This window comes from Lissotriton helveticus, chromosome 6 (genome assembly GCF_964261635.1).
Source record: "Lissotriton helveticus chromosome 6, aLisHel1.1, whole genome shotgun sequence".
In the NCBI taxonomy this organism is placed as follows: domain Eukaryota; kingdom Metazoa; phylum Chordata; class Amphibia; order Caudata; family Salamandridae; genus Lissotriton; species Lissotriton helveticus.
Window position 1 is genome coordinate 1,513,227,192 of NC_136067.1, and position 72,089 is coordinate 1,513,299,280.

Below are 72,089 nucleotides of genomic sequence, written 5' to 3' on the forward strand. Positions count from 1 at the left end.
TTTTACCACTGTAGTAGAGTACCCTTGGGGACACAAAGTCATGTGGCCATTAGCATCCGGTTATATGGGATTCACCATGTCTGTCACAATTACACAACTTTGGGTACGCGATGGCTTATTTCAGGTGTGATAAACAGTCCTATTTAGCAAGCCGTGTTGTGAGGGGAATTTAACTTCTTACTAATCCACTATTCAGAGTGCACGTCATGGAAAAGGTGTTCAACAGAAGACCCTGCTCTAAGTGTCTTTAAGGTGTCTTCAGACCCAAGCCCTACAAGCCAACTAAATAAGTGCGTGCACATGAACCAGTCGCTCACACAACATGCACTCTCTCGTGGCACTTTCCTGAAGCCTTGACCCGGGAACTTAGTCACGGCCACCTCACCCGTTTCGCCTTCCCTGGAGTTCTCTGGACTACCCGCCTCGTTCTTCCTTTCAACTGCATCCGATGATTGGAGCAACCGCTCAGGCCCAGCCTCCTCGCTAGTCCTGACACATCCTGCAGTGTCTTGGTCGTTCTCCTGTACTCTCCGCTTCACCAGCCTGCCTCTTTGCTGTAGCAACGCCAGCTTCACAAACCTGCTCCTCTCCTCCCCTTCCGGGTCCTACTCCAGCCTATGTGGCTGTAGCCACAGTAATCGGAGTGTGTCCCATATGGCTGAAACACTGGAGCGCACATCCTGGAGTCCTTGCCGTCGGTCTCCATGCTACTTCCATTTAACAGAGTTGATATATTTATAGATTTGGTGCCTGACTTTAGGGGTGGGGTTGATATAGACCAAGTAGTTCTGCCATAAAAGTATCTGTAGATGTACAGAGGATCTCTGAGCAGAATTGTAGAGATGCCTTTGGAGTCATTTTCATGGTGATGGGAGGGACTCACACTGGCTCTAGAGAAGGGGAAGAGGTTGATGTATCCCACTATAAAGGAAGCCCATGCAAGTAAGTTTGAATTGACCCCAGTGAAGTACAGGTTGAAATCCAGGGTTAGTCATAAACTGTGTCACTACTGCTGGGAGGATTGTGTGGGGTACGTTGGAAATGTTTGTTAAAAGTATTGATGTTTTTAAGAAGGTGTTTCTAACAATTGTATACTTTTTATTTTTCAGAAGAAGCAACTTGTTTCAAACAACAGATGAAATACATATGGAACTTGAACTGTAGGGTCCTCAGAACATAATCTGGTTGACCTGTACTCTGATGAAGGTATCTGAACAGGGCGATCATCATACCATCGGCCTAGTCCAGTTTGAAATAGTTGAGGAAATTGTTGAGCCTCATAAATTTTCTCCAGATACATATTGGAGTTTTTTTAGCTTGTGTCATCTGATACATTTCAATGGCAACCCCAAAAACCTCTTTTGAATGCAGTGGATGTATACTGTAATGCTCATTAATTTTTCAGATACTTCTATCCACTTTTTCAAACTGTCCACTTGATGATATAATTTCTTCCTCCATGCAACGTCCATGTTTGATAACATCTATATCTTTATAGTACACATTGTCTTTAAGATATAATGTCAATTTCTTCACCATGCTTACATCCAGTAGTTCCTGGCAGATTTTTCTGTTTTTCGTGGGCACACCATTCACCAGAATACCATGTGGTTCTGCCAAATCTCTCTCTATATCCACTGTTTCAATGTTGCGTTTATCTCAAGGTAAATACACAACTCTATCTTGACGCCCTTTCTGAAGCTCAGAGGATGATGCCTTTAATGTTAGAGTTTGCTTCTCTCAAAAATTAATGTAAGTGATCCATGGATATTCTGTACAACTCAGGGTTGGAAACCAAGTTGGTGTTCTAAAATGTCATACCATACACTTAATTAAGCTCAACATGATGGTACTCCTTTGTCCCAATATCTACAAAGGTAAAGTTAATGGACAGCAGCACTGCAAGTACATGGGTGGGGTCCTACTGCATAAATGTAATCCTGGCAAATACTACTGCATTCCTATTTATAAACAGGAGCATGTCTACACCTTCCTTGTACCTCTTCACCAATCTCTTCTTCTACTTTTCTAAGAAGCATCTCTTATTTTGCAATGGGACTACTGTCTTTTACTTCATAACATTGGCCAGTTATTTCAACTGCATACACTAATGTATTCTATTTTAAGTAGCTTTCTTCATTAAAGAAACACTCAGTAGTATATGTACGCTTGCATTCTCCTTTGAAAATGCTGCATAAGTTACTATTAGTAATACACCTTTTTTCTGTTAAATTTGTTCTTTAACAACATTGTTTTATCCAGTGTTTTCTTTTTGTTTGTTTTTTTAACTTTTTTTTATTGACAGACTGATAGGGAAGACATTTCATTATACATATCATAAGAAAATCAATATTTACAGAATATATACAGCACGCTCCTTAACAGGAGCTAGTTCCGTTTTCCACTTAGAACACAGTATATGGTAATTCAATTCATACATACATAAAACAAGAAAAAAGTTATATATGCAAATACAAAAACAAAAAGCTAATGATTTTGTCCACCAAAGTAAATTACTATTCATAAGTAGGCGCAGGACCATCAATAAAGTTGCCCCATATTTTCTCAAATTTTTGTAGTGAGCGAGCTCCTCTAAGTTTAGCTAATCCTAGCTCCATAGAGTGAATTTCATTAATTAATGACCACCATTCCCAGATATTAGGAGGTTTGGAACATATCCAAGTTCTAGCCAATATAAGTTTTGCACAGGATATGAGAATCGGTATCAAAGTAGATTGGGGATGAGAGACAGGATGTATATCAAGTAGTACAAACGATACAGTAAGAACGGGTAAGAGAACTTTTTTGATTTCCAAAACTTTGAGTACGTCCCCCCAAAAATCCCTTAGAGTTGGGCAGGAAAACAACATGTGTCCTAAGTCTGCCGCATAAGCGGAGCCTTTGGGACATTTAGTACGATCCCCTTGGATGTTATTGAGGAACCACTTGGAAATCTTTTCCGGTGTGTAGTATAACATACATGTTGTGCGAAACTGTTGTAATCTTAGACTAGATGACCGTACAGCATAGTTAATATTAGCTAAAGAACATGTAATTTGTTTAGGGGTTATGTTTAGGCCAGTTTTATTACTCCATTTTTCAGCTAATTTTGTACAGTCATCAGTTTTCACAGCGCAAAAACATTTGTAAGCTTCACTTATCACTGATTTATTTTTGGTAGAATATAAATAGTTCCAAATGTCACAATCTAAAGTATTATGTAATTGTTTCTTTCTTATTAAAAAATCGTGTATTTGTATATATTTAAATCTCATTGTTTCCCTTATATTATAGAGAGTTTGGAGAGTGTAAAAATCTATAAACCCTTGTGCACCATATAAATCTCCCAGAGTGTTGATACCATAAGCAGACCATCTAAGGGCCATTCCGTCGTTGAAAATTCCCGGAAGACCTGGATTGCCCCATAAAGGCAATTTCGGATGGTAAAAGGAGGTTTTGCAGTAGGCCATAATGTCAACCCATATCCTAACGATATCTTAGGCGGTCTTAAATTTCACCCTCTTGTAATAGTTAGGGTCGTTAGCTCGCAATAAAAACAAATTTGATTCAGATTTTAACATAAAGATATGAAAAGAAAAGGTATCTTCATTAAGTAACAAAGATCGGAGGCGCCTAATAAATGAGGACCAAAAATATAACTTAAAATCAGGAAAGTTTAAACCGCCCTTATCTGTGTTGTTTTTAGGAGCTTCAGTGACCTTCTAGCTTTTTTGTACCCCCAAATAAAACTGCTGAATATTCCGTTTAGCTGTTTAAAAAAGGAATTGTTTATTACTAATGGAATGGAGCGGAAGAGGTAAAGAAATTTAGGTAGTATCTTCATTTTGATGAGATTAATTCTGCCGATTAAGTTCAAAGGTAATCTATGCCATTTTTTTATCAGGGCGGTAGTGGATTTAATTAATTTGTTATAGTTAAGATTATTTATTTCTCGTATTTTGGATGTAATTTTAACACCTAAGTATGTGGCGGTCTTACAGATCTTAGGGACGTTAACCGCCGGTGTATAATTGGCTATAATTTGTGTTTTGTTTATGTTTAACTTATAGCCTGATACTTTGCCGAATTTTCGAGCCTCAATGTTGATCCCATGTAGTGTTTTGATTATGTCAGAAGAGTAGATAGCAATATCGTCGGCATATGCCGTAATTTTCAATACCTGTTGATTAGATTTAAAAGGAACAATTTCGGGTTGTGTCTGAAGAGAATGTAAGAATGGTTCAAGTGAGAGGGCAAATAGTAAAGGTGATAGAGGACAGCCTTGGCGAGTACCCCGGGATATCACAAAATCTGTAGAGATCTGTCCCCCATAACTGATACAAGCTGAAGGATTGTCATATAGTGCCTGTATCCCCTTCAAAAAATGCCCATTAAACCCCATTTTAGTCATAACGCGCCAAAGATAGTCCCACCCCACTCGGTCAAAAGCCTTCTCAGCATCCAACAATATCATACCGAGTGGGGTGGACTCTATCTCAGCCACGTCAAACGCTGTTATTGCCGTATTGACATGAATAGTAGTGTCTCTACCAGCAATAAACCCGTGTTGTTGCGGATTGACTATTTTGGGCAAAAGAGGAGCCAGCCTAGAGGCTAGGATTTTGGCAAATATTTTTGCATCTGTATTGATCAAGGATATGGGTCTGTATGACCCCCTCTCTTCTTTTGGTTTACCCTTTTTAGGAAAGAATATTATTTTGGCTTTGTTCCATGATTTGGGAGCCTGTCCTGTCACCCCAATGGATTGTATAACCTGTAGTAGTATGGGGATCAGTTCCTCTAAACAGATTTTATAGATCTCTAGGGGAATGGTGTCTTCCCCTGCGGCTTTTCCTGCAGATAAGGCAGCAATGGCTTGACGCAGTTCTTGCTCTGTAATATTTTCAGACAAATGGTCTGTTTCTGAGATATCGAGTGTAATTAGAGGAAGATCATCTAAATACTTCTGTATTGTGATTTCATTCGGGAAAGATTCTGGAGTATATAAAGTCCTGTAATAATCCGCAAATTGTTCCAATATATCATGAGGCTGATCGTGTAATTTATTATCGGAGCCTCGGATTTTAGTAATCAAAGTACAGGCTCTGTCTTCTGCCGCTTTATACGCCAGGATTTTGCCAATTTTATCCCCACCCTCATATTGTTCTATCTTATATTTGTGTATATTATTGCTGTTTTTTTTTTAAACTTTGCTTTGGTTTCTGATTTTAGTTGACTTAACTTAAGACCTATTTCTACTACCGTTGGCGAGTTTAGCCGTAGTGCTGTGGACAACTGTACTTCCTGAGCAGCAATACTAGAGATCAGAGATCTATTAAGTTTGCGACGCTCAGAATTTTGTCTGAACACATATTCCTGCGTAAAAACCCCGGATACTTGCCTTGCAGGCGTCCCAGACCGTGTTGCATGTGGCAGAGTTCTGATTAATTTCTATGAAGTCAGTGAGATGAATTTTTAACTGTGAGATATAGACAAGGTCTGATATTAAATATCTAGGAAAAGAGAATAATCTAGGGCAAGTGTGTGTGTGTGTGGAGTATCGAATGTCAGCATTATGGGGTTATGATCAGATGTAATACGGGAGCATATCTCCATTGTACTAATGTTAAGAAGATTAGGATTAGCAAAAGCCATGTCTAACCGGGAGCAGAGTTTGTGGGGTGCTGAGTAATATGTGTAACCGGGAGAATTTAAGTGTAGATATCTCCACGCGTCTTTGATGTTATGAATACGGCATAAATCTAAAATTGAAGCTCTGGTTTTACGCATCCGTTGAAAACTCCCTGGCCTAGTGGTATCTAATTGATAGTCCATGATGCAGTTAAAGTCCCCCATTATAATAAGCTCACCATCCCAATCTAAAAGTTTTATATTCAAATCGTTGAAGACCTTAGGTTCGTCCAGATTTGAGCCATACACCACACAGACAACATATTTATAATTTTCAATACGTATTTGAGCCATAGCCCATCTACCGTCTTTATCATGATTAATTTGCAGAATTTCTACTTTGAATCGTTTATCTTTAAGGATTGCTACCCCTCTAATTGAAGCCCCAAAAGTAGAACAACTGACAATATCATAGCCTAGTTGACAGAGTAGTTTTTTATCCTTGCCGGCTATATGCGTTTCAGAAAGCAGCATAAGATGGGGGTTATATAATCTCAGCTCTTCTGAGACCAGACGTCGTTTATTTTTACTATTTAGCCCCGCAACGTTCCAGGCAAGGCATTTTATTTTATGCATTTAAAAGCTAAACAACCGACATAATAGTAATAAACCAAGTGGAAATTCTTTTTTGTTCTTAAACTACACAAAACTAAAAATGTGCTTTCTTTTTTATCTTTTGTAACGTGTCTTCCCCTCAGGTTGTCAACATTTTTTTCTGTTTTTTTCACCCCCCAACCCCACCACCATGCGGAGAGCCAAGGGCTCCCTCCCTCCACCCCCCTGTCACCTACCCACAGCGGGAAGGGACTACCCTTCAGTTTCTGCTTCCGTTGGACAGGCAGCTTCTGCATCAGACTACCTGTAGAGCCCCACCACCACCCCCTCCGATAAACTCCAATAGACTCTATATCTCTTAAGACTTAATTTCCATAACCTTAACTATTGTATCAGCATGTCAGAATGTTCATTTTTCCTAGCTAGTGTCTAAAGTCTAGCTTTTACTTAATCCTGATAGATATTGTTCTGCTTCTCTGTGATCGTTGAAAAAATGTGTGTGCCCGTCTTTAATGATTTTTAGACGTGCTGGCTCTTGAAGAAAAACTTGCCCCCCCACCGATTTAATTGGATCGATTAGCTTACGTAGTTCCCACCGTCTGTCCATAGTGGCTTTACTGAGATCAGACCGTACAAACAGTGATAAGTTCCCTATAGTTATAGGTGTGTTAGGCCGAGCTTTCTGCCATACGGCCTGTCTCAATAAAAAGTTGCCAAAGAAAATGAGAAAGGGACGTGGAAATTTGCTCTCCTTGTTCTTTTGAATTAGAGGTAAACGATGTGCCCGTTGGATTTGTGCATCCCAGTCCCAGTCTGCTAACTCCGGAAAAGCTCTTTGTAGTAAGCCAACAAGGAACACCCTCGGATTTGAGCCTTCCGAGCCTTCCATCACCCCAAAGAGTCTCAGGTTTGATCTTCTCTGCCGGTTTTCCAGAATCGACTTTTAATTGAAGCATCATTATCTGAGTGTCGTGTGTGTTTACTGCTACGTGTGTCCGTGACGCTACTTCTTCTACGCCAGCAACTCGATGCTGCAGCTCTTCAATATCTCGTGAGACCTCTCTAAAATTGGAGGTCAGTTCTCATAGAGAAGTCTGGAGTTTGTTGTTGTCCTCACGCAGTTGCAAATAATGTTCTTGTGCTTCTGTGCGTTGGTTAGTTGAGATTTGAAGTATAATATCCAATTGGGAGGGATTGGGTCATTGTTTGTCCTCCTCTTCAGGATCTTGAGGTGAAATAGTATTATCCGTCGTGGAGGGAGCTATGATTGCCGAGGTTGAAGCTATAGACGAAGCTAGAGTGTTGGTATTGGCAGACTTATGACTAGTACTATCTCCCCCTTCTCCATCTATGGCTATCAGCGTTGCCTCCGTGGTTATAGATGAACCACTGGTTGCTATAATTGCTGTATTTAGTTGTGACAAGGATGGAGACGTCGTATCTTGTTCAGATATTACATTTGTTATAGCCTTAGGTGGTTCGTTTAAAACGTGATTCTCTGGGGAGGTAAGGCAGCCTAGAAGACCCGAGATGGAGTCAAGTTCCGAAGGGCTTGTCCCCGATAGCCTTAGTGTCATACTCTTTACCAGCCCCTTTGCTTCTATCCATTTTCTTAGAGAACTTTTGTCAATGAGAATTTTCTTAGTTGTAGAGGTGCTATTGGTGATCTGTCGGTTTAGGGTAGCATTAGCTTTGTCCCCTCTTTTGGTCTTTGTTTTAGTTTTGAGTTTCCGTCTTCTGGTCGCCAGAGATTTCGTTGTGTTTTCAGACAGGTCAATGATCTCTTCTTCTGTCTCCATTTCATATTCATCATAAGACCCCTGGTCTCCAGTACCCTCATCCGCCACCACTAAAAGACTAATAGTCTCTTTATTTAAAAGTTTTGTGCTATTGGTGGCTACATCTACTACATCTACTGCATCGACAACATCGGGAGCGGATCTTGGGTCGCAAATGGGTGACGGTGTTTGTATAGAGTCCGGCGTCTTACCCTCAATAAAGACCGTGATGTCTGCTATTACATTTATCTCTTCGTTTGAAGTTTTTTTTTTTTTATATCTCTGAGCCACTAGCCATTGCTAGATCGTTTGGGTTCCCATTGGTGTTTGTACCTTCAAGTAAGCTTGCTGCAGCAGTTGGACTGGCCGGAATAGTTACACAATCAGTCTCGTCAATTTCAACACGCTCTCCACCTTTCTGGCACCCCGCAAGAACCCCCAGCTTGGCTTTTTGCTTGACAATGTTTTTAGTAATTTTTTTAACAGTCATCATTGGGGGACGCATTGGCGGCTTACCGGGAGCTGCTCCTTCTGTATCTTTGTCCGTGCACTTGTCAGCCGGCACCGCGGCAGATGGAGTTTCTTCGATGCCGTCCGTCACTGTCTCGTTCCCCGAAGCCTCAGAAGCCGAGAGGGTCGAAGTGGCCGAAGGCATAGTTTCTACTGCCGTAGCTCCTGTCGTGGATAAAGGGGGAAGAGGCGCCACGGCTGCCCCGGCTGCTACAGATACTGCCGTTACCGCCATTGCCGTACCCGTGGAAAGAAGGGAGGGGGCGGCAGCAGAAGCCTTGGTGTTTCGGGTTGTGCGGGCGGGTTTTTCGGAGACATAGTGAGTAGCCGCCAAGCACTGGCTGCCGGTGCAAGGCCTGTCCAAACGACCTCAGAGCTGAAGAGCAGGCTGCGGATCGTATGCCTGATCGAATGTTTAACAGTCCGTGAAAGGTTCAGAAGCCAGAACATCGGCAAACATTGAAAGAATTCAATTTGTAAGTTCCTTGGAGTTGTATCTTAAAAGTTTTATTCAGGTGCCGTCTGAGTGTTCGGTTTTAGTTCATTCTTTCTGGTTTCCCTTCGGAGAGGGTGAGGAGCTCCAGGATTAGCTGCTGCTGGTCCCCGTCCTCACTCCGCCATCTTGGACACTCCCAGGCACATATTCCATCGTTTTATCCAGTGTTTTCATTCTGTTTAGTATCAAAATAAATAGATTGCTCTTCAGAGCAAACCTTTTGTTCAACCACACTCTCAATATATTCTTTTGTTTGAGTGCTGTTCTCCTCGTCTTAGTGTCCCTCATTTTTCATACCAAATTCTGCATTACACTATTCCTAAACATTCTTATTCGTATATCTTTAAAATATTTCTACCTCCTTGTCAAATTAGGTGTTTTTTATAACACTCTGTACTTTTAATCTGACTTACTCCTTAACAAATTTGGAGAGGTGAAGGAAATAGACAGCAGTATTGTAAGTATATGGTTGAGTTGCTATAGTACTTAATGAAAAGTTCAAGTTTCAGTGTCTTTCTGTACTTGTAATTAGTCAAATAAGTTATGTTATATTTGTTAACAGTTTGGGTTTAATTGTATTTTAATATATTAATAAAATGTACTTGTAAAGTTATAAATATAAATTTTTATTAATTTAAGTTAAGGGTCACAAACACTCCAATAGGGGTACTCATACTTCTGCTCACACACCTACAGAGTCATTCACACAGGTACTGACACACCCATCCAATGTCACTCACCCACTCAAAAACCCACACACTCAGTGAGAGACCTATTTACACTAAGCATGGGCGGATTTTGCGGATTCGCAATCCGCGAATTTGCGGATTTGCGAATTTGCGGATTGCGAAAATCCGCAAAATCCGCAAACTCTCGCGGATTTTGCGGATTTTTTTTGGGGTGTGTGTTTGCACGGGTTTCTGCAAGTTCGCGAGGGTTTTGTACAATTTCGCAAATTGCAAACTTACTTGTCGGGTCGCCAGTTTTGCGAACTTGTTGTTTCTACGTGCCCAGCCTGTTTGCAAGGCTTTCTTCATCATTGCCACCCTCTGTCACCACTGGCACTCTCTTTGTTCACCCATGCCACCCTCTGGCTCACCCATGTCACCCTCTGTGTCATCACAGCACCCTCTGGTTCACCAGTGTACATTATTGGGGCAAAGCAAAGCACTGCCATCCTCTGTCAACACTGGCACTCTGGTTCACCCATGCCACCCTCTGGCTGGCACACCCATGCCACCCTCGGTGTCATCACAGCACCCTCTGATTGACAAGTGAGTGTACATTATTGTGGCAAAGCAAAGAACACCTGCTAAGTGCTTTAAGTTTTGCAAACAACAACACCTGCCCTGCCCCAACTGACATTAATGAAGGCTGGCACCTGCTTGTCTGCTCCCTTTCCTTTTTGTTGCAATGTAACATTTTTTAACAGGATGCAATGGCATACTTGTAACTATTCTGTGACTGTCAGAGCAGAGTCACACAATAGTTGCAAGTAGGCAACCGGATTCTGGAGGGCCCCTTCAGGAAGCACTACAGGGAAATGGTTACAAATGATGAGCTCGAACTTTTGCACCTGCTCGTTGGTTTTGCTTTTGCAAAACTCGTTTTTCGGTAATTTCGCCCTATTCGCGAGGCGCGGCGTTGTGCGAACTCGACCGTGGAAGACGCGAACTCGTGCGAGTTACCCCAAGGTTGAGTACGGGCGCAGCCATTTTGTTTACGTGACGTATTTCCGTTTCCGCCCGCTATGTGTAATCTCGCGGAATGAGCGCATTGCGAATGCAAGTTCGCACGAGTTTGTGAGAGAAATCGCGTGCAAACTTACTTACGCGCACGTGATCGGGCCGCCATCTTGTTTTTCATTCATTCCTATGTGTCTGGGCATGGTGTTTCTATCCTCTATATCTCTGCCATCTTTTGCTTGTTTTTATATTTTTTTTGATCTATTTCACTTTTTTTCTATCCCTCTAGTTTTCTAGGTCTAAAATTTTGTGTTTTAGGCTACTTTTGTTTACTTTTCAACTACTTTTTTAAACTTTTATTTTCTTCTTCCCTAGTTTTATTCTTTTTCATTTTGTCTCCTTGTTCCTAACACCTGCCCAGACCATGGTGAAGACAGGTGTGAAGCTGCCCAAGACGGGCCCCGCAGCCCGTGCCCGGCTCCCGTGTGGCCGTTTGAGGGCGGAAATGGTGGTGCCCAGGGAGATCTTCAGCCCTGAGGAGGTGGGCGCACTCGTTTTTTATGTACAGCGCCGCCTCCCCAAGACCATCGCGGCAGGCGGCAGGATCGCTGGTGGCTACACCAACCGCCAGGAGCGACGGAAGCGGTGGGAGCAGGTGTGCCGGGCCCTGTTTCACATCTCGGGGGTCCAGCGCACCTATAATCAGGTGGCCCACCGCTGGACGGATATCCTGGACCGAGAGCGCGACCTGCTCGACGTGCTGGGAGTGGAGGTCCCCGAACTTGGTGAGTAGTAGTAACAATTTTTTAATCACTCACTACTCTGTTTTTTCTCCTGCTCTGTGTGTTATATTGCAAATGTTTGCTTTAACTTTTTTACAAAGAGCAATAATGCTGCCGATTACATTGATAGGAGAGGTAAATTAATATTTCAAAATCTTCTGTGCATTTCAGGTGCACTGCTCTCCTTCTCTGTAGTGGTGCCACTGCTTATTTGTTTTCTATTTTGTGTTCATTTTATTGGGCTGAGTAATGTATGAGTGTACTTTACAGAACTGCGTAATGCTAGACACAAAGGGGCAGATTTACAAGCCCCTTGCGCCACGTTTACGCTGCCTTACCTGACGCACAGCGACGTAAACGTGGCGCATCCCTGTGAGTCATGTACAACGTGATGCATCTAGGGAGATGTGCCACGTTAAGGCCTGGGCCTGCGCCACAATGGATGCGTTCCCACGCAGGGGGGGGTGGGGGGTGGCGGTCAGGCAGCTGTGCGCCTCGCAAAAGTGCCTGCGTGAAATCTACAAGATTTAACGCAGGCACTTCCGCGACGCTGCTACGTCAATTCTTTATGCCTGCTTGCTTGAAGCAGGCGTAAGGACTGATGCAGTATGTTGAGTATTGGGCAGCCCTGAGCATTGCTAGAGTTGCATCGCGCCTGCGACGCGACTCTAGAGATGCGCCCCTCTTTCGTCACGAGATGCATCACGCATCTGCCTACCCTTGCGCCAGGGTTTGCCGCATTGTAATTGCAGCGCATCTGCCGTGACGCAAGGTTTGTTTTGCGTTAAGCATTTCTTCTGGTGCACCTCTGGAGGTGTGCAGCCCAGAACTCGTAAGTATGCCCCTAAGTGTCAGATTAGCAATTACCTGCGCATCCCTGCAAAGTGTGCGGCATGCCAGCACCACCCATGGTGCGCCGTATTTACAATGCGGCACACCATGGTCCCAAAACGTCACCGAAGCGTTACGCATCGGTGCCGTAAAGGCGGCTCATTGATGGAGTTGCGTTGCAACGGTGGCGCAGCTCCAGCAATGCTGCATCAAGCCGTAAGTCTGCTTCATGCAGGCGCAGGGTTTCAGTGATGCATCATTGTCCTAAATGACTGATTGAAATTTTATATATTCCCCATAGCCACTTTTAGCATGCGTTCCTATGCAGGAACGCCCTCCCTTGCGCTGGAACGCTCCCTTATGGCGCAGGTCTTTAGAATGGGATGCATCTCCCATATGCGTCACGTTGTTAATATACGCCACACCATGGCGCCTCTCTTGTTGTGGCGCTGCGTCACAAAAGTGACGCAAGAACGGAGCAAAAGAGCTGCAAGGGGCTTGTAAATCTGCCCCTAGAGTAGAGGCTCAGGTGCAGTCCTTCTTTTGTAGCCCTCTTTTTGGCTGAAATAGTTGGTTCTTGTTCTTTCTAAATGTTTGATTTGGTTGACAAGGACATCGACAAACATCAATCATCAATGTTTTCTGTTCTTTCTTTCATGTTGTATGTCAGGTCCGCCCAGGGGCAAGCAGACGGAAAAGGAGGATGCTGTGGCTCCAAAGGAGGAGGATGTAGGCCAGGGCGGCGAGTGCTCCTTTGCTGGCCCCAGTAAGTTTTCATTTAAATATAGAGGACCTATTGTTGTCCAAGCGTTCTTAATTTAATTTTTTCGAAATAGTGTTTAGATAAGAGCAAAATCCATAATACTACTGTTGCAGGGACAATTCTCCACAAACCGAACTATGGACACCAAAGACCAGAGTAATAATATTTCAGAGTGGCGTGTTTGGCACACTGTATAAACCTGGTAGTGTCAGCGGCACGGACTCCTCCTTGCAAAAATTGCAAAACTTTTCGCTCAGTCACTCTAGTCTGGAGGACCAAAAACCACAGAGTCTATTCAAGTTTAAAAGCTTTATTAAAAGTTAAAATAAACACATATATTAAAATAAAGTTAGCTGGAATGGAAAAGTGCTTGGTGCTGAGTTGATGAGTAATGGAACACATTTCTTGTGGTCGAGCCGAGCTTTCACCTGGTTTGAAGTTGATGTTGCTCTTGTCCTTAGAAGTCCAGTTTCTGTCTGTTCAGAGAAAAATGGTGTGTGTTAAAATTAAGCAAGCATTCATCAATTGTGACAAAAAAGTGCAGCAAGACAACAGCCTTCCCTGGAAGGAGGGACATTTTTACTTTAGACTAGAGTAGACAGTCAATTACTTTTTCTGTTGTTTTCACATTCTTCATTCCTAGACCAAATACTAGTGAGTGGTGTAATCTAACATTCTTAAATCTACTTTGTAAGTGGAACATCTGGTGGCGGGGCCAGCTCTGATGTGGTGGTGGTGATCGACTCGGAGTCCGAGGACCACTCTGGGGAGGAGGCGGCGCAAGAGGAGTCGGACCAAGAACAGACTGTGAGGAAGGAGACAGTGGTGGTGGCGGGTACAGGTAAGCTGGATCATGGTACTATCTGACTCTTAGATAGCATATGATGTGTATCTACAGAGAGTAGACGGTCACTGGATGAACTACGAACATACTATGAAATGTTTCCAGGGGGGGGTGCAACATCATCACCATCTCCTGAGTCCTACTCCTGACACGATTGAGCACAAGTATTAAAAACATTTTTTTAAATCTAACACGACATAGAGCTTAAATAAACAAAGAACCCCATAGGGGGAAGAGAAAAATCATGTGCGGCACCACAGCAGACGACCTGGCAACTACATTAAAACAGAGGGAAAAATAAAAAATTGCCAGAAAAAAACAATTCAATCTAAATCAGGAGGATGTGGTTATAGAGCATGGGTCCTCACAAACTTTCTCTCGGGGCCAAATTGACTTTGGTTTGTGGCCAAGGGCCGCACCGAAGGGGGCAGGGTCAGTGGGGGAGGGGGGTGGATCTAGAGCAACAAAAAAAACTATGACCATGAGGTTGAACTCATGCCCCTCTCTGCGGACGCCCATGATAGTGGCCTGAATAGTTTTGTACTGCGCTGGCTATTTGCTAGTTGTACTGTGACACAACTTCCTGCTGAATCATTTTGTGTTAATCATATTCTTAAAGAGCATTGGTTACAGATTATGTCTTTCTTTCTTCTTATAGTTGGTCATACTAGAACAACAAAACCTACAAGGAGTATGCAGGCTGTACTGGCCCGGCAACGGAGGCTGGATGCTACTGTTGCCCAATATCGGCAGCTGGTGGAACTGGAGGGGGACGACACGCAGTCGAGTACATCAAATGGCACATCTGCATCCTCCTCCGTGACCCCACGTTCTGTCGGTCATCGCAGTGCTCCGGCGAAACGGACCCGTGCTGTCAGACGCCACCGCCGAGCAGCAAAGGCTGCCCCTCATAGTACTGTAAAGGCTCGCTTGCGCCGTGCAATCCACCGAGTGTGCGACCTGGAGGCGGAGGTCCGAAAATTGAAAGAGTACCAAAATTTGGTGGAGGGCCTCCGCTTAGATCACGCCACCCTCCGGGAGCAGTACAATGCCCTGGCCCTAAGACATGATGCCCTGGAGGCCAAAATCAACACCATGCATCCCTAGAGTGTCCCTTGCCCTTTTTCTAGTGACTTTTGGGGGGTGGGAATTGGGAGTTGGGGTTTTTGGGGACTTTTGAAGGACTATTTATTTGTTGGGGTTAGGGAGGGTTTTGCGGGAGTTTATTTTGTTAGGGATATAAAAATGCACTTTTTCAAACTTTATCTGAGCATACTTGTTTTGTACTACTTTTGAGCCTGGTGGGTGGTGGGTTTGCAGTAAGTTCGTTTTACTGAACACTGTCATCGTGTTGGTTCACGTGTAATTGGCCAAATGTTTTCCAAAGTAAATGCCTTTTACAGAGTTTGTTAATTCAAGAGTCCTAGGACTTTACTACTAGTACCACTGTCACTCTATCGCCTCTCCTAATACTCCATTATACTACCTCCCATCCAAACGCTTATCTTACCTGTAATTTGTGTTTGAGGGCTGGCTCCACCTGGAATTCACATTGTCCTAAAGCGTTCTGCAGCAGGGCCCCAACTGGAGTTTCCCGGCGTGGATTTTCTGCAAAACAAAAGCAATCAACATTATAAATGTGGCAGCGGTGCTCACAGACCCCAAAAACCTACAAGCCCCACAGACAGCACCCCTAAGACTGGCAAGCGAGCAATAATAATGCCTAAACGTTCACGTGTAAATGACCAAATGTTTTCCAAAGTAAATGCCTTTCACAGAGTTTGTTAATTCAAGAGTCCTAGGACTTTACTACTAGTACCACTGTCACTCTCTCGCCTCTCCTAATACTCCATTATACTACCTCCCATCCAAACGCTTATCTTTCCTGTAATTTGTGTTTGAGGGCTGGCTCCACCTGGAATTCACATTGCCCTAAAGCGTTCTGCAGCAGGGCCCCAACTGGAGTTTCCCGGCGTGGATTTTCTGCAAAACAAAAGCAATCAACATTATAAATGTGGCAGCGGTGCTCACAGACACCAAAAACCTACAAGCCCCACAGACAGCACCCCTAAGACAGGGAAGCGAGCAATAATAACGCCTAAAAGTTCACGTGTAAATTACCAAATGTTTTCCAAAGTAAATGCCTAACCAATTTCATCCCTTAATAGACCTTGCCAGCAATGGCCCAGCCAAGACCCGTAAACCCAAGCGCAAACAAGTTTGACACCCCCCAAACAGCCAAAAAGCAAATTGGGGAAAAAAGTCACACTTAGCAAAATGTATTTAAATGAGGACTCACTACTTCCAGTCCCTCTTTAGGGGACTCGTCAACGTAAGTTTCTTTATTGTGCAGAATCCAGGCATCAGCATTACGGGAAACAAATGGATAGGGTGAGTCTGGAGGAGGAGGATAGACGACCAGGACTGAGTTGTCAACTAATTGTTGTGAACCTGAGGAATGCTGCGGCATCAAAATAAAGACAGTTCTGCTGATGGGCTTGTTGTTTGATTGGGTGATTACAGTTTTGTTGTGAATGTGATGAAGCCCTTGCTAAACAAAGAAAGACAGACACACAGTTATAAAAGTGAATAAGGACGAAATAATGAATCATTGACTCATTTTCAGAACTCGCTGTCAGGGAAGCAGAGCTCGTCCTCAAACTCTGCAAATTGAGTCGGTAGTACTTCTGGTAACTGATGAAAACTTCCCTCAGGTAGGTCGGTGTCCTCTTCTTCCTGCGTGCATTCTCGTACTTTGTAATCTGATGGTATGAAGTGCTGGTTCATCTTTATCATGGTGAGCCGCTCCACATTTGCAGGCAAGAGGCGGGACCTTTTGCAAGTCACAATGCCACCAGCAGAACTAAAAACAAGTTCTGAAGACACGCTTGCGAGTGGGCAAGACAAGTAATTGATAGCCAGGTTGGTGAGCTCTCGCCATATCTTTCTTTTCCCATGCCAATACGCCAATGGGTCCTCAGTAATATTGACCGCTGTTGAGTCATCCAGATAGGCCTGCACCATTGAAACAATGTACTCCCGGATTCCTGTACTTTGCACTTCTGTGTCCTTTCTGGGACAAGGAAACCCTAGCTCACTTAGCCAATCCGCTTCAGACATATCGCCTGGGCCTGATGCAGATGATACGGTTGCTGGTGTGGTTAACGGCTCAGAGGAAAAGTCACTCACTTCTGTCACAGGCACAGATGCAGAAGTGTTTTTTTGGGACGCCTGATGGCCTGCTGATTCACTAGTAGTACTGTCTTCAAGTTCTCCTACAGTTTCCTTCCGCTCTCTTTCAAAACAAATGGCTGACTGAGCTAGCCAACCTTTGTACTCTGTAACATCTGATGTTTCAAAAGGAATTATTACTTTGCCAAACAATGGCTTTTTGTAACGTGGATCCAGAATAGTAGCACAAATGTAGTGCTGTTGTTTCTTGATATTTACAAGTCGTTTATTGCTAACTAGGCGTTGTAATAATCTCTGCGCCAACTCATATGCTTCATTCTTTCCAGCATCTTTTAATTCTGAAGACACCACATTGACTTGGTGCTCGAGCTTCAGCAACAATGGGATAGCTTTGCTCAAAGAACAGTCCTCCCTGCTGACGTCACGCGTGAAGACCTCAAAAGGACGAAGCATGTCTGTCAGGCTTTTAACTAGCTGCCATTGCTCCACCGCTAGCATCATTTCTGTCGTATCACCACCCAGGTTGTAGAAATACTCATTGACTACTGGAAACAGCTCATGCAGACGCTCAAGCATGTAGAAGGTTGAGTTCCAACGTGTTGCCACCTCCTGGATAAGTGCTTTCACTGGCATTCTACGTACATTTTGCTGGCGCCTCAGCTCCTTCCGGGCCTTAAAAGAATGGTTGAAATGTGTGCATATTCTTCTGCAGATGGTCAGTATTTTGTCGACTGCAAGTTCTTTTTTCAAGAACTTTTGCACGACAAGGTTCATACAGTGCGCCAAACACGGCACTCTGAAATAGTAACCGTTCTCCATGGCCTTAACTACATTGCTGCCATTATCAGTAGAAACATAACCAACCTTGCAATTTCTTGGGGGCAGCCATTGCGAGACCTTTTTGTTAAAGTCATCCAAAATGTTGGCTGCAGTATGATTTTTCTCCATGCCAAACATGGCTAATGTTGCATGTTTACGAGCACCCTTAAAAAGTCTCGACCAAGTCACCACCTGCATTTATCTGTTGTGAAACCCCTGAAAAAGAGACCCAGTGTGCAGTGATGCACATGTAATCAAGGGCTTGGCAACTGGTCCACATGTCTGTTGTCAGGTGTATAGTGTGAACAGCACTCTTCTGCAAAGCTGCCCCAACCAACTCAAGCACCTCTTTATGTAGTGCTGGAACAGCAACCCTGGCAAAATAGAACCGGCTAGGAACCTTCCATTTAGGGGCCAGTGTTGCCACGAGTTCAAGAAAACCCACATTTTCGACAAACGAAAAAGGGAGAAGGTCCACCGCTAGCATTTTAGCCAGCTTAGTGTTATACAGGCGTACAATTGGGTGGTTGCGTTGAAATTGCGCATCTGAGGAGAACATGTTTGTAATGGTGCGCTGGACAAATTTAATGGATGATGCTGATGCCTTCTTCGACCCACTTCTGCTCAGTGTTGACATTTTCGGCATTGGTGTGTCTCCCAGACTCTCTGTGTGCCTCCTATGTGTTCCGGAGGGTGTGGTGCTGCCAGGGGTACTGGGTGCAACCGGACAAATGTCTGACGCTTCTTCTACCTCCCCGTCATCTTCAGATGAAACACCTAGTATGGGTATATTTTGGCCACTTGCCCTTTGGGATTGCTTTCCCTTGATGTTTGCTAGGTGCGCAAACCATTCGACAGCGTGCCTTCTTTTAAGATGACCTATCTGGCCTCCGGTTCCATAGTTGGTACCAGTCTTACCACGGCTAACTCTAGTCTTACAAATGCAACAAACAGCTATGTTATCATACTTTGCATGGACACTAAAAAAGTTCCAAACTGGGGACTGGAAACTTCTGGTTTTGCCGCACGAGATGATACTGCCAATGCCAGATGAAGCAGGGGTGGATGAGCCTTGCAGACATCTACTGGGTTGTGCAATTATTGCAGCAACCCTACTTGAGGGAGTCGAGCTGGATGGAGTCCCCCTCTGGGGAGAAAATATGGGAGCTGTAGGTTTTGTTGAACTTGTTGTACTACTTGACTGCGTTGGTGGTGCTACCAGTGCCACGTCGCCAGGGTCACGCTCAGCATGACGTTGGGATAGGGTATAAATGTCTGTCTGCTGCATGGCCGGTGTGGCTGGAATGACGTGTGTGATGACTAGGTCATTGCTGTCATCCTGTTCATCAACATCAGAATGCACCACTTCATCAAGTCCGGCGTTCGGATCCATAAGTATGAGCTTTCCGGAGCCCTTCCTTTTAACATTTGATACCTTTCGCAGCGAATGGTGTGCCTCCCTCTCAGACGTCGGAGATGGTTGCCAATCTAGATCCAGATCATCTGATGAGGCGGGGCTTGAAGAGGAACTTCTACACACACTCCTTGATCTTTTCCTTGCTGGGGAGCTGGGAGAAAATGAATCATCAGGAGGAGTGCCTTCGTCTTCCTGACATGATACCCCGGCTCCAAAGTCAATTTCCTCCTGTGCCCCTACTCCTGGAAGAAGAACCATTGTGGGCACTTGCACCGCTCCATGCGCCGCTACATGGGCCTCTTCACTGACCTCTACTTGCAACTCTCCATGGAACTCTCCTTCTCGACCTTCTCCTTCTCGGCCTTCTCCTTCTCGGCCTTCTCCTTCTCGGCCTTCTCCTTCTCGACCTTCTCCTTCTCGACCTTCTCCTTCTCGACCTTCTCCTTCTCGGCCAGGTCCTTCTCGGCCAGCTCCTTCTCGGCCAGCTCCTTCTCGGACAGCTCCTTCTCGGACAGCTCCTTCTCGAACAGCTCCTTCTCGGCCAGCTCCTTGCGCATGTACTTGTGCTTGTACTAGTAGCCCATGCAGTTGTTGTTGCGGCTTTGGTTGTTGAATAGTACTTGTGAGATGAGTTACAACCTGTGTTGATGGTGTGCTGCTACTTTCTTGCGATGAGCCAACATCACTGGTCGTTGGTGATTGAACCACTAAACAGGCTACCTGTGCAGCACTCATGGTGGGCCTTTGTTTTTTCCACAAAAATTTAGTGGTCGAGCCACCAGTCTCCTTGGTAAGTGGTGCCACTTGCTTCTTCTTCTCCTTAGTCGAGACATCTTTCTTGCAAGAGGAGCTACGGGCACCTCTTTTTGGAGCCATCTTCTTCAGATGTCGGAACAGCAGGCCGCAGCAGGACTTCTTCCTGGCACTGATGCTCAACGATGATGCGGAGTTATTGACTTTGTGCACCTAAAAGCAAATGAAGACAGAGGAACATCAGTAAATATATGTTGCATATGTAGCGCTTCAATAAATAGTTTGCAAGTAGGCATTTATGAATACACACGTGCACGCCACACAATATGGAAATTTCAAAATTAAGAATTGCTAAATTTTTGGGAAACAGGAATTTAACATTGATCCAAGATAGCACACACACAAAGGGTTATAGTTTCATGTACCAATGACTCCCCCTGGGCACAATGGGTGAAAGCAAGGCAAAATGGGTGCAGGCCTATGGCACAAAGCTCACTGCCTGCCTTCAAAATGGCCGCTTGACCCCCATCCACATGGCCAGGACCATGCCTCAAAATGGCCCCCACCAACATAGCCAGCCCCCAACCCATACTCCAAAAAGTAAAAAAACACAACACCAATCAAATCACCACAATCCAATGCCATCCATCAAGTTTCAGAAGGTTTATGCTGCCTGCTTGTGGTTTTCTGGTGCAGAATTGCAATTTTTGCAATTTCGCGAGTGCGAGGTTGTTGCTTCACGACGCGAACGTGGCGAAAAACCAGCAAAATCCGCGAACAGACCGATTCTGGGCCCCCTGGGCATGATAAAATCACAGCACACTGGGTGCAGGCCTATGGCCTAAAGCACACAAACTGGCTTAAAAATGGCCCCTAGACCCCCACCCACACGGGACCAGGCAATAAAATGGCCCCCACCCACATGGCAAGCCCCCAACACCACCCCAAAAAGTCGTAAAACATACAAATATCACCACAATCCAATGCCATCCATGCCCTGGCCAGAATCATGTTAAAATTCAACAAAACAGTTGTATCATGCATGCACCCATAACTAAGCCTGGTAGTTTTCAACTCAGGTGCAGAATTGTAATTTTTACAATTTCGCGAGTGCAAGATTGTTGCTGCGCGGGACGCGAGCAGTGCGAACACAGGCAAAAGTTTTTTTTAAAAATCCGATTTTCGCCTGGGCATAATGAAAAAAATCAGAGCAGACTGGGTAGCCCTAGGGCACAAAGCACACTGCCTGACTTCAAAATGGCCGCTTGACCCCATCCACATGGCCAGGACCTGCAGGACCATGCCTCAAAATGGCCTCCCACCAACATAGCCAGCCCCCAACCCCACCCCAAAAAGTCGAAAAACACACACAAAAATCACCACAAACAAACAACATCAACTTATCAACTTACTTGTGAAATCAAATTTCGAATCCAAAAGTAATCCAAAAGGCCTCAAAGCCAAATCTCCAGCAGCATCCACAAAAAGTAATCCTTCCCCAGTCAAGATCGAATTCAAAGTGGCCAGGAAATGGACTAAGCAATGGGAGGAACTTGCTGGACAGGAACAGGAAGTTGGAGACTGGGCCACTTCCTTCACCCCTCCCCAATTGTAATTTTTGTAATTTCGCGAGTGCGAGATTGTTGCTGCCCGCGCCGCGGACCGCGAGCAGTGCGAACACAAGCAAAAAATACGCAGAGCGCAGATTTGCGTATTTTCGCTACATCCGCGAGAGTTCGCGGATTGCGGAATTACCGAAAATCCGAAAAATCCGCGAGCGGAGAGGATTTTACGCCCACGCTTAATTTACACATGCAAACATTTACTCGAATACACAGAGTTCAGGTTTTGTTTTTTGGTACAATCTTTAATGTTTCCTTTCCCCAACTGATTAATGATGATTATTTCAACAGTACATCATTTGTGGTGTATGGGTTTACAAACTGAGAAGAGTAAAAGAGAAAATGGACCCACAGAGCACATTTGTGATAAACATGTGGCATTTTGTACAGTGAGTAACCATGTCACTCAAATCTTCACAGGTTGCTGGTATTGTGATGTCTGCAGCTCATGAAGGTTATCCCAAGGGAGCTGTGGAGGTGGAGTATTCTGATGCACCTCGTTTCTCCTGCATCATTCGTCTGTGTACCATTTCATGAATTGTTTTTAGGCACATCCAATTGGAACTTGTCCCAAGTGAATTCTTATTGGTAGTGCTGCTGGGTAACTGTATGCCGAAAATATTACATTGCACATATTTAGCTGTAATCTTCTTTTCCCCTGAAGGTATTCTAAAATGCTTGCAGATATCACTTTTGTTTGTGCTTGCTGGTGTAAAGGTTTACCTACATTTGTTTAAAGTAGTTGCACACAAAACTGATATTTGTAAAAGGTTTAAAAAGTTGTGTTATATTTCTTTATATATTTGCAGTGAGTGCAATGCATAGTGTTTCTTAAATGCAAAGAGATATTGTGTCATTTTTCCACTTCCGTCTTTCCCACTGTTCAATGATAATCTGTTAAAAAGAACATCATTTAAAGTGTATGAGTAAAGACACTGAGAACAGTAAAAAAGAGAAAATGAAATGCGTCTTTACATTAAGTTATAGCTTTACAGTATGAGAAATGTTTAGGTTTTTCATTGAATTATGCCCTTTTGGATTGTTGAAATTGTAAGTTACTTTTCTAATTCTATTAATTTTAAAACTAATAAACATTTCAGGTTTTTTTCTTTTTATACAGGTCAATAGCACCATCTATTTTAGTAATGTACTATAATAATTAGTTGTTCAAGTGTTTTTCCATAACTTTAGATTTTGAGGATGCACACCCAAGCACAGATTGCTACAGTTATTAACACACCTAGGTACCCATCAATACAGCAACTCACACACCCTACTACATGCAGATAGAGGTACTCACACACTTAAATTCACAAGTATACATCCACTGAAACACCTAGACACACATTGATACAATCTCTGACACACCCTACTCCAAACTGATACAGGCACTGACACATCTAGCCAAACGCTAATACAGTCAGCAATAAAACTAACCCTGTGCGGAGATGGCGGAGTGGCACTACCCGGAGGTCCATGGAGTTGGGCACCAACTCCGCTCCACTCTGCAGCCTGCCCTACTAAGAATGAAATAAATATAGATTAAAGGTAAAATAATAAACAACACTTACCTTTACTACGGCGCCCCCGGGCTGCCGTCCTCCTCTTCCTCGGCGTTTCACGGTGATCTGCGCACTTGTATTTCTCTCAAGGAATGTGCATGCGCGGGCGTGTGCGCATGTGCAGATCACCGTGAAACGCCAAGGAAGAGGAGGATGGCAACCCCGGGGACGCCACAGTGAAGATAAATGTTTTTTATTTCACATTTAATGTATATTAATTTCATTCTTACTAGGGAGGTGAAGGCGGGGGCTGGTTAACTCCGCTCCGCCGCGGAGTGTGCAGAGATTTGCCTAATCTGCGTTCTCTAAGGAATGCGGAGTAGGCGAATCTCTGCATACTTCGCGGGCGGAGCGGATTTCTCCGCCCATGGTTAAATAAAACACCCTGGCACACATTGACACACCCATGGGCTTGCCAGTTCAGACACTCACACATCCAGACATACAGCAATGCAGACACTGGCGGTGGAAGCCAAAAAACGAATGCCTCCAATTACAAATTGATGCACACAGTGATGAACACTTTGAGACACCCAGAGACTTACCAATGTAGACACAGACACACCAGGCATACAGCAAAGCAGACACTGACACAGCCAGCCAACACTAATGCATCCAGTGACACACCCAGGCACATACTGAAACACACAATGAGACACCCAGAGACTTACAATGCAAATACAGACACACTCAAGCAAACAACACTGCAGACATCAACATACCCATCCAAACACTAATGCATCCAATAAGACACCCAGGCATGCATTGATGCATACACTGGCATACCCAGAGACATACCAATATAGACACTGAGGAACACACTCGTATATGTACCAACACACTCAAGTGCACATTCATATTTACACTAAAACACCCAGTGTCACACCGACATATATGCGAACAAACCCAAGCATGCACTAACATACCCAGGCACACACTGACATATAAACTAAAACACTCAGGCACACACTGATGAATACACTGACACACCCCGGGACATACCAACACAGAGACTGACACACTCAGGCATACAGCGACACAGACACACCCAGTCAAACAGTAATACATCCAGTAACACACCAAGGCACACACTCATGCATACACTGACATGCCCTGACTCACACTGATACATATTTTAATACACCCAGGCACATAGTGATGCATGCACAAACACACCCAGGCACACACTTACGCAGATACTTACACACCCAGGCACACACTTATACAAACACTGACACACCTAGGCACAAACTGATGCATGAACTGACACACCCAGAGACTTACACTGACAGACCAAACTAAACACTAATGTATTCAATAACACACCCAGGCACACACTGATGTGCACACTGACACACCCAAGGACTTTACAATGCAGACACTGACACACCCAGGTATTCAGTAATGCAGACAGAAACACACTCAACCAAACAGTACTGCATCCAATAACACACCCAGGCACACACTGATGCAGACTCTGACACACGCATAGACTTACCAGTGCAGACATTGACACACCCAGGCATATAGCAATGCGGGCACATACACACCCAGCCAAAACATAATGCATCAAATAACACACTCAGGCCCACACTGATGCATGCACTGACATACCCAGGCTCACACTGAAAAATATACACACCCAGGCACATACTGATGTATACACTACTACACTCACTCACGAACACACTCAGGTGCACATTCATACACTAACACACCCAGGCACTCACTGACATATACACTGACACACCCAGGGACATACAATACAGTACAAACACACCCAGGCATATAGCAATGCAGCTACAGACACACCCAGTCAAACAGTAATACATCCAATAACACACCCAAGCACACATTGATGCATTATCTAACATACCCAGGTTCACACTGATGCATATGCTAACACACCCAAGCACAAAGAGATGCATACACTAAGACACCCAGGCACACACTGATGCAAACACTGACACACTTAGGCACACACTGATGAATACACTGACACACCCAGAGACTTACAATACAGACATCTATACACCCAGGCATACAGCACTGCAGACATGGATACACCCAGCCAAACAATAATGCATCCAATAACACATTCAGACACACAGTGATGTACACACTGACACACACAATGACTTGCCACTACAGACACTGACACACCCAGCCAAAGAGTAATGCATCCAATAACACACCCAAGTACACAGTGATACATACACTGACATACCCAGGCTCACACTGATGCATATGCTAACACACCAAGGCATATACTGATGCATACACTAACACACCCAGGCACACACTCACGTATACACTAATTCACTCAGTCATGTGTTCATGCATATTGTAAAACCCCCATGCACACTGATGCATACACTAACAAACCCAGGCACACATTAATGCATTCACTAACACACCCAGGCACACACTGACATATACACTGACACACCCAAGCACACATTGGGGCTTACACTGACACACCCAGGGACATAGCAATGCAGACACTGACACACCCAGGCATACTGCAATGCAGACACAGATAAACCCAGCCACATAGGAATACATCCAATAACACACCCAGGCACACACTGAGGCTTACACTGTCATACCCAGGCACACACTGATACATATGCTAGCACATCCAGGCACATACTGATGCATACACTAACACACTCAGGCAAACACTGATGCATACACTAGCACACACAGGCACACACTGCTGCAAATGCTGACAATCCCAGGCACACACTGGTGTATGCACTGACACCCCCAGAGACTTACAATCCAGGCATAAAGCAATGTAGACACCAACATACCCAGCTAAACACTAATGCATACAATAACACACGCAGGCATAGACTGATAAACACACTGAGACACCCAGAGACTTACCAGTTCAGACACTGACACACGGAGGCATACAGAAATGCAGACACTGACACATCCAGCCAACTCCTAATGCATCGGAAAACACACTCAGACACACACTGATGCACACACCAATGCACACACTGACACACCCACAGACTTACCAATTCAGAAACTGAAATACCCAAGCATACAGCAATGTAGACATAGAGACACCCATCCAAACACTAATTCAGCCAATAAGGCGCCCAGGAAGATAGTGATGCATACACCGACACACCCAGGCAGACACCAAAGCAGATTTTAATATACCCAGGCATACACCAGCACAGACGTTGACAAACCTGACTCTAATGCATCCAGTAAAATAGCCAGGCACACACTGACGCATACCAATACATACTCAGGGTGGATAATAATACATACACTGACACATCTGGGCATACAATAATGCAGACACTGAAATGGCCAGGTATACACCAAAGCAGGCACTCACACACCCAGTTAAACACTAATGCATCCTATAACACACCCAGGCATACACTCATGCACACGTTGACACACCCACTCTCCCATCGATACAGTCACTGACACATTAAAAACACAGTTAGCTCTTCATTTGTGTAGATGGTTGTTCTAAAAAGAACCGTTTTTTTGTAGAAAGGATTTTTAACAGTTTTATTTCTTCTTTTTATTTTTGAACAAAAAGTAGACAAGATAATAAAAAGTATAAGGATGGGGAAATGCAAAGAAGCAATTGACTTCAGTCTTCAAAAAACATTATGTAGTCAATGGAGGTAAAAAAAATGAAAACTAACATCAATGTTTCCAAGAATGCATCCACAAACGATATTTTTACAGCGACAAGCATGTGGCATTTCATAGTGACTAACCATGCCTCTCAATTCTTCACAAGCAGCTGGTATTGTAATCACAGCAAGTGATTATGGTTTTCCCAAGGCTGCTGTAGAGGTCAACGGTTCTGCTGCACCTGCTTTGCCTCACATTATCCGGTTGTAGACCCTTTCATGAATTGTTTTTAGGTGCTTCAACATAGAACTTGTCCCATGTGTGTGAATACTTCTTTGCAGTGCCTCTGGATAACTGCTTGTCACAAATATTGCACTGCACATATTTTATGGTTACCTTGTTTCCCCTAGAAAGTACAGTGAAGTGCTTCCATGCATCACTTTCTTTTCTATATGGTAGTGTGTCTTCCTCCTCATCCTTAACAGGTTGTGGCTGCTCATCTCGGATGGCGGAGGTAGTTTCAGTCATTGTGTAAAAGCAGAGAACCACTGGTTCTCAATCCTCCTCCTAGAGACTTCACTGCAAAAGTAATTGCTGTTGGGTGTGGTTTTCCATGTGCAAGTGTGGTGTCTTAATGTATCCAATCAGAAGATATGGTCTGGTTGTGGTTGCAAGTTAATTTGCGAATCTGGTACATAAGATCGTGGGTTTGCTAATGTTGCAAAATGGGTAACTATGTTGGAAAACAGATAGAAGTTGGCTCATATATAGTTGTAAATATGTTCACACTGATGGGTTTAATGGCAATGGAGAAGTGTACATATTTGCATTGATTTATAACATTTTTAGGGAATCCTTATATTCAGGCTCACAGATTCAATCCGATCACGTGTTCAGGACTAAAATCCAAAGTAGTAGTTTGCCTATGTTTACTAAGGTACTGCAGGACTCAAAAAAATATCTTAAAAAAATGTAATTTGAATATTTACATGAAAACACGTCATATACTTTACATTAACTACAAATGTGATTTTTATAGAAATCAACTGTAATACACTTAGAAAACCGTACAAAGTAACAAAAAGAACTGAATATTAGAGGGACATAATACTTTAAAAATAGAATTTGAAAAACCTTTAAATTCACAGAAAAAAACAGGATGTTATATTTAGGCATAGATGTCACTTGTACAAAACCATTGAAATCCAGCAGTTATAGTTACATGAGCTAACTATAACGTACACCCCAGCAAAGCACTGCTTATGACCTAACATATTACATCACTCATTACATGGTTATTGACATCACTGATGACATCACTGAAGAAAATTCAAATTACATCACTGATGATATCATCCATATAAGCACTCACACACCCACTCACATCCCCATACAACCTCCTGTATACGTACTCACACAATCACTCATATACCCATTAATAGGTCCCCATAACTACACACAAACCCACTCATCAATAGAGCCACTGACTCTCCCATACTGCTACTCATGCAACTACTCCCTCACCCATACAGCCACTCACACACTCACTCGCTGACTCATTAAGCCACTCACATTCCTAAAACGAGTCACAAATCAATCCACTTACCAATACAGCCACTGACACATTCACTCACTCTCACATACAGCTACTTTCACAATCCCTCACTCACCTATAAACCCACTCACACAGTCACTCACCCATCCATACAGCCACCCACACAGCCACTCACTCACCCATAGAGCCATTAAGACACCCACTCACTCACCAATACAGTCACATTCACAGTCAGTTAATCACCCAGATAGCTACTTACATACCCATTCACTCACCCATACATTCTCTCACATACCCGCTCACACATCCATACAGCCACTCAAAAACACACTCACACACAGAACCACAGCTACTCACATTATATATGTTAAAAAAAGCATCACCCATTATTAGTACGCAAAGTATACTTAGTTGACTTTTGGAGTACCTTAGTATAAATCTTTAACACTCACAAGCTATTTGTAAATATTCTTAATCACTTCATGATGTAATCAGTGATGTCATCAGTGACCTCTATTTGAGATGTCATCAGTGATGTCACTGACTATGTCTTGTGTAATATAATACATGAGGTCCGAAGCAGTGCATTGAGGGGGCATAAGTTATAGATAGCTCATGTATCTATGCTAACTATCATGATGACATGATAGGATAGGATAGGATAGGATGAATATTTATAGAGCTCACTAAAATCAAACATTATCAAGACGCTGGGCGAGACGAAAGAGAGACTAGCACCAGCAGCTAAGAGGCAAAGAACCAGGTCTTTACCATCTTCCTAAAAGACTTGAGTGAATTTGAAGCAGTGATAGAGGGGAGCAAAGAATTCCTGAGTTTAGAGGTTGCCACAGAAAATGAGCGGCCACCCCATTTGGACCTACGAAATCCAGGAGAGACAAGTTTTTTCTGGGTAGACGTTCTTAAGGTTCTGCCTGGAGTGTATATGAAACAAGGTTTTGAGATGTGATGCACCTGTACCATGCATAGCTTTGTACACCAAGTTCAGAGCCTTGAAGGTGATGCGCTTCATGATTGGAAGCCAATGCAAGGCACAAATTCTTTCCCTGGCGGACTGGTGTATATGGATGTTAAGAATACGCCTAGCCACAGTGTTTTGCACCACCTGAAGCTTATTCAGAGAGCCTTTGCTGACATTAAGGTATAATGCATTGCAATAGTCTAACCGAGAGGTCACTAGTACAATGATGGTGGGTCAATGTAGCTCTGAGGGAATGTACGGCAGCACTTTCTTCAGAGTTTTAAGAATATAAAAAGCAGGTTCTAACTGTATTGTTCACCTGGGTATCAAAAGACAGGCCCTAATCAAAAATGACTCCCAGATGTTTGCCCATTGTCACTGGAACAGGAAGGGGACCGCAGATCTTGGGCCACCAGGTGGCAGACCAAATCGAGGTTTGATGGCTGAAAACCAACACTTCGGTTTTATCCATGTTGATTTTAAGAGAATTGTCCTTCATTCATCGTATTATGCTGGTCATACATTAATTGAACTTTTGGGCAACCAGCTGTAAATCATTGGAGATGGGAATTATGATTTGCGTGTCATCCGCATAAGAGAGGACTTGAAAGCTGAAAGATCTCACCAAGTGGGTCACATAAAGATTAAAAACAGTGGGGCTGAGTGAGGAGCCCTGAGCCATCCAATGTGTGTTAGTTTGTTTTATAGTTTACATAATGGTGGGTAACTATCATATCACTTTTCTACATAATGTGATACAGCCTGTGCCCAGCTAATTGTTCTAGGTGTTTACAAAACGCATGTGCTAGTAATGCATCATAGGTGTGTAGAGGTATTGAACAAGTTATAAATCTTTCTAAGTAAGTGTAACTGTCGGAAGGTGACTGTTGATGACTGGTGTTCAATATATTCCACACAAGGTTTTGGGTACTGCAGAAAACGTTTCTAACAAGGCAAAGATTCTGCTTACTAAATACTCAGTATTGTGAGCAGCCTTGAGCTATTGGGCATAATCACCATAATCACCTCTGCATGACAACTTCTATTCAACTTAGAAGATTGTGTGCACTAGGTACATGTGCTTGTTTTGCATCAGAAGATGGGACATCTGTATGACGTTTGCAGGTAGAATGATCTTCAGCATGTTCATTTCTTGGTTATTTTAAGTGAATGTGTTTCGTAGAGTTTACACTGTGCTTAGTCAATACTTTTTAATACTCTGAGGTGTATTTTTCCAGTGAGCTTCACTGTCTGCAAATAGTGTGGTACTGAGTAAACATCTCTCCATAGAGTAAACAGTTTTAACAGCATCCACTTTTCTACTCATATGCACTCCATTTCTCAATGCAGGTTCAGTGACTTTCAGGGGTTTGATTCAGGTAAAGAACTGTCTGTAGTTGGACATTAGATATCTAACAGGACTTGAGTATCTGGAGGAACTTGGTTTTCTCTGAACAGTTGTACACCGTTTGAACACTATGTGCAGAATATGTAACCCTTCCATGTGGTTCCTAGTCAACATGAACTCAGCTGTTCATGAAATGTATGGTATGCAGTCAGTCTTCCAGATAGGAGAAGCTTGCTTGACCCATGAGGGTTGTATATGATAGTAGTAAAGACACTTCATATTATTCTGAGCTATTTTGCATTAACTATCATAGCACCAATGGTATACCCATTTGAAGTCCAATTTGTACAAAACAAGCTTGGATGATTGCATCAATGATGTTATTCATAATGTCATCAATTATGTCATTTAAAATGTTATCAGTGATGTCATCAATAATGTCATAGAACATTTCATGACTGATGTGGTATGTGAGGTAGGCAGAGGTGCAAGTTTTTGTTAGCACTGCTAATTATAATTGGTAAATTTCTGTGCTTTTTTTTAGTTCATAATGTTAATTTTATCACTGACATATTTATCTAACTATCCTTTGACAGTAACCTTTATTTTTCCAGCGAATTTATATTTTTATAAATGATCTTTTTAAAACACCTATCTACAACGTTAATTTAACCTTTGTTTTTTGTGAATTACAAGTTTTTTAGAGTAAAGTAGTGCTTCATTACCATATGTAAATACAACCCATGCTGCCCACAGCCTTCAACCATGCATGACAGTGGGGTCTTGTTAAGCCCTAGGGACCCATCACACAGTGCCATTTCTAAAACATAAAGTGGAGAGGGGCCAGGCATCCCCTTCCCTGAGCCATTACCAGCTCTGGTGGCCCCATCCCCTAGGGTGACTTGTTTAATTAAAGGGGAGAGGCCTGACTGCCACCCCCATGCCTTGTTACATCCTGGGTGACCCATAACCGGGGCTCATTTTTAAAAATAAAGGGGAGGGGGCTACACAGATTCCTCCCCAAGCCGTTCTCTGCCCTGGGTACCCCATCCCCCTGAGCCACTTATTTAATTATGGGGGATTTTTTTTAGACGAATAGGAAAAGGGTAGTGCGACCCCCTTACTAAGCCTCTTTAGGCCCTGGTGAACCCCAGCATCTAGGGCCATCTATTTTTATAAGGAGAGGGGTTGTGTGGCACCCTCCCTAGATTGATTTTGACCCTGGGGGCCTGATCCCCTCGGGCCCAGGGCTATTGTTCTAGGAAGGGGGGCACAAAACCCTCTTCATGGACTGGTTTCAGCCTCTGAGACCCCATCCCCTGGCATAGTGGTTTAGGGGGAGGCATGAGGCCCTCATTCCAGGCTGATTTTGCCCCCAACCACTCCATCTGGCCAACCGTTATTGTTGCAGGGAAGGGTGGCATGTGGTTCCCCTCCCGGGCCAATTTCAAAACTGGGGACCCATTCAGTGGGGCACAGCACAATGTTCATGGTGAGAGGGGAACGCAGCTTTCTTCCCTGGGAATACTTCGGTCCAAGGCATGGTGTCATGCTTAGGGGAGGGGGACAGGCAGCAACTCTCCTTGGGCCAATGTTGGCCCCAGAGACCCCATCCTTCTGCTCCCAGCACACATTTATGGGGAGGGGAGCATGAGGACCTCCACACCGTGCTGATTTCGGCCCCGGGAACCCCATACCCCGGGGCTTGGCATCATGTTTAGGAGAGGTGAGACAGAAAAATAGGAAAAGGGGACAGGGTAGAAATACCATGATGCCTTCGCTATGGTCCTGGGGTCCCAGAGAGATACCTTAGGGGCAAAAAAAACTCTTTTTAACAAAACTGTTGCAGCGTAAACATGAAGGAGCCGTAAATCTAAGGATTCTTTTTCTTAAAAACAAGCGTGGTCTCTTGCGCTTGTTTTTAATAAAGCCCCCATGCGGGCAAAGTCCCAGGGGCAAGCAAACCCCAGGGACCACCACTTCTGTGGAGTTATTATTTTAAAAGGAGGGGGCTTTTAGAAGCCCTGGGAAACCACTATCTCCCTGGGGCTAAATAAAAAGAATTAGGGGCATCTGCACGGACCCCTGCCCCCCAGGACCACCAGCTAGCATAGGCTATGTTCAAAATGTATGCATGTAGGCGGGCCACCCACACAGGCCAGATACAGCCCCTGGGATGATGACCTCCCGAGGGCTGGGCTCCGCAGATAAAAGGAGCAGGGCAGTGCGGCCCCCTCCTGGAGCAATATATTGCCCTGGGGACCTCCATCCTCCAGGGCCAGCTTCTGCTATCTCTCGAGCATCACCCTTGGGAGATAGTGGTTGGTTTTTGCTTGGTGGGAGCTGTGTCAACACCCACCATGCTAAAGCAAACTCTCTGCTCTCAGCAAGGGGGAGCTGTGAAACCACTCCCACTTCCTGGGAGCGGACTTTTCTCCTGTTTCATGCTGGCAGGGAAACAGACAAAAGAATTACTCCCACACACAGACAGCTGCATGTTACCAGCTCCCTGCATGTGGGAGCAATGCCAGGGACCGCAAGGGCATTGAGGCTCCCCCAAGGTACCTAACACTGCTCACCCCGTTGCCCTGGTGGGCTCCATGACACCCAGTGAAGCAGAATGCAGGAAAATAAAGGTCAGAAACTAGCAGGAAGAGGTAAACTAAAAGGACAGAAATGAGCAGACATAGGATGAAAAAGGTCAGAAATTAGGAGAAAGAGGCAAAATAAATGTCAGAGACCAGCAGAAAGAGGCAAAATAGAGGTCAGGAAAAGGCAGAAGGAGGCAAAATAAAGGTCAGAAACAAGCAGAAGGAGTTAAGATAAAGGTCAGAAGCGAGCAGAAAGAGGCAAAATAAAGTTCAGAAACTAGCAAAAAGAGACAAAATAGAGGTCAGATCTGAGCAGAAAGAGGAGAAATAAATGTCAGCAATGAGCAGAAAGAGGCAAAATAAAGGTCAGAAACGAACACAAAGAGGCAAAATAGAGATCTGAAATGAGCAGAAAAAGCTAAATAAGTTGAGAATCGATAAGAAAGAGGCAAATAAAGGTGGGAAATTAGCAGAAAGAGGCAAAATAGGAATCAGAAACTAGCAGAAAACGGCAAAATGGAGGCCAGAAATGAGCAACAAGACAAGATAAAGGTCAGAAATTAGCAGATATAGGCGAAATAAAGGTCAGAAACAAGTGGAAAGAGGGAAAATAAAGGTCAGCAAGGAGTATATAGAGGCAAAATAGAGATCCGAAATTAGCAGAAAGAGGCAAAGTAGAGATCAGATAAAAGCACAGAGGCAAAATAAAGGTCAGAAATAAGCAGAAAGAGCCAAGAGAAAGGTCAGAAATGAGCAGAAAGAGGAGAAATGAAGGTCAGCAATGATTAAAAAGAGGCAGGTTTAGGCGTTTGTGTGGGGGGAGGAGACAAGATGGTGGGCTGACGCTGTCTGTGAGCTCCGGTGCACAGAGGAGCCCCCGAGGCTTTGGAATCAGAGCGTTGAGTGACGAGCAGGAAAGATAGAAGGAGAAATGAGGAACGGGAGGAGAAGGGAGAAAAACAAAGCGGCTTTTGAGTGATCTGCTGTATAATTAAAACTAAAAACCCAGGGACTGATCGATAAGCTTGCCCGGATACACTCCCAGGAAACAGGAATGGTACTTCGGTATTGAATGCAGGCGATTGGATCCAGGCGCCTATCAGCTACGAGGGTTGCGGTGGGCTTGGTGCTTTCCGCCGAGATCGAGACCGCGCCCTCGGCTTATCGTGAGCTGGCAGGCTTGTGCGATATTCAGCGCCTTTCAGTCTATGGTTCCGCCGAAAGGGAACTGTGAGGAGCACCCGCGCGACAAACAGACTACCGGTAAGCGCCGCGGGATGTATAGAAGGGGCCAAGGCTTGGAATCACAAAAAGGCGATATGGCTGCTGCTGCAAAGCCTGAGAGGCAAGAGCTGCAGCTTTTACAGTCAAAACGCTTGACGGAGCTATTTTTGTCTGAATCTGGGGCAGAAATATGCAATGGAAACAAACTGGCAGAAATAGTTACACATGCTATAAACGTGAAACAGTGTAACATAATTTCAGATAAAGAGACTCAAGCCTTCAGGCAAGCTAATTCTAGCCTCAAACGGTATTACAATCCAGAGGGAAAACATTTTTTCTGAAAATGTGGAGACAGAGCTTGAAAAGAGTCCTAAGTCTGGGTTTAAAGAAAGTCAGATGGAGGCACTTTTGGATGTTACTTGTTTAGGATTAAACGAGGCATTGCTGGGTAATTGTGAAAAGTTCATAAATGAGGCAGCTGAGAAGGGTGATGTGGCAGAAGGTACCCCAACGCAGAGCGACTTATAGGAGGATGTTATGGCTTCTATAAACGCTCATGTCAGCCCTCTCTTGGTCAATCAAAGTGCGCATCCTGAATCTGGGGGACCTACAGCGATTCAAAGGAAAAAGGGGTTGATCAATACTCCAATACACAATCCAGCAGGCGCAAAGCAAAAGCAAAAACAAATCCCGAGATCAGTAGGTAAAAAGAAAAATTCTAGATCTACAACACCGAAGGATACACAAGAGAGCTGAAGAAAACCTACAATGGGTCGTCCGTCTGGAAAACAGGGATTGAAGCAGGGGAAGAATACGGAAGATTTTAGCCCCATACGGAGATGTGTTCAGGCGAAAGGAGGGGTCAAAACCCTGATATCCAGACTTTCGGATGTAGGATTAGCAGACGATATTTGTGGGGCACTAAGGCTGTCAACAAGAGAAACCCCTGAGGGACCATCTGATGCGGTATGTTTTCAACAAGATGACTGCGCCCTATTTGTCGAAGAAGAAGAAGATTTCCAAAAGAGCCCTCTGGGTAAAGACACTCCAATGGAGGAAGCATCATTACTTTCACTTATACTGCAGTCTCTTAAAGATCAAAGAGAGGAAACAAAGGAACTTTTTTCTCAAGTTAGAGCAGATAATCATGACATTCAGCAGTCATTAAAAGAAGTAAACTCGAAGGTTGGGACTATCACTAATGATATAGTGGAACTTCAATCAAGGGTTGTTGACACGGAAGAAGCAACTTCTCAGATGACTAGTGCTGTCAAACAACACCAAAACTTGTTAACTTCAATGCAGCTGAAAATTGAAGACATGGAAAATCGCCAGCTGCGGAATAACCTGAAATTGTTTGGAATTCCAGAGGGGCAAGAAGGGACTGACCCGAGGCGTTTCGTGGTACATTTAATGCTGAAGGCTTTCCCGGATTTGGGAGACTGGGATTGGGACTGCCAGATTCAGAGGGCACATAGACTACCATTAGTACAGCGAAGGCAGGATGCTAGATACTCACGCCTATTCCTTATTAATTTTGGCCATTTTTTGCGTAGACAAGCAGTTTCACTGAAAGCTAGACCTAGAGTACCTATTTCAGTAGAATCGTACTCTATTTTTTTCAATCGGATTTTTGTAACAAGACAGTGGAAAGGCGCTGGCAATTAAGGCTACTGATCGGCCCATTAAAATCAACTGGAGTACAAGCATACCTGCAAGAACCGGCGTGTCTGAAAGTAATAAAGGAAGTACAGTCATGTGTCTTTATATCTGAACTTGAGGCAAAGGAAGCACTGTGTAGATGGCAGGAAGGGGGGACGGGATAAGGAAAAGGGTTTATGATTAGATCAATGTTTGGGATGTGGCACTATGGGATAGTTTTTGGGGATATCGTTTTCTGCAGTGTTTTGGATTTTTTTCTTTTCCCTAACATCTGTAAATATAATTTGATTTTTTCGACTTCAGATAAAATGATGAACAGATCGTAGGGAACTAGGTATCGGGGCCACTGTGAAGACCGGAGTCTCAGTCTGCTGCCAAAACCAGTGGAGGCATATGGAAGAGGAGGATTCCTCCTTCTAGGAGTAGGGGGTGGGGCTCGCTTTATTGGGTGCAGGGGTGGGTGGAAAGGGAGAGGCCAAAAACAGGGGGGAAAAAACGGCAGGACAATAAGGAACCAAAAGTTTAGTAAAATAGTTGAATACAGTATCAAAGCAATAAAAATGGAGGGTATGATTGACAGCGTTGATATCCTTGCTTTTCTTTATGGATCAGTTTAAGTGTCTAGCATGGAATGTGGCCGGATTGAACAGTAAGACTAAGAGGCAATTGGTAACAGAGGACCTAAAACTGTATAATACCCAAATAGTTATGTTGATGGAAACACATCTTTCGTATAAAGACAGAGGGTTGTTAAAGCAGTAAAGGTATGAAGTGATAGTGTGTACTACGCAAAGTGCCTCTATACGGGAGGTCGCTATATTGAGACACAAACATGTTGAGGAGGTATTTGGGAACACAGTAGCAGATAAAGACGGTGGGCTATGGCACAGATAAAGATAAATGGAAGGAATTACGTATTCTGTGCAGTGTATGGCCCGGACACGGATGACCCTACTATTTTTGATGTGATAAATACAGAAATGTTAAATTGGGAGGGGGAGAGGGTTGTGATGGTGACTTTAATTGCATCATGGACTATAGTACGATACAACGCGACGGGGTTCAAAGAATGAGGAGGACAAGAGCTGCAATAAGGGAACTAGGGCATCTACAGGCTGTTAGGGATGTGTGGAGAACTCTATACCATAATATACCAGGTTATACTTATTATTCAGCTCCACACAAATTTTATTCCCGAAAAGAAATGGCCAGGGCTACTGATTCTATCGTATGGTCCACGGATATGGAAATCTGTTCAAAAGTGACTTGAAAAAATATGGCTAGATATGAAAGAAAAATTCTCAATCTCTGAAGCAAAACAAGATAAGATTCAGGAAGCCTGCGAAAAAATGGACAAGAAATTAAATGCTCTGGGCGATAGAGTAACATTAGTAGAAACTGAAGTGGCCGCTTTGGACAAAAAGGTGGAAAGAAATTGGAAAGAGATAGATTCTCTGAGACAAGAAAATAAAATAATAAATGACAAAATGGAATCATTGGAAAATCAGGCAAGAAAGAATAACATCAGGATCTTGAATGTTCCGGAAGGTCAAGAGGGACCGGACATGAAAAAATTTGTAGTAGCACTGCTGGCAGAATATTTCCCATGGGCAGACGAGACATTTCTACAAGAAGACATACAGAGAGCACATAGAGACCCATACGGAAAAAATAAGGAGAGAAAAACCCCGAGGAGAATACTTGTCAATTTTAAAACATATGTGCTAAAATATAAGATACTGGGAGAAGCATTGAAGAAAGGCAGTTTCAACAAAGAAAACTGGTCTTTCAGAATAAGATCTGACATGTCGAAGGCTTCACAAACTAGACAATGGGAGCTAGGAAATTTAATGACAGAACTGCAACAGCTAGGAGCCACGGTACAAATGAAATTTCCACCATCTCTTAGAATAATGTGGCGGAACAAGATGAGAAATATGAAAGAACTGGAAGAAGTCAAATCATTCATTGAACTTATGAAGGATCAGAGAAGAGCTGAAGAACCACCGAGAAAATGAAAAATTCCTTGAATACATAATACGGATTAAAAGTAAAGAGTACAGAGGTATAAGGCTATAAAATGTTTTTATACGCAATTTGAAATCACGGGGTAGGGGGACAAAATGGGTTATGAAGATAACCGAAGAAAAGAAGAAGGAGGCTTCCCCGGGGAGGGTAATACACAAACAGAAAAAAGAAAACGGAAAAAAAAATCACGAAAAGGAAAAGGGTGGGGCGCAAATGGGAAAAAAACAAAAACTCATATGCTGGAGCAGAAAGAGAGACAAAAATGGAGATTTCAAATAAACAAGGTAAAGTGTGCACAGAAGAGAATTAATAGGGATCATGAATAAAACCATCAAAATACTCTCTTGGAACGTAAACGGGTTAAGAACGAAGAGCAGGAGAAATAAAATACTAGAATACATTAAAACATCAGAATCTGAAATAATAATATTGCAAGAAACACATCTCCTGAAAGAAGAATGGGACCAAATAACAAAGACTCTAGGCTGGATTGACACATATGTCTGCACCACACAACAATGCAATATTAAAGGAATTATAATAATTATAAAAAAAATCACTAAAAGCTGTTATTGACTCAGCAGAAGTAGACAATAAGGGAAGATGGGCGATAGCCAAAATCAAGATTGAAAACAAACCATTTACGATTGCAGGATATTACGGCCCAAATCTAGACGATGCAGACCCGCTAAGAAAATTATACTCACAGTTATTATTGGCCACTTCACCCATAATTCTAGGGGGAGATTTTAACTTAGTTATGGACCCAAAGCTCGACATGGCACCACCAGGAAGGCAAGCAAACTTGCCAAAGATGAGAGAATGGATTGCTATCTACACAAAAGATCTTGACCTGACTGATATTTGGAGAGAAAAAGGAGTAACCAACCAACCCTTTACTTTGCATAATAAAAAACTAGGCCACAGGTCGAGGATCGACTACTTTCTTATCGTTCGAAATTTATCCAAAAATGTAGAAAGTGTTGTACACCGACCAGCTCATATCTCCGATCACTCGTCTGTGGAACTAACCTTACAGATCGAAAAAACAGGAAAAATAAAAAGATTCACAGTAGAAAGATCATTATTACAAGACGAACAAATGGTGAAGGAACTAGAAAACGAAACAATACATTTTTTTGAACAAAATGAAAACAGTACCACAAAACAGATAATTTGGGACACGTACAAAGCAGTGGTCAGGGGGAAGTTACTAAGCCTAGGAGCCTATAAAAACAAGAAACAAAAGCATGAAATCTTAGATTTAGAAGCGAACATCAACACTCTAGATATCTCAATAACAAGGGAACAAGACAAGACAAGAAAAGAAGAATTACAGCAAGAAATACGGCAAGAAAAGGAAAAATTAGAAGACATCCTAGAAGAAAGAGTGCGTAAAAAATGGGAGTCAAGCAAACTAGCAGAACATGAATATGGGGAGGGATGTGGAAAGTGGTTGGCATGGAAACTTAAAACAGACCTAGCCAAAAATAATATAAAGAGTATACATCAGGAAGGACAAACTCTACAGAGTACAGATGAAGAGATAATCAAACAAGAGTTTAAATTATTTTTTGAAAATCTATACACTGAAGACACAAACCCACAACAAACAACGATTGACTCCTATCTGGAAGGTGTTCCATCACTGGCACTTACAGAAGAAGAAAAGACTCAATTAAATGAGGAAATTCTAACAAGCGAAGTGGAGGAGGCCATTAAAAGTCTGAAAAAAGGAAAAGCTGCAGGACCTGATGCCTTACCAAACGAGTTCTATATAAAACTAAGAAATACTCTGCTCCCATATATTACAGATCTAGTAAACTTGATTCTCAAACAAGAAAGCACTATACCAGACTCCTGGAACGATGCAGTAATTACCATAATCCTAAAACCCGGCAAAGACCCTTCTAGATGCGAATCTTATCGCCCAATATCACTGTTAAATACAGATTACAAAATTTTCACTAAAATTATGGCTGCACGCTTGGGAAAAGTTTTACCGAAACTTATAAATATAGATCAAAAAGGTTTCGTCAAGGGGAGACAACTGCAGGAAGTCACGCAAGAACTCTAACTGCAATTGATATAGCAACGCAAAAGAAGGTACCCCTCACCATACTAACTGTAGATGCTGCAAAAGCATTCGACAGAGTGAACTGGGCCTTTTTGGAGAGAGTCATGACCAAAAACAACATAGGTCAGCCCTTCATGCATGTTGTAAAACAAATATATAAGGCACCAAGATCCAAAATTTTAATTAATGGCACCCTCACGGATGATGTGAAGATAGGTAGAGGAACAAGGCAGGGGTGCCCCCTTTCCCCGCTGCTTTTCAACCTATATATTGAGCCTCTTGCAAACAACTTAAGGAAAGCCAAAGGAATAACTCCATTTAAATATCAAACATGGGAGAAGAAGATCGCACTATATGCGGATGATCTAATGATCTTTACGGACAATTATCCGAAAAGCAAGGCCACAATTGAAGAAACCATCAGTATCTTTGGAAAGGTCTCGGGATACTTAGTAAACCACACAAAAACGGAAATCATGACTTGGAACACCCAATTCAAAAGCGTAAATATTAAGGATGAAATAAGATACCTGGGAATTCTAATAAACCATGCCCTAAATATAATCACGCAACGAAACATAAATAAAGTGGCAGGAGAGGTGAGAAAATTGCTTAAGACATGGTCTACATTACCACTTAGTTTGATAGGAAGATCAAACATCATCAAAATGTCAATTATACCAAAATACACATTTTTGTTTAATTCAATCCCCCTGGAATTCAAGAAACTATTATTGAAAAAGCCACAAAGCGAAATAGCAAGCTTCATATGGGCCTCGAAAGGTACGAGAATTTCACTAAAAAAACTTCGAAGGAGAAAGCAAGAAGGTGGACTGGCTAGTCCAGATTTAGTGGAATATCATAGGGCTTTCTACTTTAAAAACATCCGAGAGTTATTCAACACCCATGAGAACTACCCATTACATTTACAAGTAACAACAGAAGCAGTTGACCACTTTTTATTTAAATTTGGACACCCCAAATATTTCAAAAAGATAAAACTGAAGATCCTAAGGGAAGCAGCAAAAGTCAGGACACAAATAAGAGGAATCTTAAATATCCCCTACTACAGCAAAAAGGCCCCTATCTGGTGTTCACCAGGGACTCCAGAATGCCTAAAGGACACACTGGCAATCCCATTAAAACTTGCCAACGTAAATTATTGGGGACAGTTACTGAATGGCTCAACCCTAAGAACATGGGCAGAACTGCAAAACATTACTAAAAACTCAATCTCCAAATTCAAATATTATCAAATTTTAAGTTGGTCCAGAACATTACCTATGAACACCAAAGAAAGCGAAAAACTAGAAGAAGAAATGGTAAAAATCTCATCGATACCAAAGGAAGTGGCAAAATGGTATTGGGCCTTAATAACAACTGAAGACAGAAACTTAAACATTGGAAATCAAATCTGGGGGAAATATTTACTCACTGCTGACTTGGATTTAATTTGGGAAAAATCAGTGGGGAAATGCTGGTCCACTTTAAAATCTGCGTCACTAAAAAGGAATCATTTATATACCATTCACCGAGCATACTGGACCCCGAAAAAACTCTCTAAATTTAAAAATGCAGGAATAAAGAAATGCCCGAAATGTGGAGAAGATAAGGTTGACGACATTCACATGTTCAGAAGCTGCCCCAAATTAGAGGAATTCTGGAACAGAGTCGGTAAGACAATGAGTAACATCATGAAAAGAGAAATAACTGTAAGTACTACTCTTAATCTTTTTGGGACAGATAATACAGTGAATACAGGGGGTCTAAATAAGTGTCAAGAAAATTTACTTTTTGTATTGGTTGTACTTGCAAGAAGGGAAATTTGTATAAAATGGATAAGCGTTTCCCCACCAACGCATGAAGAGTGGTTGAACTCGGCAATAAGAACAAACAAATTAGACAGAAAAGGAAATAACTGTAAAAGATTTAAGTATTGGGAAAGTTTTGAAAAGTATCTAAATTCTAACATAGAGTAGAAACAATAGTCCTATGATTAAGGCGAAACAACTTCTGGTGAACAAGTAAGATACTTGTTGAGTAGCTATAAAAGCTAGCTCCCCCACGACCCGAAAACCAAAGTTCCAAATTATGTGAAGGTTTAAAGGTACTCCTCTATGTTCCCCAGACAAGAGAGACCAAGGGGCAGAAACGGAACAGAGTAATAAAAACAAGAGGAAGACACCTGAAACTCCAAACACATATAGCTTCGCAATATGAGGAAAAAAAAAAAAAAAAAACAATCAAAAGTGACTTCCAACCACAACCCCATACTCCTTACATTTAAAATTCCAGAGGAGAATAAGGCAGCCAGACCTTTTTCATTTCCTAGATATCAGCTGACTGAGCAGGAGTATGTGGCGAAGATCAGGGGTCATTTGGAGATTTTTTTAAGAAAAATGTAGGAACAGCTTCTCCTATAGTAGTGTGGGACACATGCAAAGCAGTTATTAGAGGTTACACCCAGCAATATATCTGGCGACAAAATAAGGAGCGAACAAGTATAATTAAAGCAACCATAATTTTTCGGAGATTCAGAAGGTGGAGGATCAACATGCAGAGGCTATTTTAAAAGGTACAGAGGATACGAAGTGACTGGATTTTAAGTTAATTGAATTACGTTCAGCCCTGAAGAAAATATTTAGAGAGAAAAGCGTGGCAAGTTATAATAAATATCGCTTGTCACAGTATGAATTTGGGGAGGGAGTATGTAAAGTACTTGCTTTTAACGTGGCAGATGATCGGGCTAAGGCTCATATAAAATTAATAAAGGGGTTAGACAACAAAATATATGAGCAACCACAGCAGATATTAGAACAGTTCGCTCTTTATTATAAAACATGATATACTCCAATGATACAGCCTACACAAGAGGATATCTGTAGGTATGTTCAGAATAGCTTTGTAAGAAAGATGGGGAGTGAGGAATCCGATTCTCTCGATGAAGGCATCTCAATTAATGAGATAGAACTAGCAATGGGCACATTACCATCAGGGATGGCAGCGGGAGAAGATACCATTCCCCTAGAATTGTATAAAATATTTAATGATGTTATGCTGGTACCATTTAGTCAGGTAATAGAGGAAATTGGAATTAGGGGTAGAACTCCTGACTCATGGCATATGACTAAGATAGTTTTTTTTCTGAAAAAAATAAACCAGCGGAGGAATGTGGGTCATACAGACCAAGTTCACTTATAAACACAGACGCAAAAATGTACACTAAAATCTTAGCTAAATGCTTGGCGACAATAATGCCTAATCTTGTTTACCCCCATCAACATGGGTTTATTCAAGCGAGGGACACTACTGCTCACGTAAACACGGCAGTAAGTGCATTTGACCTTGCAAACATTAGACCCACCTCACTCTGAATGATTTTATTAGATGCAGAAAAGGCGTTTGACCGAGTGGGGTGGGTGGGCTACAATAGCAGCCTTTGGGATTAAGGGCCAATTTCTGAAGCAGATACAAGTACTATATGATAAACAATGTGCTAAATTGGCCTACTCTGGCCTGCAGTCATCCACTTTCCCGGTACTGTTTGGTACTCATCCGGGATGTCCTCTTTCACCTTTATTATTTGCCCTTTATATAGAGCCATTTATTTCTGTTTTGCAAAACGATGTGTGAATAAGTAATTTTAAATCAGGGGCGAGATCTCTGAAGGTTGTCGCTTATGCAGACAACATATCAGCTTTTTTCAACAGAACCGGGAGAAGCGCTGAAAACGATAACGGAGGTAGCTGGTCAGTTTGGGAAAATTTCAGGCTATAAACCAAACGTCAATAAGACGCAAGTTCTTCTCAACCATAAACCTTTGATGTCAGTACCTGGAGCTTGCCCAACTGTTACTTATTTAGGGGTCAGGATAACAGCGCAGATTGATAGTATATTATCACTAAATTACAATGCACTATTAAAAGAGACAATAGGCCTTTCTAAAAATGGCATAAGTTACCGATTGGGATTATCAGTAGAGTTAATATTATTAAAATGAAAATTTTGCCTAAGCTTCTTTATCTTTTTCATTCCATTCCATTACGTGGCCCAAAACGCATTTTTTTAAAATCTGGATGGAATATTAGGCAGCTTTATATGGGGATATAGGAAGGCAAGACGAGCAATTCATCGGCTAAATTTCAAAACATATTTTTGGTCAGCTTGCTTCACTCGCCTACGTAGTCTTATTAATTCAGCCAACACTATTTATAACCACAAATTTATTTTGGGGTTTGAGAGGCATATGTTTCTGTATAGACTTAATGACCCTAACTATTTCAAAAGGGTTCAATTTAAGACTATACAAGATGATGTATGTATTTGGCGTTCAATTCTGTTAAATAAGAATATCTCCTGCTACCATATTGAGTTACTTCTCTGGCAGAATCCAGGATTGCCGGAGATATTTCATGATCTGGCTGGTAGGAAATGAGCTAGATGCAGAGTTAATTGTATGAGAGATGTATATGATTACAATGGCTTTGTTTCATTTAAGAGATTACAGATGAGCTACCCGGGTCTATGCTCCTCAAGTATTACCAGATTCGAGATTTCTTCTTAAAAAATTTAAAATTGGAAAATATAAATGATTCAGAGATATGTGGTTTTCTCAATACAGTTGAATCAAAATCTCTGAGAAGCAGAGTGTATAAATGGTTTAGAAGCGGGAGACCCAACGATTGCGGGAGATTGGCAGAACGTTGGAGTGGAGTGTTGGAGTTGCCGGTAGAGGCTGGTACCATTTCACAGGCTCCTAGTATTTTAGATTAGGCCGTGCATGCTACTAATTTAAGACGGCAACAACGCTGTATGATATGTCTTTTATATTATACTCCAGATAGAATTGTAAAATGGTCATCGGGTAATAACCTAATAGCGAGCGGACAAAATGCCCAAAATGTAATCTGTATGTGACTGACATTCAGCATATGTTTTTAACATGCCCAGAATTAACAATATTTTGGCAGAAGGTCGGGGATATCTGCATCAAAAACTAGGGATAGAAAAACCCTTGTCGACCTCTGAAGTTATGATGGGATATAGCTCTAAAAATCTAAACTGTAATAGCTTGTTTACTATCTTATTAGCTGCAGCAAGATTAGCCATAGCCAGGGTGTGGATATCAACAAACCCTCCAACTGTGATGGACTGGTGGCTGTTAGTAAGACAGATATATGAAAACGGAATTCTCATTGGCTGGGATGAGAGGGGCACGCTCTATGATTAAATGCACTGCAATATGGGGACGTATTTTTTGATTGATAATAGAAAATAGTTAAACCTTCCCCTCCATTATTTTCTTTTTTAGTATGTATATCAGATGCTTGTTTGTTTATACTTAACAATATGTATTTTTGGGGTTTGTATTTGATGCCTTCTCCTTGTCAATAAAAATATATTTTAAAAAAGAATAGAAAGAGGCAAAATAAAGGTGAGAAGTGAGCAGAAAAGGGTACAAAATTAGCAGAATCTATTTAGGCACTCATGCAGTGACTCACAGAAAAACTCAGACACTCATGCACCCACTCACAGATGATCCACTCAGACAGTCATGCCCATACTAACAGGCTGATTGACACACTCATGAAGGCACACACAAACCCACTCAGGCACTCAAATACTCACTCACAGACCCACTCAGACACTCAAATGCCTGCTCACACATCTATTGAGACACTTACACCCACTCATAGACCCACTCAGACACTCACACATCCACTCACTGACCCACTCATTCACTCATGCACCGAAGTACATATACAGTGACACAATCACACACTCACTCACACACCCAGTGAGACACTCATACACTCACTCACACACTCACTCTCAAAGGTTACAGTTAGGATTTAACATTAATAAACCTTAGAAATTCACTAAAAAAATCAAATGTTACAGGGACATTATAGTTACGAAATACAATTTAAAAATACCTTAGAAATTCACTGAAAAAAACAAAGGTTACAGGGGTGTTATAGTTAGGCTCCGATTTACTTGTACAAAACCCTAGAAATCAGGAAGTTATAGTTACCGGAGCTAATTATAACATATACCCCTGTAATGCACTGCTTGTTATGACCTCACTTAGTATATCACTCATGACATGGTCAGTGACATCAGTGATGTCATCACTGATGATGCCTACTCACACCCCCATGCAACATCTCATACACCTACATAACCACTCATACACCCATTCACAAACCCATACAAACACTCATGTACACACTCAGTCATGCATTGAGCCACTCACATTCCCACTCATTCACTCGTACATGCACTCATGCAACCAGTCACTCACCCATACTCATACACTCTCTCATTCACCATTTACAGTCACTCTCACACCGGCTCACTTACCCATACACACAGTCATGTACCCTCTCATTCATCATTTTTAGCAACTTACACATGAGCCCGCTCACCCATACAGCCACTGACACAGCCACTCACTTATCTATATAGCCACTTGCTCACACATACAAAAACTCATACAACCACTCACTCATTTATATAGTCTCTCACATACCCACTCACTCATCCATACACCACTTACACACCCACTCATTCGCCCATACAGATACTCACATAGCCACTTACGCACTCATACAGCTACTCACCTACCCACTTACTCACCCATACAGCCATACACCCACCAGCTCACACACAGAGATACACAGTTATATAGACACTATCATAATCTATGTTTTAAAATAGAACTACTTATTAATAGTACACAGAGTAAACTAATTTAGCTTTTGAGATACCTTAGTATATGTTTAACACTCAGCAACCTTCAGAGAACACTCACAATCACTGGATGATGTCATCAATGATGTCATCAGTGATGTCATTTGAGATATCATCAGTGAAGTCAGTGACCATGTCATGAGAGATGTAAATTGTGAGGTCATAAGCAGTGCATTGCAGGGGTGTAAGTTATAGTCAGCTCAGGTAACTGTAACTGCCGAATTTCTAGGGTTTTGTATGACTGAAATCAGAGCCTAACTATAATGTCCCTGTAACCTTAGTTTCTTTCAGTGAATTTCTACGTTTTTTAATTATATTTCCTAACTTTAATGTCCATACAACCTCTGGCTTTTTCAGTGACTTTCTAAAGTTTTTTATTGTATTTCCTTACTATAATGACCTGTAACCTCTGGTATTTTTAGTGAAAATGTAAATATGTATATGTGTTTACTTATACATATATATGTATGTATCAATAGATAGATAGATAGATAGATAGATAGATAGATAGATAGATAGATAGATAGATAGATAGATAGATAGATAGATAGATAGATAGATAGATAGACAGACAGACACAAACACACACATATACACTTACCTTAAATAGACTTACCATGCATGGTAATGTGTATATGATAAAAGACCCCCAAAAACGCATGCATGGTAAATGCATGTGAGGCAAAAGATGCGTGGTAAAGGCACTTCTTGGTAATCGGTGCATTATAAAGGCTGTTTCCCATTGCAGCCTTTGTGCAGGTTTAAACTGCCAGTTCGACCTAGCAAGATCAACTTTTTGCCAGGTTTATACCTTGCTTGCTAATACATATAAATCACCCAAGGTGGGCCCTAAACAGCACATAGGACAGAGTACATTGTATTTAAAAGTGAGGATATATGGTTTTAAGGTTAGCTCATCCTGAAAGTGAAAAACTCCCATGTTTGTTTTTTCACTGCTGTGAGGCCTGCCTCCCCCATAAGATAACATTGGGTTACTTTATTACATTTATTAACTGCTAACTTTTGAGTGGGTACACGTAGAAATGTCATATGTGCCTCAAAGGAATTGTAAATTGAAAGTGTCTTTAATGGTAAAGCCTGATTTTAAGTCACTATTCTAAAAATGCCACTTTTAGAAAGTTGGCTATGCCAAATTGAGATGGTTAATATTGATATGGATGCATGCATAATTTAGGAAATAATCGACTGAATTGTAGTAGGAACATCAAAGAAAATACAGTGGTGTCTTCTTTTTTTGAAAATATATGTGATACATTGGTTCTGTGGTATATTTATGTTCATAATGTTAATGATACTTTGGTCTTGTGTTATATTTATGTTCATGATGCCAAATTAATGTCAGTGTAAAATGTGATGAATCTTCTAAATATTGTGTAAATTGTCATACATGTATATGTTACCTTATATTTGTTTTCTATAAGGATGTGAGTACCTCGCAAAAAATGAAACAGAGTTATTGAAAAATTGGTGAATAAATAACCCAATCACTTAAGGAATAAGGGGCCAGATGTAGGTAGGCTTTTACCGGTCGGTAATGGCCGATTTGGATTTTGAGATGTAGGGGGCAGAATCAGTAAATTTACCGATCGGTAAATTTACCGATTCTGTAAATTACCGAATCGGTATTTTTACCGATTCGGTAATTTTGAGATGTAGGTGGTACTCTTCTGAGTCCCACAAGCCTTTCCGAATCGGTATTTTACCATCAAATTCAATTTGATGGTAAAATACGGATTCCGGTGTGCATGCTCATGTGTGCATGCACACCTGTGCCATATGACAGGCAGACCTGCCCTTAGGGCAGGTATGCCTGCCACATGGCACACAAACCAGTTTTGGGGGTGCTAGAGGGTGTCAAAGTGACACCCCCTGCACCCTTGTGAAATTCGGTATTTACCGATTCGGTAAATACCGAATCGGTAATGCCCATTCATTCCTATGGGCTTCAAAGCCCATAGGAATGAATGGGCATTACCGGTCGGTATTTACCGAATCGGTAAATACCGAATATTACCGATTCGGTAAATGCACATCTGTATTTACCTACATATCAGTACTTTTATTTTACCGATTCATAAATACCGAATCGGTAAAATTCGGTATTTATGAGTCGGTAAAATAGATTTACCTACATCTGGCCCATAGTGTTGTTGTCGTAATAAATCAAGAATAGAAGTGAGTAGGGCACCAGGTTCCCCCCCCCCTTCTTTACGCATATTGATAAATGGCCCTACCTGGGTCCTGTCTTTTGGGCCTGACTCCTTTGATTGTCTAACTTTTAGAAAGTTGGCATTTTCTTGACCTCACAATTTTGTGTCTGCAGCCTTTGTGTATTCCTCTCAACAGTTATACAAAGTGGGACTAGGTGTTGACTGGACGGGCCACCTGTCAGGATGGGTGGGGTGGGACTGTTCCCTGCCCCCAACTACATTTTAATGTGCTTGCTCCAGCACACTTTCAAGGGAACTTGATGGCAGTCTCTTAGCACTCTAGATCACTTTGATCCTGGGCCGGGAAAGGAAAGACATTTCCAAAGACAGTTGTGGGGGTAGCCTAGATCATTTTCCCCACATCAAAGGCTGGTACCAGGTAATAATAAAGGACCCTCAGTCTGACTCTTCAGTACACTTCTGGACCTGCAGAGGACCCCTAGAAGGACTGACTTGTGCTTCTGGGGGCTGCCTTGCTGCTTGAGACCTGCTTGTTACCTCAGTGAACTGCTCTACTGCTACCAGAGAACTGCCCTGCTGCTTGAAGCATACCTTGAACCCTCAGACTTGACTGTTTGCTGCATGAGGCCTGACTTGCTGTTTGATCCCAAGACTACTAGAGTGGCTCCAGGGGCAAGCTGGCTGGCCTCCTGTTTCAGCTACTGGGACTTTACAAGCTCCAGATTCCTCGAACCCTGCACCCACCCTCTACCTACTCTACGGTGTTCCCCTCATCGCTCCTGCCCTGAGTGGACGCTCCCCTGTCTCTCTGCCGAGACGCGGTATCGTTGCATTGTGATTAACTTGTAATATTTGCGCCTGGATTGTAATTGCATTTACCTTGCCTGGAATTCAATCGCATTTACCTTGCTTGGAATTTAATAGCATTTACCTTGCCTGGTTGCTGCCTAGCTGGCTTGCTCTATATCGAACTTGCAGTTTCATTGCGCGATATCCCCCGGCGCCCTGCTCTGCTCCCCCCTCCATTTTGTTTTTGTTGTTGTTGTGCTCCGTGTGCGTTCCCTTGAGCCCGCCCCGCCTCCCAGCTGAGCCGCCCTCCAACTAACTATTTACAGCGCTCCCGGACCGAGAAGCGCTGTGTTCCCCTCATCGCTCCTGCCCTGAGTGGACGCTCCCCTGTCTCTCTGCCGAGACGCGGTATCGTTGCATTGTGATTAACTTGTAATATTTGCGCCTGGATTGTAATTGCATTTACCTTGCCTGGAATTCAATCGCATTTACCTTGCTTGGAATTTAATAGCATTTACCTTGCCTGGTTGCTGCCTAGCTGGCTTGCTCTATATCGAACTTGCAGTTTCATTGCGCGATATCCCCCGGCGCCCTGCTCTGCTCCCCCCTCCATTTTGTTTTTGTTGTTGTTGTGCTCCGTGTGCGTTCCCTTGAGCCCGCCCCGCCTCCCAGCTGAGCCGCCCTCGCCCCTCCCCCTTTCCACTAGCCATATATGACCGTCGCATTTGCGCGCAGCGTCCACGAGCAGCGGCCGCGCCCCAGTCGCGCCGAAGGTGCGCCAAAGGTAAGCCCGTCTACGCCCATCCGCGCCTGGACCGCGCCCAGCGCCAGACCCCCTGGCCCCCGTCCCTCCCACCCCTCCCGCATTACTTACGATTCCTCCACCCTCCTAGCCCTTAACCCCGGCCGTTCCCCCAACTGCGCCCAAGCCGCTCCTGGACACACCCATGGACCCTTCTCTTGCAACTCCTGCAATTTCGTCGGCACCAAGAACAACTCCTCATCTACCAACACTCACCAGGTATCCGACCCCACCCACCTACAATGCATCCTGCTCAACACCCGCTCGGTCCACAGGCACGCCATCGACCTCTGGAATCTACTAGACACCATCTCCCCGGACGTCGCCTTCCTAACAGAAACATGGATGAATGCCTCTTCAGCCCCAGACATCACCATTGCCATCCCGGAAGGATACAAGATCATCCGTAAGGACCGCATCAAGCAAACAGGAGGAGGCATCGCTATTGTCCATAAGAAATCCATCCGCATCTCAACCAGCTCTGACGTCAATCTCGCCAACTCTGAACACCTTCACTTCCAGATCCACATCGACCCCAAGACCACACTCAGAGGCACCCTCCTTTACAGGCCACCAGGACCCCGCGCACAATTTAGTGAAGACATCACGGACTTCATCACTCCACACGCGCTCCCCTCGAGGATTACATCCTTCTGGGAGACCTCAACTTTCACCTTGAAAAGAACAACGACCGCAACACCACCACCCTTTTGGACAACCTCGCCAACCTCGGACTTAAACAACTTGTCACTACCCCCACCCACATCGCAGGTCACACACTCGACCCTATCTTCACCTCCAGCAAACATGTCTCCTTCGGCCACACCACGGCTCTCCTTTGGACTGACCACAGCTGCGTTCACTTTACCTACAACAAGCCCACATCCAACAACCACCCCCAACCCAATCTGCAAAGAAACTGGAACAAAATCACCATTGACCAGATCTCCTCATCGCTTCTTCAAAACCCCCCAGCCCACTCCTCAAACCCCGACCAAGCAGCCACCAACCTCACCCAATGGTTATCCAACAGCGCCGACATCCTAGCACCAATGAAAAAACGACAAATCAAACTAGGCAGCAAGAAGGCCTCCTGGTTCAACGATGATCTTAAGAAATCCAAGAAACTCTGTCGCTCCCTTGAGAAGGCATGGAAAAAAGACCCAACCACCAGCACCAAGGACGCCTTCAAAAACGCAACCCGCATACACCACCAACTGATCCGAAATGCCAAGAAAGCCGCTTTCAAGGACCGACTAGATAACAACGCCCACAACAGCAAGGAATTATTCAACATCGTCAAGGAATTTACCAACCCCTCAGCCAACTCCAACGACATCACCCCCTCTCAAGCCCTCTGCGACTCCCTAGCCTCATTCTTCCACAACAAAATTGCAGACATCCACAACAGCTTCGACAACCGACCCGAAGACCAACCCACCCAACCCCCTGCAGGACCCCCACCCCCCCTGAACATCCTCAATGACTGGAAGCCACTCTCCACTGAGGACACCATCCGCCTGATGAACACTATCCACTCAGGATCCCCCACAGACCCATGCCCTCACCACATCTTTAACAAAGCAGACTCCATCATAGCACCACACCTCCGAGACGTCATCAACTGCTCCCTCAACTCCGCAACATTCCCGGAAAGCTGGAAACATGCAGAACTCAGCGCCCTCCTGAAGAAACCCACAGCTGACCCCACCGAACTAAAAAACTACCGCCCTATCTCACTCCTTCCATTCCCGGCCAAAGTCATCGAAAAAGCGGTCAACAACCAGCTCGCCGCATTCCTCGAAACCAACAAATCCCTCGACCCCTCACAATCCGGCTTCCGAGCCAAGCACAGCACTGAAACCGCCCTCATCGCAGCAACAGACGACATCCGAACTCTACTGGACAATGGAGACACCGTCGCCCTCATCCTCCTCGACCTCTCCGCAGCATTCGACACGGTCTGTCATAGCACCCTTTTACAACGCCTCAGAAACATCGGTATTCAAGGAAAAGCACTGGAATGGATCACCTCGTTCCTCACCGGAAGAACCCAGAGGGTCCGCCTTCCACCATTCAAGTCAGAGGCCACTGAAGTCATCTGCGGCGTACCACAAGGATCTTTACTCAGCCCCACCCTCTATAACGTATACATGAGCCCCCTCGCGGCCATCGCACGCCAACACAACCTCAACATCATCTCCTACGCCGACGACACTCAACTGATCCTCTCACTCACCAAAGACCCGAACGCTGCCAAAACCAACCTGCATGAAGGAATGAAAGAAGTAGCCGAATGGATGAAGCACAGCCGTCTGAAACTGAACTCAGACAAAACAGAAGTCGTCATCCTAGGCACCTCCCCCTCCGCCTGGGACGACTCTTGGTGGCCTGAGGCCCTTGGTAAAGCACCCATCCCGACGGACCGCGCACGGAACCTGGGCGTCATCCTGGATTCCTCTCTCTCGATGAACAGGCAAGTCAACGCCGTTTCTTCATCTTGCTTCAACATTCTTCGCATGCTCAAAAAAACATTCCGCTGGATCCCCACCGAAACTAGAAAAACGGTCACCCACGCTCTGGTCACGAGCCGACTGGACTACGGAAACACCCTTTACGCCGGTGCCACCGCAAAACTCCAGAAAAAACTCCAACGCATCCAGAACGCTTCAGCCAGGCTCGTATTAGACATCCCGCGGAAAGAACACATCTCTGGTCACCTGAAAAACCTCCACTGGCTCCCCGTCAATAAGAGGATTACTTTCCGGCTCCTAACCCACGCACACAAAGCACTCTACGAAATCGGACCCGAATGCCTCAACTCACGTCTGTCCTTCTACACCCCCACCCGCCATCTACGATCCTCCAACCAAGCCCTTGCCACTGTACCCCGCATCAACAAAACCACCATGGGAGGTAGATCCTTCTCCTACCTGGCAGCTAAAACCTGGAATTCACTTCCCACTCACCTTCGCCTTACTCAGAACCACCTAGCATTCAGAAAACAACTTAAAACGTGGATATTCGACAAGTAATTCCCCACCCGTCTTCAAGCGCCTTGAGACCCTCTGGGTATGTAGCGCGCTATATAAATTTCTTGACTTGACTTGACTTGACCTGAATTAAGCCCTAATCCCCCAAGTGGTGCCCATAAAATCTTGGACCTCGTAAGTGGTGATAAAGGGGCTCATCCAGCTAAAACCTGAAACTTGGGTTGAATGTAGAAGTCTTCACCATGACTCTATCCATTGGCTCCCTGACTATGATGCCTCCTCCTCGGACAATGCCACCCACCTTGCCCTGCTGAGCTTTAACTTCTCAAGAGCTTTTCTTCAAAACTTCTTCTAAGTCTGAAGTTAAGACAAGACCGGGCTCAATCCTTCTTCATGTAGCCAAACCATCACAGTCAGCCTTAACTATTGACTTTGCTCAGGTCTCATGTGACCAGATACCCGCTGTTGGCGCTTTGAGCTTTTAGGCACTTTGTTTGACTTAGAACTTTAAAAATGCATACCTCCGAGTCTTTTCAATGGATTTATTTTGTTTTGGTGTCATTTTATTTATTAAAATGTTGCCTAATTTTTTTAATTGGTTTGGGAGATTTTTGGTGTTGTATTTTCACTTCATCACTGTTTGAATGCTGCATAAATACTTTGCATGTTATCTTTCAGAAATGGGGTTCCTGGTTGGCTGGGGTATGCACCCAGACTGAGCAACCACTCTAGTCAGGGTAAGCTAGATACACAATAAAAGATTACCTGTGCTCACCCTCTTGCAGCTTAGCACAGAGCAGTCAGGCTTATCTAAAGAGGCAATCTGTAAAGTTTGTGTGCAACACACACAAACAGTAACACAATGAATACATCACAAAACGACTCCACACAGGTTTAGAAAAATAAATTATTATATTCTGAACACAACAAGACCAAAACGACAAAAGTCCAATGCATTGAAGGTGTTTTAGAATTTTAAAGAAATAAATGCAGTAAAGAGCTTAGAAGCAAATAGCGCTAAAAAGATTACTTTAGGTCCCTCTGAACTGGGGCAAAGTCAAAGTTCGGGCCGACTGTGATGGAGTGCTGGCCAGATACAGGATCCACGCAGCCCCAGTGAACAAAGTACCTTTCCTGGTTGCAACAGCGAGATGCATCGATGTCGAGGCTCACAGGTGCAGGATGCGTTGATCTTCTGTACCCAGAGAAAGAAATGTGCCAGTTCTGAAGACGGGTGACGGAGTAGAGAGGAGTCAAATGATGTGCCTGATTCTGTCACGCAGTCATGGGGATACTTTGATCTCCCAAAGCTGCAGAGACAGTGATATCCTGCCCAATGCATTGATCTCTGAAAGAGAGCTGATTCTGAGGCAGTGTGCCAATTTTACTCCCGCAACCAGGTCGATGCACTGGTTCTGCTACATGTAGAGAGGAGATGCCTCAAAATAAGTGTTGCACATATCTAGGCCACTTCCAATCAGCCAAACACAGGAGCAGTGATAGAGACTTTGATATCCCAGAGTCTCAAGCAACAAGAGGCAAGCCAACAAGCCCTTCTCAAGCATTTTTTTTTTTTTTACAGAGGTTTATATAGCACGAACTTGGCCCGAATCGGGTATCAGAGCGCTTTCCATAGCACCAGTAGCATTACATGAGGACACATTCATTTTTTGTATTTGTTAGGTACGGGGAGATTAAGTGATTTGCCAGAATCACAGGATGTTCAGCGTCATTTCTGAGACTTGAACCCAGTTCCCCACATTAGAGTTTGACCGCCCTAGCCATTAGGCCAACTCCTCTCCCCTGTTATTATTATCTGGTGATTGGTTTGTTTGTCATGTTAGATCACTCATCACTCAAAGAGATCCAATATTTTCCTTACTGAAGCCTGTTTACTTCTTCAGGTGCTCTGTTAGTGTAGGTCTAGAGGACAAACAGGTCTCACTTTAAAACAGTGGAATTTTTCCCTCATTAGACTAGCAGGTTGAATCCTCATAGCAAGAGTCAATTGGGCACTGCGGAATCTCAGCTACTGCTTACATCAAGACCATACATTTTCCCCTCCAACAGCCAGGAGTCTATGTAGGTGTCAAGGAAGTGAGGACGTACACTTGTTTTCATTTGACATCTACCATGTAGCATTGACTATGAAGACACAGTGTTATTGCCAATGAGCAAGTGCTAACATTTCTTAATTTCGATTTTTCATGATTTTTTGATTTGTATATATTTGCCTTTTAGGTGTAAAAGTATATTGATTTTTGTGTGTAATCTGAATGCATTAGCTTTGAAGGAGCTGCACAAAGAAGATGTTTCTATCTCTGGCTGAAGAGGTGAGGGAGAAGCTACAGTGAGTCTAGAAGGAGGCCAGGCTCTATGTAGCCAATGATGAACATCAGTATTCTGGGGCAAAAAAAAAGTGACCACTTGAATTTGAAAGACTGTCACATGGAAACTGTTGAAATTCAAAGAGAAGAGTTCTACTAGTTGAAGGCTACCTGCCCCTGTTGAAATTCCCACCCGTAGATTTGAATCCCTGATCCCAAAATGCTCACTTTTTAAATTTAGATTTTCAGACCTGACTCTGGGCATAGGGGGGCGGTTGAACAGTTTCCCTTTCAGAGACCCAAAAAAATAAGAAATGATGGGCCAGATAAAATTCCAGGCACTGGCGATAGATAAACTTTGCTCTGGTGAGTTACCAAAATGACAATCCGGTCAAATGCAAATATAATTCTTGCAAAACTGGTCAGTGCTCAGTGCATACTTGCTTAATCACAGATGCAAAGCATGTAATCCTATGCCACATGGTTCCCTTTGCTGGACACACATATTTAAAATGAGAAAAGTCACCTGAAAAAGGATAGATCTTAAACAGAAATACGTGAAAAGCAGATAAATAATGAGATGCGTTTATCTGAGGTGTTCATACTTGGCTCTGGGGTAACCCAAAGTGCAGGCATTCTCTGTGCTGAGTCAGAAGTCATTATGCTGAAACAAAGAGATTTTCTGATGTAATTGCTAATTTAGAAAAAAAGTAAAAACCTTCAAAATCGTGTAAAAATGTTACAGGAGATGGCTCAGAGGCAGTTAAACATGTAATAAATATTTTACAGAGCCCAGAAAATGTTAATGATTTGAAGTCAGAGCCAATAATGGATACCTTTTGAAATCACTTATATAGAAAGGACATGCTATTTACTTTGTTATTGTACCCAATAACTTTAATGACCCCACATATGAAGGCCTACTATGCAACTGAACAAGAAATTGAGAAGTGATCGGTAGAATTTACTTATGATGGTAACATAACATAACAATTTGCATACTAATGTAATCTTCGACAATCTTCAAACGACACTGTACATTATAAATAATGTAATATATTATACTTTTGTATTAATTGGTAGACTCTAAGGGGAAGAGGCAAATTAATATTTTCTATGTCAGTGACCCGGAGGTTTGTGACGTATAACGATCTATTGCTCCAAGTTTACCAGCTTTTATATATTTTATTCTATTGGGAAAGGGACATTTCAACTGAAAAAATACTTCGACAATGGAGTTATGAATTTCTGGGAGGTAAAGAAAGAGAGAACCAGAAGCCTTATCAAATAAAGTAAACATAGGAAGTAGGTAGATGTATTGAGGCTGGTATACAAGCAGTGCACATTTGCATAGGTTTGTATCTATTTAAGGAGGCGATAGGTTTGTGCTGAGCCTGCATTCTTTACATTTTTTACTGTCTTTTAAAAATGTCACTGTTGTATTTGTCTCAGATTGCGTTAGAGCCGTTTTCAGAGAAAAAATTCTAAAAATATTTGCGTCTTTCTATAAAGTACCAACAAAGGCAACATGGCATTCCACTTTATGAGATGCACAGCTGAAAGATTTAAAAGAGTGGAGCCAGTTCTGTCACAATCATTGTCAGTTTATTCACAACCTCAATGGCATATTTTGAGAATACCATGCTTTCTCATTATTTCATTATTTACACACTTATACTAAACAAAAGTGAACTTATAGTTAATAAAACACCCTGGCAACACAACTAAATTATAGGACGAAGCATGGGAGAAATTAGCATGAATTTAGAAAAACGACTTACTCACTGTGTTAGAATTGCACTTTAGAATGCTTTAAAATGCTGCAGAAATGTTTATGTTACAAAATGACTCTTAGGAAAAAATGTAAACATATAGGGGGTCATTATGATGGTGGGGGGACCTTTCGGGGATTGGGACCGCCCGCCATTGGTGCGGGGGTCATGTTGCAGACATTAGGATGCACCCGCCACACTGGCGAGCGCATTCAGGATTCGTGATATTGCGGCGGGCGGTGCTCTCAGCACCGCCTGCCGCAATCCAGGAAAGCATGTCGTGCACTCCCATGCACAACGTGGCAGGCACCGCGAGGTGCCTGCCATGTTGTGCATTTAAATGCAGGGGGTACCATAGGTACCCCCCATGTGCACCCCACACCCCCTAGAATCCCTGTGGGCCTGTTACAGGCCCCCAATGGCAAACATCGCATCCCTTTCCGTGGCAGCAAGTCCCGCACTAATGCTAATATGGATGGCGGTGTCTCCCAGACACCACCACCATGTTAGCTGCTTTTCGGCCCGGTCGACTCTGCAACTGGGCGGAAAACCAGTGGACGGTCTTTCTGTCCGCCGGGGTCCCCCCCGCCATGGCAATGTGGTGGGGGGAAATGCAGAGCGGGCAGTGGTTTTAGCGGGCCGATCGCCACTGCCATATGGGCGGTGGCGATGCGCCCGCTAACCTAATGACCCCCATTATGTTTAGAATCCTGGTAACAAACTGTTAACATATATTAGTTAAATCACATGTAGGATTGAGAATGCTCTTAGAATGTTTGCAAACTGATGTGTTTAAAAATGTGTTTTGCACAAGGCAACCATTTCTTAACATGTATCTTAACGAGGCCCAAAAGTCCTTTCAGATGACTCTTGCTCAGTTACATGAATATGAGATTTAGTAGAACTGTTTAACATTAGGGACATCTTTTAGAAATATGCTGACTATAACATCGTGTTCATCCAGCTTCTCACCCCATGCTAGATGATATGCTTGGATACAAAGATCTCACTAGAACTGCTTATATTAAATGATTATAAGAGACTTTTATGAATGCTGTTCCGAATAACATTGATAGTTGTTTTAATATAGCCTTAGAGCTGGATGTAGCGAGCTTTTCCGGCCATTAAAGGGCCACTCCAGCATTAAAGGACAAGCCGAAGGCCTTTAACAAGGGAGTGGCTTTTAATAGCTGGTAGTGCCCGCTACGGAGGGATCTAAGGCTATTAGCTAGAGGGCAGAATGTTCTAAATTGTCAAATAAAGGCCTCATGGAGGCCGAGGGGATTGAAATCCTCTCGGGCTCCGTGAGGCCTTTGTTCACAAGAGCTGTGAACAAACATTAAAATGTTGATGCTCCAGGCTTCTACCAGCCATTAGAAGCCTAGAGCACTCCATTGTCTTCAGTGGAGTGCTCAACATTCCAGTGTTCTAATATCAGTGACTAGCTATTGTTCCTAGCTATTGCCTGAGGTGACTACTTTTGGATTATTAGTGATCAATGCTACTACAAGGACCGCAATTTTATTTACAGTTTGTACTGCAGCTGTAGGGAATTCAGCTGAGTTTCCAGAACTACTCTTTATGAGGAGTTCATCTCTTATTTGCCCTTCTCCAGGAAAACTCTTTATCGGTTCTATATAGAAGAGGTCCTCAATTAGCTTAGGGGGTTTCTTTATGGAACTATTGTATTATTGTATTATGGTATTATTCTAATGCTGACTTCAAACTAAACCTTTTTTACATTTTTGGAAACTCACTAAACTGAAAAAACATAGTTAGAGATCCTAACTTTTTGATAAATTATGGTTTTTGAAACCTTTACTAACCGCTTATCATTGCTAACCACCAAAATCTTAATGTCATTGATGTTTTGAATATTTTGAAAAAGCTCTAATTCAACAGCGGTGAAAAAGGTCAGTTAAACTCTCAAGGATTCTCCATGGTGTGAGCTGCAAGGATTCTCCACGGTGTGATTTGTAAGTGGTTGTATATAAAGATTTAACTATCTTGGTGAGTCCTTGGGCTCCCAGTTTCTGGTAGCAGAATTATTGGTTAAACGCCAAAAATAAAGCTCAAAATTAGTACCAATAAAATATTTACATATTTCCTGATTCCAGTTTCCAGTGCCCAAATTCAGATGGAGTGATGAGCAGTTATGGTCTTGGTGGTTGTGGTCTGGGCTTATGAGTATCAATAGGGAGAATAATGTTGTGGTTGTGAGAGTAAAGTGAATGTGCTTTCTTTGTAGATAAATTATGTTTTATGAGACAAGAATTAAGAGATTATTGTAGAAAAATAAGACCGGCCTGATTTACAAAGGCAATCTGAGACAAAAGTCTACTTTTATGACTTTTGGTGTTCACTGGGGTCATTTTTGAGTACTATCTTCACATCTGCAGTCTAGCTTGAATCTCTGGCTTGAACAATATTCTCCGCACCCGGGCCTAAATTCCCGATTCGGGCGTACTCTCCAGCTCGGGCCAGATGCAGTGCAATCAAAGGGCAAGAATGCAGCTTTTACAAAAAGAAACATTAGGAATGTGTGATAAAGGGTAGAGAAGCTCAATCTGTTTGGGCAGGGAAATGGGTATGGTCCGACACTACTTCATATCCCTGAAAATTGTGCTCCTTTGCATCATGTACATGCAGTCCACAATTTGCACTTCCCTCAGTGTTGACTGTAGTGTTGGCACATAGAGATTCTGGCCCGACTGCGGATGTAAAGATCCGACTCATAAATGACTTCTGTGAGTACCAAAAGTCATAAAGTTAGGCTTTTGTCTCAGATTGCCTTTGTGAATCGGGCCCGGTGATTTCAGGCTCTAAGAAGTCAAAAGATCCCAAGACAGTAATCTTGTTTTGCAAAGAGATTAGTAGATGTGTGTGGTACCATCACTTCATCAGTAACTATAGGGACAAACGTTGATGATTGGTTAACTTGTTAATGTTGGTAAAACCTTATTGCGCACCAAGGTGAAGTTGCATTAAGTAGTGTGAATATTCATGTTAAGAGTTAGGCAAACAAGATGGGTCAAAAAAGAGTTTTCAGATAGCAAAGAAGAAAATTGTTAAGAAGGGTGGATACTGCAATGAGTGAGAAGTTGATGTCATAGTGTTTCGCGCTGGGATTGGCTGTTTGGTGTGTTTCGAGCTGTCATTGGTTGTTGGTGACATGTGCCCCACTATGCATCGAGTATTGAAAATTTTAGCTCTATTCACTGATTGGACAAAGGGGTCACTAAAGTTAAAGCTGTTATTTGGAGAAGTGTGGCTCAGGGGTTAGAGGCAGCAGACCCGGAAGCTGAGATCGGTCCTGGACCAGGGTTCAATTCCCCGCCTCGGCGGGGTCTTGGGCTAAAAATTCCAATAGCTTGCTTAATCTCCACAACGGCCCCTCGCGGCGGTATGCCTGACTTTCACCTTGTGGATACCCTGCTATCTCACAGGGGAATACCAGGAAGGGTTCCCTAAGCAAGCGCCGGGAAACCCACTGCGGGTAGCTGTGCGCTATATAAGCTCAACTACATTTACATTTACATTTACATTTGATTAGGAATCGAAAATGTTTATGAATACGGAACAAAATCAAAACATTTGGTTTCGCAAAACACATCAATTAATTGGGTTGTAACAGGAAATGTTTTAAGGATTTTAAGAAATTGATGAAGGAAGATGTTACTATTCCTGTTCAGAAAGGTGAGGAATTGCATCCTAAGGGTACTCCAGCTTACATAATGACTACTGATCATGGAATAATACATGTTTATGGTTGAAACAATGGATGAGAATTGCCGAGGATGAGGGTGCATTACGTTTGCCTAGATTTGGAACCTTTAACACCAGGATTCACATCATTTAAGGGAAAAATTATATGAAATGAAGCCACCACCTCGCTCCATGCAATATGAAGCTTTACAGATCTGAGAAAAGGTTGTGAAAGAGAAGGAAAAGGAAAGATATCAGAGGACAGAAGGTAGAGGTATAAAAAAGTGTGTTAAGGAGCAATCGGAATAAGAACAGTGTAGGTGGAGGAAAGGAATTATTGAATGAACCAGACTGTACCCAGTTATTACATTAGGGATTATTGAGAAAGATAAGGATGCAGCGATGCATGAAGGGGAGGATTTGGATACTGATTCAGGGGATGAGATATTAGAGGAAATGCTATCATCCCGACCACCTCCTGTAACATATACAGATCCAGGAGAGATAAGTGTTGGTGCTAGTCAGACTGTGGCTACTGCTTCAGTTCTTCCAGATCCACATTCCACTGAATGACCTTTACAGGTTCTGCAAATCACTCCAACCATAGTGAGACAACCTATTTTTTATTGATGTCCCTAGTGTCGACAATCTCAGAATACAGGGTCAGTAGTGTGGAGGCCTCAACAGAATTTACAAGCCTTAATTGACGAAGGAGGGACCTCATTCTTTGAGACTCCTTTGTGTTCTATTGAATTACTCAGAAGTGGAGAAGGAGGGTTACCAGTTTGGATTGAGGAATTAACTAGGGAAAGAAGGGCAGAGGCTACAGAACCTCTGAAGGATGCAGAAATCAAAAAGGACAAACCTCTAAATTGAAAATTGATCTGGAAGAATTAATTAGTAGATGTTTAGATTTTGATGTTTTTGGATCAATATCAAAGACCGGAATTTATCTATCTGTGTAAAGAGATTACTCGAAGAGCAGACACCAAACACAAAAATTTGGCAGGCGTGGCAAGGAAATATGAAGTGGATCCTACTAATAATGTGAACTTACATCAAAATTAGAGGGTTGAATTAAATGACCAAGCAATTAAAAAAGTGAGGGTTGCAGGGATGAGGGTACACATCATGGAATTGATTAAGTGCATTCACAGATTGAAAGATGTGGAGAATTTAGAACTTAGATGGGCAAGAAAACATGAAAAGATAAAAATATAAAGAAGGAAACTGAGGGGAAGCAGAATGAAGTGAGTGAAGTGACAAAATGTAGATTGAGGGAAGAAGTCGGAGGTGCTTATGTAGTGTAGTTCCTATTTTCCCAATAGTGAGGTCAGTGACCATGTCATGAGGGATGTAAAATGTGAGGTCATAAGCAGTGCATTGCAGGGGTGTAAGTTATAGTCAGCTCAGGTAACTGTAACTGCCGAATTTCTAGGGTTTTGTATGAGTGAAATCAGAGCCTAACTATAATGTCCCTGTAACCTTAGTTTCTTTCAGTGAATTTCTACGTTTTTTAATTATATTTCCTAACTTTAATGTCCCTACAACCTCTGGCTTTTTCAGTGACTTTCTAAAGTTTTTTTATTGTATTTCCTTACTATAATGACCTGTAACCTTTGGTATTTTTAGTGAAAATGTAAATATGTATATGTGTTTACTTATACATATATATGTATGTATCAATAGATAGATAGATAGATAGATAGATAGATAGATAGATAGATAGATAGATAGATAGATAGATAGATAGATAGATAGATAGATAGATAGATAGATAGATAGATAGATAGATAGATAGATAGATAGATAGATAGATAGATAGATAGATAGATAGATAGATAGATAGATAGATAGATAGATAGATAGACAGACAGACACAAACACACACATATACACTTACCTTAAATAGACTTACCATGCATGGTAATGTGTATATGATAAAAGACCCCCAAAAACGCATGCATGGTAAATGCATGTGAGGCAAAAGATGCATGGTAAAGGCACTTCTTGGTAATCGGTGCATTATAAAGGCTGTTTCCCATTGCAGCCTTTGTGCAGGTTTAAACTGCCAGTTCGACCTAGCAAGGTCAACTTTTTGCCAGGTTTATACCTTGCTTGCTAATACATATAAATCACCCAAGGTGGGCCCTAAACAGCACATAGGACAGAGTACATTGTATTTAAAAGTGAGGATATATGGTTTTAAGGTTAGCTCATCCTGAAAGTGAAAAACTCCCACGTTTGTTTTTTCACTACTGTGAGGCCTGCCTCCCCCATAAGATAACATTGGGTTACTTTATTACATTTATTAACTGCTAACTTTTGAGTGGGTACACGTAGAAATGTCATATGTGCCTCAAAGGAATTGTAAATTGAAAGTGTCTTTAATGGTAAAGCCTGATTTCAAGTCACTATTCTGAAAATGCCACTTTTAGAAAGTTGGCTATGCCAAATTGAGATGGTTAATATTGATATGGATGCATGCATAATTTAGGAAATAATCGACTGAATTGTAGTAGGAACATCAAAGAAAATACAGTGGTGTCTTCTTTTTTTGAAAATATATGTGATACATTGGTTCTGTGGTATATTTATGTTCATAATGTTAATGATACTTTGGTCTTGTGTTATATTTATGTTCATGATGCCAAATTAATGTCAGTGTAAAATGTGATGAATCTTCTAAATATTGTGTAAATTGTCATACATGTATATGTTACCTCGCAAAAAATGAAACAGATATTATTGAAAAATTGGTGAATAAATAACCCAATCACTTAAGGAATAAGGGGCCAGATGTAGGTAGGCTTTTACCGGTCGGTAACGGCCGATTTGGATTTTGAGATGTAGGGGGCAGAATCGGTAAATTTACCAATCGGTAAATTTACCAATTCTGTAAATTACCGAATCGGTATTTTTACCGATTCGATAATTTTGAGATGTAGGTGGTACTCTTCTGAGTCCCACAAGCCTTTCCAAATCGGTATTTTACCATCAAATTCAATTTGATGGTAAAATACCGATTCCGGTGTGCATGCACATGTGTGCATGCACACCTGTGTCATATGACAGGCAGACCTGCCCTTAGGGCAGGTATGCCTGCCACATGGCACACAAACCAGTTTTGGGGGTGCTAGAGGGTGTCAAAGTGACACCTCCTGCACCCTTGTGAAATTCAACTATGGCTTCAAAGCCCATAGGAATGAATGGGCATTACCAGTCGGTATTTACCGAATCGGTAAATACCGAATATTACCGATTCGGTAAATGCACATCTGTATTTACCTACATATCAGTACTTCTATTTTACCGATTCATAAATACCGAATCGGTAAAATTCGGTATTTATGAGTCGGTAAAATAGATTTACCTACATCTGGCCCATAGTGTTGTTGTCATAATAAATCAAGAATAGAAGTGAGTAGGGCACCAGGTTTCCCCCCCCTTCTTTACGCATATTGATAAATGGCCCTACCTGGGTCCTGTCTTTTGGGCCTGACTCCTTTGATTGTCTAACTTTTAGAAAGTTGGCATTTTCTTGACCTCACAATTTTGTGTCTGCAGCCTTTGTGTATTCCTCTCAACAGTTATACAAAGTGGGACTAGGTGTTGACTGGACGGGCCACCTGTCAGGATGGGTGGGGTGGGACTGTTCCCTGCCCCCAACTACATTTCAATGTGCTTGCTCCAGCACACTTTCAAGGGAATTTTATGGCAGTCTCTTAGCACTCTAGATCACTTTGATCCTGGGCCGGGAAAGGAAAGACATTTCCAAAGACAGTTGTGGGGGTAGCCTAGATCATTTTCCCCACATCAATGGCTGACACCAGGTATTAATAGAGGACCCTCAGTCTGACTCTTCAGTACACTTCTGGACCTGCAGAGGACCCCTAGAAGGACTGACTTGTGCTTCTGGGGGCTGCCTGGCTGCTTGAGACCTGCTTGTTACCTCAGTGAACTGCTCTACTGCTACCAGAGAACTGCCCTGCTGCTTGAAGCATACCTTGAACCCTCAGACTTGACTGTTTGCTGCATGAGGCCTGACTTGCTGTTTGATCCCAAGACTACTAGGTGGCTCCAGGGGCAAGCTGGCTGGCCTCCTGTTTCAGCTACTGGGACTTTACAAGCTCCAGAGTCCTCGAACCCTGCACCCACCCTCTACCTGAATTAAGCCCTAATCCCCCAAGTGGTGCCCATAAAATCTTGGACCCTTGTAAGTGGTGATAAAGGAGCTCATCCAGCTAAAACCTGAAACTTGGGTTAAATGTAGAAGTCTTCACCATGACTCTATCCATTGGCTCCCTGACTATGATGCCTCCTCCTCGGACAATGCCACCCACCTTGCCCTGCTGAGCTTTAACTTCTCAAGAGCTTTTCTTCAAAACTTCTTCTAAGTCTGAAGTTAAGACAAGACCGGGCCCAATCCTTCTTCATGTAGCCAAACCATCCCAATCAGCCTTAACTATTGACTTTGCTCAGGTCTCATGTGACCAGATACCCGCTGTTGGCGCTTTGAGCTTTTAGGCACTTTGTTTGACTTAGAACTTTAAAAATGCATACCTCCGAGTCTTTTCAATGGATTTATTTTGTTTCGGTGTCATTTTATTTATTAAAATGTTGCCTAGTTTTTTTAATTGGTTTGGGAGATTTTTGGTGTTGTTTTTTCACTTCATCACTGTTTGAATGCTGCATAAATACTTTGCATGTTATCTTTCAGAAATGGGGTTCCTGGTTGGCTGGGGTATGCACCCAGACTGAGCAACCACTCTAGTCAGGGAGAGCTAGATACACAATAAAAGATTACCTGTGCTCACCCTCTTGCAGCTTAGCACAGAGCAGTCAGGCTTATCTAAAGAGGCAATCTGTAAAGTTTGTGTGCAACACACACAAACAGTAACACAATGAATACATCACAAAACGACTCCACACACGTTTAGAAAAATAAATTATTATATTCTGAACACAACAAGACCAAAACGACAAAAGTCCAATGCATTGAAGGTGTTTTAGAATTTTAAAGAAATAAATGCAGTAAAGATCTTAGAAGCAAATAGCGCTAAAAAGATTACTTTAGGTCACTCTGAACTGGGGCAAAGTCAAAGTTAGGGCCGACTGTGATGGAGTGCTGGCCAGATACAGGATCCACGCAACCCCAGTGAACAAAGTACCTTTCCTGGTTGCAACAGCCAGATGCATCGATGTCGAGGCTCACAGGTGCAGGATGCGTTGATCTTCTGTACCCAGAGAAAGAAATGTGCCAGTTCTGAAGACGGGTGACGGAGTAGAGAGGAGTCAAATGATGCGCCTGATTCTGTCACGCAGTCATGGGGATACTTTGATCTCCCAAAGCTGCAGAGACAGTGATATCCTGCCCAATGCATTGATCTCTGAAAGAGAGCTGATTCTGAGGCAGTGTGCCAATTTTACTCCCGCAGCCAGGTCGATGCACTGGTTCTGCTACATGTAGAGAGGAGATGCCTCAAAATAAGTGTTGCACATATCTAGGCCACTTCCAATCAGCCAAACACAGGAGCAGTGATAGAGACTTTGATATCCCAGAGTCTCAAGCAACAAGAGGCAAGCCAACAAGCCCTTCTCAAGCATTTTTTTTTTTTTTTACAGAGGTTTATATAGCACGAACTTGGCCCGAATCGGGTATCAGAGCGCTTTCCATAGCACCAGTAGCATTACATGAGGAAACATTCATTTTTTGTATTTGTTAGGTACGGGGAGATTAAGTGATTTGCCAGAATCACAGGATGTTCAGCGTCATTGCTGAGACTTGAACCCAGTTCCCCACATTAGAGTTCGACCGCCCTAGCCATTAGGCCAACTCCTCTCCCCTGTTATTATTATCTGGTGATTGGTTTGTTTGTCATGTTAGATCACTCATCACTCAAAGAGATCTAATATTTTCCTTACTGAAGCCTGTTTACTTCTTCAGGTGCTCTGTTAGTGTAGGTCTAGAGGACAAACAGGTCTCACTTTAAAACAGTGGAATTTTTCCCTCATTAGACTAGCAGGTTGAATCCGCATAGCAAGAGTCAATTGGGCACTGCGGAATCTCAGCTACTGCTTACATCAAGACCATACATTTTCCCCTCCAACAGCCAGGAGTCTATGTAGGTGTCAAGGAAATGAGGACGTACACTTGTTTTCATTTGACATCTACCATGTAGCATTGACTATAAAGACACAGTGTTATTGCCAATGAGCAAGTGCTAACATTTCTTAATTTCGATTTTTCATGATTTTTTGATTTGTATATATTTGCCTTTTAGGTGTAAAAGTATATTGATTTTTGTGTGTAATCTGAATGCATTAGCTTTGAAGGAGCTGCACAAAGAAGATGTTTCTATCTCTGGCTGAAGAGGTGAGGGAGAAGCTACAGTGAGTCTAGAAGGAGGCCAGGCTCTATGTAGCCAATGATGAACATCAGTATTCTGGGGCAAAAAAAAAGTGACCACTTGAATTTGAAAGACTGTCACATGGAAACTGTTGAAATTCAAAGAGAAGAGTTCTACTAGTTGAAGGCTACCTGCCCCTGTTGAAATTCCCACCCGTAGATTTGAATCCCTGATCCCAAAATGCTCACTTTTTAAATTTAGATTTTCAGACCTGACTCTGGGCATAGGGGGGCGGTTGAACAGTTTCCCTTTCAGAGACCCAAAAAAATAAGAAATGATGGGCCAGATAAAATTCCAGGCACTGGCGATAGATAAACTTTGCTCTGGTGAGTTACCAAAATGACAATCCGGTCAAATGCAAATATAATTCTTGCAAAACTGGTCAGTGCTCAGTGCATACTTGCTTAATCACAGATGCAAAGCATGTAATCCTATGCCACATGGTTCCCTTTGCTGGACACACATATTTAAAATGAGAAAAGTCACCTGAAAAAGGATAGATCTTAAACAGAAATACGTGAAAAGCAGATAAATAATGAGATGCGTTTATCTGAGGTGTTCATACTTGGCTCTGGGGTAACCCAAAGTGCAGGCATTCTCTGTGCTGAGTCAGAAGTCATTATGCTGAAACAAAGAGATTTTCTGATGTAATTGCTAATTTAGAAAAAAATAAAAACCTTCAAAATCGTGTAAAAATGTTACAGGAGATGGCTCAGAGGCAGTTAAACATGTAATAAATATTTTACAGAGCCCAGAAAATGTTAATGATTTGAAGTCAGAGCCAATAATGGATACCTTTTGAAATCACTTATATCGAAAGGACATGCTATTTACTTTGTTATTGTACCCAATAACTTTAATGACCCCACATATGAAGGCCTACTATGCAACTGAACAAGAAATTGAGAAGTGATCGGTAGAATTTACTTATGATGGTAACATAATATAACAATTTGCATACTAATGTAATCTTCGACAATCTTCAAACGACACTGTACATTATAAATAATGTAATATATTATCCTTTTGTATTAATTGGTAGACTCTAAGGGGAAGAGGCAAATTAATATTTTCTATGTCAGTGACCCGGAGGTTTGTGACGTATAACGATCTATTGCTCCAAGTTTACCAGCTTTTATATATTTTATTCTATTGGAAAAGGGACATTTCAACTGAAAAAATACTTCGACAATGGAGTTATGAATTTCTGGGAGGTAAAGAAAGAGAGAACCAGAAGCCTTATCAAATAAAGTAAACATAGGAAGTAGGTAGATGTAGTGAGGCTGGTATACAAGCAGTGCACATTTGCATAGGTTTGTATCTATTTAAGGAGGCGATAGGTTTGTGCTTAGCCTGCATTCTTTACATTTTTTACTGTCTTTTAAAAATGTCACTGTTGTATTTGTCTCAGATTGCGTTAGAGCCGTTTTCAGAGAAAAAATGCTAAAAATATTTGCGTCTTTCTATAAAGTACCTTCAAAGGCAACATGGCATTCCACTTTATGAGATGCACAGCTGAAAGATTTAAAAGAGTGGAGCCAGTTCTGTCACAATCATTGTCAGTTTATTCACAACCTCAATGGCATATTTTGAGAATACCATGCTTTCTCATTATTTCATTATTTACACACTTACACTAAACAAAAGTGAACTTATAGTTAATAAAACACCCTGGCAACACAACTAAATTATAGGACGAAGCATGGGAGAAATTAGCATGAATTTAGAAAAAAGACTTACTCACTGTGTTAGAATTGCACTTTAGAATGCTTTAAAATGCTGCAGAAATGTTTATGTTACAAAATGACTCTTAGGAAAAAATGTAAACATATAGGGGGTCATTATGATGGTGGGCGGACCTTTCGGGGATTGGGACCGCCCGCCATTGGTGCGGGGGTCATGTTGCAGACATTAGGATGCACCCGCCACACTGGCGAGCGCATCCTGCATTCGTGATATTGCGGAGGGCGGTGCTCTCAGCACCGCCCGCCGCAATCCAGGAAAGCATGTTGTGCACTCCCATGCACAACGTGGCAGGCACCGCGAGGTGCCTGCCATGTTGTGCATTTAAATGCAGGGGGTACCATAGGTACCCCCCATGTGCACCCCACACCCCCTAGAATCCCTGTGGGCCTGTTACAGGCCCCCAATGGCAAACATCGCATCCCTTTCCGTGGCAGCAACTCCTGCACTAATGCTAATATGGATGGCGGTGTCTCCCAGACACCACCACCATGTTAGCTGCTTTTCGGCCCGGTCGACTCTGCAACTGGGCGGAAAACCAGTGGACGGTCTTTCTGTCCGCCGGGGTCCCCCCCGCCATGTAATGTGGTGGGGGGAAATGCAGAGCGGGCAGTGGTTTTAGCGGGCCGATCGCCACCGCCATACGGGCGGTGGCGATCCGCCCGCTAACCTAATGACCCCCATTATGTTTAGAATCCTGGTAACAAACTGTTAACATATATTAGTTAAATCACATGTAGGATTGAGAATGCTCTTAGAATGTTTGCAAACTGATGTGTTTAAAAATGTGTTTTGCACAAGGCAACCATTTCTTAACATGTATCTTAACGAGGCCCAAAAGTCCTTTCAGATGACTCTTGCTCAGTTACATGAATATGAGATTTAGTAGAACTGTTAAACATTAGGGACATCTTTTAGAAATATGCTGACTATAACATCGTGTTCATCCAGCTTCTCACCCCATGCTAGATGATATGTTTGGATACAAAGATCTCATTAGAACTGCTTATATTAAATGATTATTAGAGACTTTTATGAATGCTGCTCCGAATAACATTGATAGTTGTTTTAATATAGCCTTAGAGCTGGATGTAGCGAGCTTTTCCGGCCATTAAAGGGCCACTCCAGCATTAAAGGACAAGCCGAAGGCCTTTAACAAGGGAGTGGCTTTTAATAGCTGGTAGTGCCCGCTACGGAGGGATCTAAGGCTATTAGCTAGAGGGCAGAATGTTCTAAATTGTCAAATAAAGGCCTCATGGAGACCGAGGGGATTGAAATCCTCTCGGGCTCCGTGAGGCCTTTGTTCACAAGAGCTGTGAACAAACATTAAAATGTTGATGCTCCGGGCTTCTACCAGCCATTAGAAGCCTAGAGCACTCCATTGTCTTCAGTGGAGTGCTCATCATTCCAGTGTTCTAATATCAGTGACTAGCTATTGTTCCTAGCTATTGCCTGAGGTGACTACTTTTGGATTATTAGTGATCAATGCTACTACAAGGACCGCAATTTTATTTACAGTTTGTACTGCAGCTGTAGGGAATTCAGCTGAGTTTCCAGAACTACTCTTTATGAGGAGTTCATCTCTTATTTGCCCTTCTCCAGGAAAACTCTTTATCGGTTCCATATAGAAGAGGTCCTCAATTAGCTTAGGGGGTTTCTTTATGGAACTATTGTATTATTGTATTATGGTATTATTCTAATGCTGACTTCAAACCAAACCTTTTTTACATTTTTGGAAACTCACTAAACTGAAAAAACATAGTTAGAGATCCTAACTTTTTGATAAATTATAGTTTTTGAAACCTTTACTAACCGCTTATCATTGCTAACCACCAAAATCTTAATGTCATTGATGTTTTGAATATTTTGAAAAAGCTCTAATTCAACAGCGGTGAAAAAGGTCAGTTAAACTCTCAAGGATTCTCCATGGTGTGAGCTGCAAGGATTCTCCACGGTGTGATTTGTAAGTGGTTGTATATAAAGATTTAACTATCTTGGTGAGTCCTTGGGCTCCCAGTTTCTGGTAGCAGAATTATTGGTTAAACGCCCAAAATAGAGCTCAAAATTAGTACCAATAAAATATTTACATATTTCCTGATTCCAGTTTCCAGTGCCCAAATTCAGATGGAGTGATGAGCAGTTATGGTCTTGGTGGTTGCGATCTGGGCTTATGAGTATCAATAGGGAGAATAATGTTGTGGTTGTGGTAGTAAAGTGAATG